This window comes from Corylus avellana, chromosome 9 (assembly GCF_965113065.1).
Source record: "Corylus avellana chromosome 9, dhCorAvel1.hap1.2, whole genome shotgun sequence".
Classification (NCBI taxonomy): Eukaryota; Viridiplantae; Streptophyta; class Magnoliopsida; order Fagales; family Betulaceae; genus Corylus; species Corylus avellana.
Genome location: NC_142498.1, coordinates 18,668,910 through 18,729,857, shown reverse-complemented (window position 1 = coordinate 18,729,857; position 60,948 = coordinate 18,668,910). Strand labels below are relative to the sequence as shown.

General features: G+C 37.3%; 6 protein-coding genes across 7 annotated transcripts; 3 read left to right on the top strand and 3 right to left on the bottom strand.

Annotated features, from left to right (window-relative positions):
- Positions 1–475: 475 nt before the first annotated feature.
- REN1 (Rho GTPase activation protein (RhoGAP) with PH domain-containing protein) lies at positions 476–17,813 on the top strand. Its single transcript, XM_059605636.2, has 22 exons — positions 476–571; positions 769–840; positions 1,421–1,457; positions 2,291–2,367; positions 4,261–4,331; positions 4,453–4,531; positions 6,005–6,149; positions 6,746–6,865; positions 7,943–8,020; positions 9,480–9,535; positions 9,641–9,710; positions 11,089–11,173; positions 11,483–11,726; positions 12,404–12,631; positions 13,983–14,309; positions 14,551–14,600; positions 15,989–16,049; positions 16,134–16,217; positions 16,455–16,568; positions 16,643–16,812; positions 16,994–17,057; positions 17,173–17,813. Exons 1-22 carry the CDS (start codon positions 542–544, stop codon positions 17,494–17,496), a joined length of 2,586 nt encoding a protein of 861 aa, XP_059461619.2. The 5' UTR covers positions 476–541; the 3' UTR covers positions 17,497–17,813.
- Positions 17,814–18,141: 328 nt separating this feature from the next.
- On the bottom strand, positions 18,142–19,715 carry DIC2 (dicarboxylate carrier 2). The gene has a single exon (XM_059604837.2). It carries the CDS (start codon positions 19,346–19,348, stop codon positions 18,377–18,379), a length of 972 nt encoding a protein of 323 aa, XP_059460820.2. The 5' UTR covers positions 19,349–19,715; the 3' UTR covers positions 18,142–18,376.
- Positions 19,716–23,238: 3,523 nt separating this feature from the next.
- Positions 23,239–24,896, top strand: LOC132190162 (uncharacterized). Its single transcript, XM_059605064.2, has one exon. It carries the CDS (start codon positions 23,598–23,600, stop codon positions 24,759–24,761), a length of 1,164 nt encoding a protein of 387 aa, XP_059461047.2. The 5' UTR covers positions 23,239–23,597; the 3' UTR covers positions 24,762–24,896.
- Positions 24,897–25,993: 1,097 nt separating this feature from the next.
- Positions 25,994–27,534, bottom strand: LOC132189421 (Eukaryotic aspartyl protease family protein). The gene has a single exon (XM_059604161.2). The coding sequence runs from the start codon at positions 27,485–27,487 to the stop codon at positions 26,177–26,179; it is 1,311 nt and encodes a 436-aa protein (XP_059460144.2). The 5' UTR covers positions 27,488–27,534; the 3' UTR covers positions 25,994–26,176.
- Positions 27,535–29,270: 1,736 nt separating this feature from the next.
- On the bottom strand, positions 29,271–35,755 carry LOC132190522 (Adenine nucleotide alpha hydrolases-like superfamily protein). 2 transcript variants are annotated; one of them, XM_059605537.2, is made up of 5 exons: positions 35,401–35,755; positions 35,188–35,291; positions 34,622–34,740; positions 30,816–30,913; positions 29,271–29,535 (listed from the first exon to the last, which is right to left on the bottom strand). In XM_059605537.2, the coding sequence occupies exons 1-4, from the start codon at positions 35,528–35,530 to the stop codon at positions 30,829–30,831; spliced, it is 438 nt and encodes a 145-aa protein (XP_059461520.2). In that variant the 5' UTR covers positions 35,531–35,755; the 3' UTR covers positions 29,271–29,535; positions 30,816–30,828. The 2 variants fall into 2 exon arrangements, with proteins under 2 accessions (XP_059461520.2, XP_059461519.2); XM_059605536.2 differs by having other exon boundaries at positions 35,406–35,755.
- A 5,498-nt stretch (positions 35,756–41,253) lies between these two features.
- UBP16 (ubiquitin-specific protease 16) lies at positions 41,254–49,558 on the top strand. Its single transcript, XM_059603922.2, has 11 exons — positions 41,254–41,908; positions 42,575–44,045; positions 44,137–44,225; positions 45,064–45,149; positions 45,267–45,429; positions 45,542–45,662; positions 45,944–46,101; positions 47,600–47,684; positions 47,776–47,988; positions 48,598–48,659; positions 48,768–49,558. Exons 1-11 carry the CDS (start codon positions 41,601–41,603, stop codon positions 49,447–49,449), a joined length of 3,438 nt encoding a protein of 1,145 aa, XP_059459905.2. The 5' UTR covers positions 41,254–41,600; the 3' UTR covers positions 49,450–49,558.
- Positions 49,559–60,948: the final 11,390 nt, after the last annotated feature.

Sequence of the window (60,948 nt, the reverse complement as noted above, 5' to 3'; positions counted from 1 at the left end):
ACGTTTGGTTTAGCGCAAGACTGCAAATTGCGGATGACGTGTACAACTGCCGCATATTAGGAGGGCCCGCTCTCAATGGGCTTAGCTTGACCGTCCGGGTTTCCGTTGGGGAACAATTCTGTCTCAACGTAGCCATTGGGAAACGCAAAGAGGAAAGTCTGTTTCCACTTTTGCGCTCCCTCTCCTTCCGTTTCTCCGACCCATCCAAAACACGCTCTATTTCATTATTATTCTCTTTTCTCAACAATATATATAATACTTTTTTTTTTTTTTTTTTTGGTTTGAATTTAATAAGGTATGTTCTCAATGCACGTATTTGGATAATAAAAAATGAATGTTAAATTTCTGTTTACGAGCTCTTTCTTTTGTGCTTACTGTTGGATGTTTGCTTGGTTTGTTTTGTTTATGTGTGTGTGTGTGTGTTTTATGCTTGATCTTTGAATTTTCGTTACGAGTTTGATCAATGTGGGTACAGGGTGGTGGTGTTTGATCTAGCTTGCTGGTTTTCTGGGATGTGATTCGGTGATTTGGGAATCAGAGGATGACTACCCGAAACCCCGAATCGTCTCAGGTACGTATATACTTCGGTTTCTCTACAATGCGACTCAGAGATAGCAACGTCTTTCGCATTTTCAGACGAACGCGTACACACAGCACATGCATATATACGCGCACATGAAATTAGAATGAGGGATGTGGGTGCGTTTTGTTTTTTGTTTTGGAGGAATTTGGTGGTGAAAATTTGTTGGGTGTTGTGTTGTGTTGTAGGGAGATGGCGGTGTTCCTCCTCCTCCTCCGCCTCCTCCGCCTGGTGATCTGCGTTCTCGTAGTGGCAATACGGTAATCAACATTTTGATATGTTTTCTTGTTTTGTACTTGGCCGCTATGAGCGTGTTGTGTTGGTAGAACTTATATATCATCGTAATTTACCGTCATTATTTTTACCGTAATCTATGAGCCTTTGACCTTTGGTGCTTGATGGTCCCTTGCTTGTCTTTGGGATTTATATGTTGATATGGGTTTGAGTTTTGCACCAAAGTCCACTTCCGATAGCCCTTTCCGTAATGTCACTGTTACTTTTACATTACGTCTAAGATAATAATGTCTGAGACTCGGTTCAAATACGATGAACAAAAATGTAGATTTTTTATATATTTTTCTTGGTTGCAAAATCTAAGAATTATTATTCACCACATTAACCGAAACGTTCAAGACTTTTTTGCTGGTCGTGATGAACTGAGATGCAAGAGGATGGGCAATATTTTGTTTTTTTCGAAATATGGTGGGTTCCCTTTTCAAATTTTGTTAACTTCAGGTAGTCCGTTGTTTATTCTCCTGGTTCATTGAACTTTTCTTTTATGTTGAATGGTTCATCAGAAGTCCTGAAACTTATGTGTTCTGAAGTATAACTGTCTCGCAGGTTTTCAAGAGCGGGCCACTTTTTATATCATCCAAAGGTGTGTTTTACTTCACTGGTTTACATGGGTACTGATACTAAATTAACTAGTAGCAAGACATGGACTGCCTGTAAATACCTTAGGTGGTCTTACAATGAATTTTTCTAAGGTTCGACAATTCATGATTGATGATGTTGGTTTTTTTCCCCACCCTCAGAACCAGCAGCTGTATGTCTGGCTTTCCTTGTTCCTTTTATGGTTCTTAACTCTGCCATTTTCCTTCCTTTTACTTTTTTCTTTTTTCTTTTTGGGGGAGGAGTGTCTATTTAGCTAGAACTTATCTTTGTGCCAAGTTACTTATCAAAAAAAAAACTTATCTTTGTGCCGAGTTAGTTACAATGTGTCCGTTGCACGCATGTGTTACTTGAATCATAGATTAGCCCTCAAATGAACATGTTTAGATTTTAATTATTGTTATTTTTTATCCAGATGATTTTGCCTTACCTTTTTTTTTTTTAAACTTACCCGAAAGAGAGGATTTTTTCTAGGCTGAGGATAAGGTTTTGCTACTTCCAGAACAGGGTGACTACTGGAATAAACTGTCAACTTTCTGGGAAGTTTAAATTCTCTATTTGACACCATTGCACTGCTGATATACCTTAAACTACACAGATTCATTTTGTCTGAGCCCTTTTTCCCCCCTAATATGCCAGAAAAATTTTCTGAACTTAGTAGCTGCTGTTTCTCTTTCTATCTCTCTCTCTTCGAGTGATGTTTTGCTCTTGTTTTTACTTGACACGTATTTCTAACACTAGTGTTCTAACTCCAAAGCAGTACTGTTGTAAGGATTTTGAACTTTTCTGAAGTTGTTATTGTATAATTCTTTTATGTAGGAATTGGATGGACATCCTGGAAGAAAAGGTGGTTTATTTTAACACGTACTTCTCTGGTTTTCTTCCGAAGTGATCCAGTAAGTAGTTGTTTTGTTTCTTGTACACTGTAAATTTGTAATCTTGTGAAATCTCTTATAGCAGTTAATCTTAAATTGATGAATAATGATAAAGGAAATAGTCAACTGACTAAGCACCGTAGGGGTCGGCATTTGGGTTTCTTTTCTAACTTTGAAGATCCTTGAAGCTAACACTTACATACCATGATGATCATTTATTTGCACCCTTTCACTTTAAACCAAAATTGTTTAGTTTCAAATCTCATCACCTTTCCCTTCACTAGTACGTAGTGTTTAGAATCTTTCTATTGAAACACTAATGGGGAGAAAACATGTTTAACAAGCAGCACAATGTGCCACTGGCTATGGAGTTTGTAAGTTGTCCTTGCATGCAGAAATATGTTGCTGCTGTCGTTGCTTCTGTTGATGGTATTGATTGGCTCTTGGATGGCCTGCGATATGATACCTTAATCAGTTAGTCAATACTGACCATAATAGAAAGAGCCAATTTTACATGTTTATGAATGGATGGACTTGCAAGTAATAGCAAAAAAGACATTTTTTTTTTTAATAAGTAATTTCATCTTATTGAGGGGTGCAACCTTAGTAGACAGAAAGTATACAAGAGAATCCCCTATTCAGTACAAAAAAGAACAAAGGTTCAAAAAGATGGAAAAATTGGAAAAAAAGAAGAAGAAGTGCTCTATCCATGTGTAAAGGGAGTTGAATATAATCTTCTTCAGCTCTACCATGGAAGTCTCTATCTTCAAAGCTTCGTGCATTCTGCTCTCTCCAAAAACACCACATTAAACATAAAGGAGTCAATCTCCAAACGTCCAAAATGTCACGACGCCCCACTTGACCTCCTCAACTAATCAACAACTCTCTCACCCTTTTACTCATAACCCAATCAATGCCAAACTAGTTAAATAGCAAGCACCATAAATCTCTTGTTACATCACAATGAAGAAGAAGGCGATCGATAGACTCCCCACTCTTGTAATACAACACAATGTCAATATTTTTCCTAATGTTGCCGTCTACACAAAGAATGCCACTCTCGAAGGAGCCTAACTCTCCAAATACTGTTCAAAGGAAATGGGAAACCCATAAATATGGGTAACACATGATAAAACGTCTTCACTTCAAACTTGAACTTGAGCCTCTTGGAAGGGATCCAACATAATCTATCCACATCTCCTTGTCTTACTCTGAGAGAATACAACATCTCAAAGAAAAAGGAGACCAACTCCACCTCCCAATCCTGTATGGGTCTAGTTAAAATTATATTCCAATGAATACTTCCATTTTGGAACTGCATGAGATCCGCCACCAACACGTCTTTGCACCGTGTAATACTAAACAAAGCTGGATAAGATATCTTTAACGGTTGTTCCCCACACCACGCATCATGCCAAAAACTGACACTTGACCCATCAGCCATCTCAATTCTAACAAATTCTGAAAATGTTTCCCACCCCCTTCTTATGTATTTCCACATGCTCACTCCAAATGGCTGTATTACCTCCTTGGAACACCAACCTCCGTTTAAACTATCATATTTAGTCTCTATCACCTATCTCCACAAAATCTCGCTCTCCGTAGCATAACACCATAGCCATTTACCCAATATGGCTCGATTAAACTTAATCAAGTTTCTAACCATTTGTTGACCATGATGTGGTATAGTAGAAAATGTTGGTGTTTGGACTTATAGGGATTTAACATAGCATACTCGACTCAATTGCCTAATTTTGAGCTTAAGTTTTATATTAAATCAGGTATACAAAGCAGTAGCCGAATGAAATTGACCTTTATATATGTGTCTATTGGTATATATTTGTGTCGGTTTGAATTTATAAATGTCTGTATAAAGGTTGTAGAATTTTTCATCAACTATTGTTTTACTTTCAGAGTGCTGTTCCCCAAAAGGGGGGCGAAGTGAATTTGACCCTTGGTGGTATTGACCTCAACAATTCAGGCAGGTTGGCTTTTTTAATTCCTAGTTAGATTCTTTTCAGTTTTCTGGAATTGCCACAGCTGTTACCCATTATGGAAATGGAGAAGTTTAGTGACCCTGTCGTACTTCATTTCAACAATTTATAGCGTGGAGGTCAAAGCAGATAAAAAACTCCTGACTGTGCTCTTTCCTGATGGTCGTGATGGACGAGCTTTCACACTAAAGGTCCTTCTCTCTTCATGTTTTCTTTGTCAAATAATGTCTTATCTAAATTATGATGCAGCATTCTTTCACTGTCATATTATATGTAATGCATCCATACATTTTATTGGCTTTTTAATGTACATCAACCAAAATAGATGCCCTTATGTTGACTTTTGAAACAATATTAGACTCTTCAAATAGCATGTAGCTCAAAAGAATTGAAGTTTAAAAACAGAAAATCAGATTTTGCACTTGATAGCTGGAATGAAGAAATTCTGGCAATGCTGCTGGCCTCAACTAGCTGGAAGCTGGAGAGCTTTAAGTTGTGCTTCAGCTTCGTAGATTTCCTTTCAAAATTTGCTCAAGGATTGTAAAGGGTCAGGTCCACCTGCTTGGCTTACAGTGGGTATAGTAGTTCCATAAGATGATATGGCTGAGATGAAATATTTAGTAGGTATAGACTTCAAACAGCAGTTACATGATGATTGTAGCCTAGCAAAACCTAAGAGTTCATTTATGTCATGAATTTGTGCTTTAGCATCTTAGCACTCACAATGTGCGGAAGCCAAAACTTACTATACAAGCCGAGCAAACAATGGTTTGGGATTGCTTGACTTGGCTTCTTTATATATACTTATAACTAATACTTGGATAGATGTGTTTGTGTGGGAAACTCTCCTTGGATATATGTCTATATTGAACTAATACAATAAAAGCAGTCTACAAATTTCTCTTATCAACTAATCACTAACTGGACACAAACAAATTGATGATTGGATGCATAAAGGGGGAGGGATAATAAAATGAGTTACATTGCAGAGGCTAGCAGGTATGGTGTGGGTATGTAACTTTTTTTCTTTAAACGTATGGGATATCTCAAATAGGGAAAAAGTTGGATTTTAGTCAAGTTGAAGGAAGGTCTGTGATGGGTCAAAAATGGCTGGTTATGAGTTGCATAGTGGAGTATAAGGTAAACAGTAAGACAAAGAAACAGAAGACAAAGATGATAGATGAGATAAAACTTGGAATCTCTCTAAGTCTTACTGGGTGTTTAACTATGTATGTACTAATTAATGGAAACTTCTAATAAATTGAGTGCAAAATCTGCTTTCAACTCTTCAAGTAATTACTAAAAGCCTTTTATTAAATTGAGAACCATAAGGTCCTAATCAAGGAAGTTGAGACCATTTTGGTTCAAAACACCTCACCAAATACGCTCCTTATCATGTGGAATCTTTGGTGGAAATCATGTTGGCTTCACAAATTTTATGAATGGCATCTTCTTCCTCAGGGAAGCTTTTCGGGCCAAAACTACAAATACAGAGGGAAAAACATGAGTCATGCATCTTAGTGATAGCTTGGTGGATCATATTTGAGTGGGAAAGACACAGAAAACTTTTGGAAAACTTGACCAAGTCCAAAAAGTATGGGGGCAGAAGTAAGAATCTATTCCTGATGCATGCTGACATATGACTTTTTTTATTGGTTTTACAGGCTGAAACTATGGAGGATTTATATGAGTGGAAGGCTGCACTTGAGAATGCTTTGGGGCAAGCACCAAGTGCCGCTCATGTAATGGGGCAAAATGGTATCTTCAGGAACGATCAGACTGATTCAGTTGATAATTCTTTGGATCAGTGTATGCCCTTGTTGTCATGCTGTATATCTATTTGACTTCACATGTTTTTTTTGTGTGCCTATGCTGTGCATTTTCTAAGCTGGCAGCGTAGTTTTAAAAGAAGCAGTTTTTGGTATGAACATTATCAAGATGTAATCACTACCTTTGCCTTCATTGAGTCCAATGAGTCTTTGTATTCTCTATATGATTATGTTGTGAATTTGCAGATTTATTTGAGAATGTGGTAAGAAGGGCTAAATATGGGAAAAATCTGATTATGATACCTGAACTTCTTCTTTGGGCAGTGGATTATATCTGCTGTAACCATTAATACAGAAAATGCTATTTGTTATTTCTACAGTATGCAAATTTTTTTTCCATGTTATTAGTTCTTTATATTCAATTCTCTGTTTAATGTTTTTTTTTTTGGGTAGTTTTTGTCAAGGGTTGATTTTTTGAGCATGATAGTTGTTGAAAATTTTTCATGACTAGCATCTGGGTCTGGGTCATTGGTCATTCTATGACAGGACGTACTGGTTTGAACTTGGATGTCTTGCTTGCTATTCTTTGCTTATCACTTCATTGAGATATTTGATGTTTGCTTTACTTTTTTGTAGTGAAGGATAGACAGCCTTTCAAATCTTCAGTTATTGGAAGGCCAGTTTTAGTTGCCTTGGAAGATATTGATGGAGCTCCATCTTTCTTGGAAAAAGCCCTCAGGTTTATAGAAGAGTATGGTGGGTCTTGCTTTTTTCATTATTGTTTAGGATCTTATTTCAGTGGTACGCTAAAATGTGACTTCTGAGAAGTAAATTACTGTCTGATCGCTTCTGAATATTAGAAATTATGTTCTTGATTCTTTTTGTAGAATTTTTATTGTATCCTGGAGAAACTCTTTAGTGTGCTTCCATTGTCAGAGCCACCTTAATTGGGAGTCTTTTGCTGCTCCACTGCCTATGGATGTGTCATTGCTGATTTTAGTACTTCGTTGTACTTACAATCTCTAGTTTTGCAGTGTAGGATAGATATAATGTGGTTCCAAATCTTCCCCATTTTTAATGGAAGATGCGATACTATGATAAAAAGAGTATAATTTTTAACAAACTTTTTGCAACATGTGAATATTCTGATTTATTTCCAGGCAATGCATTGATAAACATTTGATGTTGGAATTTTACAAATTATTGTTTTAGGTATGTCAGATTTTCAAACATCATTCACTTAGTTAAGTCACTATAATTGTTGTGGGAGAAATTGGTAGGAAAAACTTATAGATATGTTTAAAAGGCCTATCCAAGGCTGATTGGTGGATTATGGAAGTGTTGATATATTTTTAATGTTGTATTAGCCTCTAAAACCTGTTGCTGTAGTGAGCATTTTTATCTTTGGGAAAGTTCCAATCAATGTCAGGACTGTGTTACCTACCAAAGAAAATAGATGTAAGGACCCCTAAACCCTAAACCGTATAGAAATTTATGTTGGCTTAGTTTCTAAATAATTTTCTTCTCTTGTTTAATTCAGAGCTTCTTGTGCATAAATCATGCACATGTGATATGATTATTGAAGAGTAAACTGCTTCTTTTTTCCCTTATTGAGCTAACAATGGCTCGTAAGATCGAATAAGTATCACATCACACTATATTTTCACTTGCCACATTTACCCTCATTAGTTTCTTTAGTTAAAGCTCACTTTTGGGTATTTTTTCACTTTTACCAATTGCAATTCTCTAGGACCCTTCTGTTATTGGTTTGGATACAGATAGAATGTTTGTTCGTTTCCTTGTTTTATATGAATCTGATAAAAGATACAACAGGCATCAAAGTAGAAGGGATCTTGCGTCAAGCCGCCTACGTTGATGATGTTGAACATCGAGTTCGGGAATATGAGCAGGGTGAGTTTGTTTGGATATGAGTGTTCTTGACTAACTTTAATCTTATGGCCGTAATTAAATTGCATTGTATAGATTGTGTATTTTTATCTTTATGTCTTTCATGAAAGGTGATTGTCACAATTGAGATCATGAGTTTTTCTCATATCTGTTATTCTTTTGGGATGAATAATGCATACACCATGCAAATGAATTGGAAATTAGCTACACCAAGAGATGTGGGAAAATTTTACAAAAAAATATTTTCTACAGTTTATATGTTTATTATAACTAAAAATGCTAGTTAACAGAAAACATCATCAAAAAACATACCCAAAACAAGGGGAAAATGCTTTATGCTTGGACTTAGCAAAGTCAGCACCCTCCCCTCTCTTTCTCTTTCATCTCGCATTATTGCCAGAAAGCATCACTTCTTGACATAGATAGACAGGCTGACTTAGCCTTACTAGTGGTGAATCTTGCTGAGAAGTGATCAAACTAAAGGGCTTCAACCGAGTTGAGTTCGATCCTGAAACACGAACACTTCCCTATTGATTGGAAGCTTGCCGAAGTTAGATGACCCTTTCTGCCCTTAATTGATCCTATCCCAGTTTTTTCGAGGTGATCCCATGCCTGAATCTAGTTTCTCACCGTATGGCTAGTTTTCCAAACCCAATCCAATACTTCAACTCTTCGCATCACCATCACCACCACCACAACCTCAGTCCATCTCTCCCTCTACCCCTAAAGAAAAAACAGGTCTTTTGGTTCACTGTTGTCTCCTAAACATATGACTTGTTTGGTTTATATGTTGATACTCTTGGTGGTGCACTCTTGGTGATGAATTGTCTTATGGTTTGCTGTGTGGAGAGCAAATTTGGTTGTCTCTGAATTTCTAAAATAAATTTCTCATGGTAATGGTGGGAGTGAAGTTCTATTTTTCGGTATTGCTGCATAATGGGTATGTTCATGGGGGTATTAGTGCCACCAAAATATGGACAAGAGAATGAGGGTATCTAGTAGCCATGGGTTTTTTGGTGTTTTTGGATTTCTGTGTTTTTATGTGAAGACTTTCTGTAAAAACAAACATATATGATTTGATTTTCAGGATCTCAACCAATCAGTTAAAACCAAATCATCTTTTCTTAAAAGAATTCTATTGAAAATGTTTTTGCTAAGGAAAAGTTTTACATCAAAACAAACAGTTAATTTGTAATCTTTATTTGAATTTACCCTTACAGAATAGCTACCACGTGTTATATGGATATAAGAGCTGCTTTGCTGAAAATAAGAATAAAAAATAAAAATAAAAAAGGAAAGGAAAAAAAAAACTAGTAGTCAAGTCATAAAACCACCTTTGCCTGTGGAGCATTAGAGTTGAAGCAACCCAAAAGTTGCATGAGTTTCACATTAGAGATTCTGTTCTTTTTGGTTTCAATGTTATTCCTTCGTCTGAACAGTTCTTGGGTTATGCTTTCTTTAGGAAAAATTGAGTTTTCTCCAGAGGAGGATCCACATGTTGTTGCTGATTGTGTCAAGGTATCTCTCTATATAGTCACAGCAAAATATTAATTCTTCATGTATGTTACGGCACAAATGAAAGCTAAACTTTTTTTAATCTGTTTTCTTCCATGAATTCTCCAGTATGTCCTCCGGGAGTTGCCATCATCTCCTGTCCCTGCATCTTGCTGCAATGCACTATTAGAAGCATGTCGTAAGTCTGTTAATCAACTGTTTGTTTACCATCTTTTGTTTATTCATTGCATGCTGGCCTATTTATTTTTCATATACATATAGCGCTAAAATGTTAGAGAGAAGATTATTTGCAAATGTATTTAGTGAACGTAAATCGTAAGCGTTGAATGGGATGGTGGTGAGTAGAACTATCTTTTTGACACCACAAATTTGATTGAGCATTAATAAGAATTGTGCTGGAGTAGGTAACTTCACTATTTTATTACATTAGGAGCACATATTCTCAACTTTTGCTTAGAAAAGAACAATCTGAAAAATGGAATTTGTAATATATTTGGATCTTTCTCTCATGATTTTTCATAAATACTTTTCCTCATACAATTTTCTTTGTCATTTTTATGATAAAACAATTAATTGCCATGTCTTCTCCCTTTTACATTCTTCTTTCTTTTTCCATTTATCCCAATATGCACATGTTTGCAATGTTCATTTTGAGCATGGATTTAGTTCTATTGACATACATTAATCAAACAATCTGGTTATGCTCCTTTACAATTGGATTGTGATGCTTTGAAGTTCGAAAAGGAAGAGTGTTTCAAATGAAAAGCAAAATGTCACATGGCAGTGGGCTGTCAGAAAATTGAAATCAGCCATAGGTTGGTCTATGACTTCTGCCGTGAATGATTAGATCAAGTTTAAGACAAAGCCATAAGTTATAATAGATGTCATTCTTGGCATGAAAGCAAGTTAATGAAATGCAGAAAACAATATAGGCAGGAAAGTGTTTCCTTTTTTGATTGTGTACGTTGAAAGGGATTTCTAAAAGGAGATGACAAGGTAATTGAAAGTGAAGTGCTGAAAAAGTTCGCTGATATAGCTCAGTTTTATGTTAAATTACCACTTTTTTCAAAAGCTTAAACTCATAAGAATGGGTGAATTTATTATTTAATTAACATTTTAACATTCCCTTTCATGTGTGGGACCAAACAACATATGAAATATTTAATTAAAATAAGGGGTAAACTGTAGAAGTTAGGGTTCGAATTCATGACCTTTGCTTTGATACCATTTTAAATCATCATTTATTCCAAAAGTAAAAACTCATAGGAAGAGGTGAATTTAATTATTTAATGAACATTTAATATAAAATGTGTTAGGTTGTACTTTATCAAGCAATTTGATTTGGCATTTGAGTATGCATTGGCCAAATTCCTCATAGTAGTTGAAAATTTAGTCTTCTGTGATTCAGTGAAAATGATTTAAGGAAAAATCTCATATACTATTTATTTATTTTTATTTTTTTGTAACAATACATTTGGATGTTCTACCATGTCTGGTATTCTCTTTAAATTTTGCTTTTCTTATCTTTCAACATTGGGTTAATTTATGTTGACTAGGAACTGAACGTGGTACTAGAGTCAATGCTCTTCGTGGAGCAATATGTGATACGTTCCCAGAACCAAATCGCCTCTTATTGCAAAGGTAGTTGATACATTATATTTATTGTTATTTCCATAATTCTTGCTAATTTTTTTATGTCCATTTATATTTTCTAAAAAAAAAAATTAATGAGGGCAAAATCCTCACACTCACGCACACGAACACAGTTGTACATACGCCATCACACGAGCAGATATTGAACTACTTGTATATATAATATTTTTTTATTTTTCTTTTTATCTTTCCCCATCTGAAAAATCATGCTCTCATTTCCTCTCCCTTGCATTCTTTTTTTTGGGCATTTACTTTCATTTCTTTATATTTTAATTTGTTTATTTTTCCCCCATTTAGAGTACTTGTGATGATGCAAACTGTAGCTTCTCACAAAGCTGAGAATCGAATGAGCTCCTCGGCTGTCGCTGCATGCATGGCACCCTTACTTTTGCGTCCCCTTTTAGCTGGTGACTGCGACATCGAAAATGATTTTGACGTTGGTGGTGACGGTTCTGCTCAACTTTTGCAAGCCGCTGCTGCAGCTAACCATGCTCAAGCCATTGTTATAACTTTATTAGAGGAGTATGATAAGATATTCAAGGTAAGTTCTAATATATTCCTCATTCACAATTGCATGTGATTTGGTTTCCTATTATCATTTGGTCACACACTTCACACACCCAGAAACTCATTCATATGCTGTGGTAGTATAGGCTATATGGCTTTCTTTCATATCAGATTTTTGTGCTGGTATAGGCTATATGGCTTTTCTTTCATAATCAGGTTTTTACCTGTGAATTGTCCTCTAATGATTTATGAATTTCATTGATTCGTTTTCTTGATTATAGTTCTTTCAAACGTTATTTGAGGTTGTAATGAACTCCCTATGAACTCTTTCAAAAGATTGGAGGAAAAGGAGAAGGAGCAAATAACTGCCATTTTGTGAAGATGACACGTCATTTTAACAGAAAACTTCTTCTTCTTCTTCTTTTTCTTTCTTCATTTTCATACTATTTCAGGTACCCCACTGATGAAAATTCAGTCTCTTATCCTCCTTTTAGAACTGGAAACTGGGACTTTTTGTCTTCTTTGTCCTTAATATTAACCCCTCCGAGTTTGATCTCATCTACTACCAAAAAAATTTAAACCTTGGGATTTTGCAGTGCAAGAGTAGTGAAAGGCCATATTGGCTGTGGCTCAAATCAGATCTCATTGTAATTAATTTATACTTTTTTTATTTGTGCTTTTGAGCCCCATGAATTAGTATTGTGTTTGCAGGAAGGGTCCATGTCTCTTGAGCTATACACTGAGTCAGAAGAGAGTGGAAGTGAGAGTGAGGGGGCAACTGATGATGATGATGATGATGAATCCTATGAAGATGATGAACATGGTGATGCAACTCAGGAATCTGATGCAGGTGCAGATGAGGATTTTGAAAATGCATCAAGTGGAACCTGCAGCGAGAGTGGTGACTCTAGAGACAATGATCCTCCGTGCGATAATAAGGCTTGTCTCTGTACTTTTTTACATAAGCATCTACCTATTCACTGATGGGAGTAAAGCAGTAATTTATTCTGTGTATTCGTAGTGCCAGACCTGAGAATGAATATTATGTGCGTTAGGTTAGATTAAAAAATGGTGGTTTTGCATTCCTACATCTAAGCGACTTTGTAGCCTATGTCTTCTGCTACGTGTTCAGCCTTATATGTTCTCAATTTCTGGTTCCTTCACATCATTTTTAGAGTCTATTTGCAGTTTTCACTTATTTTAAGTTCTCTATTGAAGTTATATCCAGCCCCTCAGGTTGAGTTTAAAATTAAAAAAGATTACCAGTCCTAGAAGCTAGTATTCTTTCACCCTTTTTTAAACATCATTTCTGCCATTTTTCAGATCAATCACGGTTGTATTTGATAATGGTCCGCATGGCTGTGTATTGGGGGGATATTGTACAATATATTTATTGATTTCACTGAATTTCATTATGGCCTTTGTTGGACCTAATCACTTCATTTATCCATTATTAATTGCTTCTATTACTTTTCTTTTTGGTCTTTCTGGTGTTGTCAATCAATTGTCTCATAGGTTCACCTCATTTGAATATGCTTATTACTTAATTTTTTTTGACTCGTGTCCACCTGTTTTTTCTCCTCTTGTTATTCCTTAGGAAATAGAGCTTTGGGGTTTGAAGCTGCTAGCTTTCACCTTAGGTGTACTGTAAATCCCCAGAATAGAACTCTCTTCCTAGGCCATTCTTTCCTGTTTTCTTTCTTCTTTTATTTAAAATCTATAATTTTAGCACAAAGTTTTGAACCTATTTGAGGAACTTTTTGTCATCTTATTGTTGAAGAAACTTTGTGCTACTGCATCACATAACCTCATTTCTAATCTTAGTTCTTTCTGTTTCACTCTCCCTCCCCCCCCCCCCCCCCCCCCCCCTCTTTTTTTTTTGTATGCGGATGTGTGTGTGTGTGTGGTGGGGGGGGGGGAGACCACCCACTGAGTGCGATCTTAGTTGCTGTGTTTCTTCTCCTTCTCATGTAAATTAATGGCTCACCAATTTCTCGTAATATACCTATGTGTGTGTGTGTGTATCATGTTAATGGTTGCTTTGGTAACATTCTGGACTATTTTCTTTAGTTCGATATCTTTTTATAATTACAAAAAAAAAAAAAAAAGAAAAAAAAAAGAAAAGAAAAGAGATTGATATCTTTGTTTTCTATAGAAAGAGAGAGAGAGAGAGATTGATATCTTTGTTTTCTATAGAGAGAGAGAGAGAGGCTACCCTAGTTATACTAACTACTTGAAAGGTGCTGGATTCCAGTGGTTCAAAGTTATGCTAACTAGTTGAAAGGTGCAGGATTCTGATGGTGCACACTTGGGTGACCAATCCCCTGAAGTAGATGCTTCCATAGACAGTCAGAAGTTGTCATTAAATTCGTTTGAAACTTCATTGCCTCAACATGACGTTCTACAAATTGGTCGGAGTCTTCCAAATCAAAGCAAAAATAGTTCGGTAATGCAGGTCACTGAATCTGCTGAACCTCTAGGAGATGCTTCTGAAGAACCAAGTTTGGTTCCTACGTCTACAAGTCCTAGTCCAATCTCATTGATCAGAAAATCTACAACCATATCCAATGGACCTGCACGTGGTGCTAGGTTTCGCACCATGTTAGGGCGTAACTCTGTGAGTATATGCTTTCTGGATTTGTGATGCAACTTTTTGCTTTTAGGCCTTTTTTAAGTCATGTTTCTCCAGCTAGATGTTTTAAAATTATATTTAGTCTAGAATTCGCAAGAGAGGCTTTTAGTCTTGACATTCATCATTTTTGAATTGCTCAATTGTTTTTCTATGTTTCAAACCTGCTAATGATTGTAACGAGGGTGTTTTTAGTTTATTTATTGATTTATTTTTCGCATGAGTGCAGGCAAGGAAGAACCTTTCCATGGAATCCATTGACTATTCCATAGAAGAAGAGTAAGTGATGCATCCATCAGCTGTGCAAAGCAATTTTTTTCTTGTGTAAATTTCCACAAACATATATTTCCGTAGTTCTTCTTGGATCCTTTTTAGTGTCATAGTGTCACTGATGCGTTGTACCATAGGATTGACACTATAACTGCAGGCGAGTTCAATCTTTTGTGGTGCTTATTTGTTCAAGGGATAAATGTATTATGAGTTTGAGACAACACTGTAGGCTGGCTAAATTCAGGATCACTGTTTTGTGTGCATGTGTGTGGGGAGAGAGAGAGAGAGAGAGATGGTCCGTTTGGTTTAGAAGTTTCAAAATGTGTGATTTGAAAAATAGCGATTTCAAAACGCAGTTAATGAAAATGCAGTCAAATGTTTGGCAAAATCGTGGTTTGGCCTTTAAAATCGTGTCTTTTTAAAAACATACCTCCTTACTTGTGATTTGAAAACATTGCTTTTTCACTTTTTCGAACCTCCATTTTTTAAATACGCGCTTTCTAAAAGAACACTTTTCGCTAATTTGTTTAAAAACGCACTTTTAGCCTGCGACATCATAAGGCCAAAAGGACTCAAAGAGAGAGGTTGAATTATCAAGTATCCGTGAAGCAGTTTTCCCCCCTCTCATATGAATGGTGAGCTCCACATGGACTCACATGTTATACCCATTTTTCTGTGAAGGGGAACCTAAATTTACATGAGAGAGAGAGAGAGAGAGAGAGAGAGAGAGAGAGATGTGATGTAGAACAAATATGAAGATTGAAGAAGAGAAGAAGTTTCATTTAGGAAACTTTTACTTGTCTGCTTTCTTTTTTAATAAATAGAAAAAGAGGAGGAAAAACACCATGTTTCTAAGATAATCAATAAATATTGATAGTGTCTTGGTATAATAAAAATATTAGTTTATCTCCATGGTTTATTGAAGAGGGGTTTGTTCAGCGAAGTGTTGGATATTAGGTCGTAGCATTTCCCTGCTTTCAATTTATCTTTCTCTTTTCCTATTTATTGAAGTTATTTTTTTATTCAGTTCTGTTGGAGACTGCATTTTCCTTGTCTCAATGAGACATCTCTGTCTTTCCTTTTTTATATATATATTAGCACATTGTAAATAGTTAGATCCGTCTGTACAGTATTTGTCATAAATGTATTTTGATCAAGATGTTACATAATTTCAATATCAAGTTCATGTATCTTTCTGAAGGCTTTAATGATCACTATAAGATTGTGACCATTTGCCTTTGGCATTTAGGATGGAATGATTATGACATATAATCTTAAATAATCAATAGAAGATTTTGATCCTGTGTAGGAACTTGTATTTTTATAGTGATGGTGGTTCTTAATTTACTTGAATTTTATACGCATCTAACTTTCTTTTTCATTTGATTCATATGTAGAGTTGAAATCCAGAGGCTTGAGTCAACTAAAACTGAATTGGAAAACAGAATTGCAAGAGAGGTAGAGACTTCAAATATTTCTCTTTTAAGATATCCTTGTATTGTTTGGGGAAATTTTCATGTGGATTAATTTTTCCCTTTGCAGGGTAAAGGGAATGCAATTCTGCAAGCCAGTCTGCAAAGACGAAAGAAGGCCTTGCGTGAGCGTCGTCTAGCTCTTGAGCAAGATGTAATCTCCATATTTGGGAATGCTTTTTTTTCTCCTTATTTTTCCCAAAAGAGCATATATATATATTTTGTGGCAGTCAATGTAAATGTTTTCAATGCTTCTTTACTCGCTCTTTTTGATGTGCCGCTTTCAATTGAGTATCATTCATCAATTAGTTGCACTCAGTTACGTCTTTGGTAGTCCACTAACCTTGATGAGGAAGGTCAATTGTGATAATATTTTTAACTGTACCTATAGGTTGCAAGACTACAGGAACAGTTGCAAAAGGAAAGAGACTTGAGGACAGCTCTTGAAGCAGGAATGCAGACTTCTCAGGTGCCGTCACGTGTTTTAGCCACTATAGATGAAAAGGTTAGCCTACCTCATTGTTAATTCGTATGCCATAATTAGTTTTGATCAATTTTTAACTTGAAAATGTGCCAAAGACAAGGGTAGAGCTTGAGGAAATAGCTCAGGCAGAGGCGTATGTCATCAATTTGAAGAAGAATGTTGATGATCTTGAATCGCAGCTGAATCAACAATGTGAACAAAACTATGGTCCTATGCATGCTTCAATCAATCATACCCAACAAACTCCAAATAATCAAGCAAAACGGTAAGATTTTCTTTTACATAGTTCATCAATGGGTATCAAAAAATTTCACCCCCTGATCTTAACTTGACTCTACACAAGCCCCGTTGGTGCTTTGAAGAAAATAAAATGTGGGCACGGTAGTGAGCTTTTAGTAATTAGTTTGATTGCTCATTCTTTTCATTTCTCGGAAATTTGGGTACAGGAAAGATAAACAGAAGGATACTGAAGCCACTGCCACTTCACTTCTTGAAACGTCGAGAAGTAAGGTAAATCCAGCATTTTGAGATAATTTCTTGAACAATATGAGAAGGCAGTGGTTTTTGCTGTTGTTATCATTATGAGATGATGATAACTATAACTTTTTACCTGTGTGCTCGTCAGGGACCAAATTCAACTACTTTTGCACTGTCAAAGTTGACAACCCGATTGAACTTTCTGAAGGAAAGGCGCAGCCAGCTAGCAAATGAACTCCAGGATATGGATAGAGGCCAAGGATCAGCTCAACCTGTCCAAAACCTGGAGAAAGGTAGAGGATCGGAATCCCGCCAATCACTCCAAAACCTGGATAAGGTTCAAAGAATCGAAGTTCAATCTGTCCAAAACCCAGACATAGGTGAACAAGGGGATTATTGCACATTACCTATGAACTTTGGAGTAGGGAGTAAAGGCCAATCATATGCAAATCCAGAAAAATTCAGGAAATGAGATAGTCAACCGCTGCTAAAGGCCAATATCCCCATAGCCTGAAGAGGGGAAGATCAGAAAGCCGTCTGTCTCAAAATGCAGAAGAGGTCAATGCTTAGAAGAGTGCCAATCTTTTCTTCCTCCAAAGACAAATTTTAGATGATATCAGGTCTTATATGATCACTTGAGTGATTGTTTTGTGCGTTTGATGTTGCTTTTATCATCGACAATACGGTTCGTAGAGAGCTTTGAAAGACGATGAAACTTGCTGTATAGAATTGGCATAAGGTTGAGTTTGATGCCGATATCAAGCTCAAGTCCTTACACCCCACCCACCCACCCACCCACCCACCCAACCCTTACAATGTACAGATCATCCATCTCCTTCTTGATTTCTGAATTTTGCTGGTTCAAAAACAAAGCAGGGTTTTATATCAATGGCCTCTGTTGTATTGGTAAATACAATATTAATCTTATTGGAGTTGCTTGGCCTAATCTTGTTATATATGATCAAGAAGATCCAGTTCAAACCTCCACTTTGTGGGTTTTTCTTTTTTTCTTCTTCAGAAAGATTGTCTCAATTTAATTGTCTGTATAAGTATGACTTCAATCAAACTGTATTTAATTGTCTCAATTAAGTTCACAAAACTTGTATTTAATTTAAATGATAAACATGGAAATCTCCCTCCACAACACGCTAACAAATTTGCAAAAACAACCTCAATTAAGGACAGGAGCCAGAATTAAGAATTGTAAAACTCTAATAAAACTTCATTAAAAATATAGATTTCATGGTAATTTATTCCTTCTAAGAACCTCTGAGCTACAAAATTTTGGGAATAGTAATCAGTGATTTAAAAAAATAACCCAGAAATCGATGTTAATAATATCGTCGTCAACATCAGAAGTCCTTCAGAATCTTCCTGACTTGCTCGAGCGTAACGAACAGGACGACAGTGAAAGGTCCCTGCCTAGACACTGTCGGAATGAAGCCCTTGTACAGAGCCATGGGTCCCTCAGCCCTCACCGTCTTTATAGCGCAGTCCAGGGCCCCACTGTACGGCGCGGCACGCCCCGGCTCCACCTTCATCGTCATCACCCTCGTCTTAATAACGTCCACCGGGTTCGACGCAACGGCCGCCACGAACCCCGCCGCGAAACTCGCCATCACGTGGGTTGCAAGGCCGTCGTTCATCAGGTGCCTCTCCAGGATCATCTCCTTGAACTCGTCGTACGACGCCAGCTGTGACGCCGTCACGAGCATGGCTCGGTTCACCGTCAGAGCAGAGCCGCGCCACAGGCTCGCCACGCCCTCCTGCCTCGCCATTCGCGCGATCGCGTCGATCACGCTTTTGTAGTTGCGCCGCTGAGCCGCCGGGAGGCGCCCGTCGGCCTGCATTCGGACCATGGCCACGTCGGCGGGGTTTCCCACCGCCGCGCCCACCGCGCCGGCTATCAAGCCGGCGGCTATCTTCTTCGTCAGCGGCATGTGGGCCGTGTCCGGGTCAGTCCACTCGTGCTTGAGCACGTCGTAAAGCCCCATGCGCGTGGTGGAATAGAGCGTCTGGCGGAGCATGGTGGCGGATACGCCAGAGAACAATGCGGCGACGCCTTCCGTCTGGAGGATGCGCGCGCCGACAGAGATGGGTCCCCCCAGACGAATCGGCGGGGCCGGCTGTCCCGTTGGGACGTGGAGAGTGGTGGTCCCGCCAGTGGCGAAAGCTGGGCGGAGATTGTGGATGGGCTGTGGGGCGGGCGCGTGGATTTTCTCCCCCTGGAGTTGCATTCGGACTTTGATGAGATCAAGAGGGTGAGTGGAACAGCCTGCAACGATGGAAGCAATGCCGCCTTCGGCGAAACCCTTGAGACCCATCTTTTCCTTTTTCTTTCTTTCTTTCTTTGAAGGTTTATACAAAACAATGAAGGTTTTGCTTTGGGCAAGAAAGACGAAAAAGGAAAGAAGAAGGTTAAGACCAGAAGGAGGCGCGGTTCATCTCACTGGAAACGAGTAGATGGGAGTGGAGGCGGAAGGCTATGGAGGAGGAGTGGGGGACGCAAAGCCTCTGAGACATATAATAAGCGCTGTCAAATGCGAGTAAAGAAGAAAGGGTTTTTGTGGTTCTTGGGGAGATTTGGAGGAGAGAATATATAGTGGTGTTGGGGGGAGCCCAGAAGGGAAGAGGAAAGCCTGGGGAGAGTGGGAGAACGCGGCGCAAGCTGGGTCTTGGAAGTGAAGGGGACGCGGTTGGTGCTTGGTGGTGGGTCCCCAGAGTTTGATGACCGTTGGATGGGATGCTCTAATTGTTGCGATTTGCGAATACTTTGAAGAATGATTTGGTCCCAGTCGGCTTGACTTTGAAGTGATGTAATGAAGACTTGTTTGCCCAAGACTCATTCATCCCACATTGTAGGAGATAGTCTTAAAAATAATCTCTCTTTTGGTCCAAGACCCTCGCCACAAAATAAACTATAAAAAAAATTCACTAAACCTATTATCCTTTTTAAGCACTAAAACATAAGTGTTAAGCAACCAAAATATGAGAAATTATCATTTATTTAACCCTTCAAGCTCACATACCTCTAACTAAGCTTTGATATGTGATATTTAACCCATTCCAACAACCATTTTATTGCATTTTGCACCATCCATGTAGTGGCGGATCTAAGAATTCAGATTAAGAGGGACAAAAGAAGAGTGGGGACGGGAGAAGGAGTAGTAGGGGCTAAGGTCAAACAAGACTAAAAAAAATATCCTTAGAAAAAAATATATATATTCAAAAAAATTTGGAGAGGCAATCGCCCCTGTTCGCCCCCCTTTGTATCCGCCATTGCATCCAGAATCTATTAAATTTTGACATTAAAAGAGAAAAAGTTGTCAACATAATTTTTATTTTTATTTTTTAATATTGGGGTGGCCAAACCTCTCGGCGTCCATTAAGGTGATTTTGCCCCTAGGAACGGGGTGGGTCGTTTGGAAAGAAAGTAACAAGAGAAGAGGAGGACACAAGTGTGGGAAAATGACTTATGCCTCTTAATTAAAATGGGCCCAATCAAATGCACAAAACTAGTGAAAATGCATTGTGGAAAATGTGTACACAAAAATCAAACACAGCCTAAGAGTCATTATTTGCTACTTGATGCGAAAATGCGACAATGTCACGCTTCTCCATAAGGTTCTTTGATGTTCCTCTAAATGGGAAATGAATGTTAGAAATTAGGGGAGGAAAAATGAGTGGAGCATCTTGCATAGCAGCCTCAACTCTCAAGTTCATAAGATGCGGTCCAGAAGCAATAATAATTAAGTAATTATGAGTCCAGTTGCGTACTGAATTGTGGACGAGAGAGATCACACCATTGGGTGGGAATTCAAGTACCTTTTAATTTTACTAATCTAACTATTTAAGCTTATTCTATGTCTAGCTTTTCAGAATTGTTCCCACTAGTAAGGATAAAAAAAATAAAAAAATAAAAAAAGAGACCAATTAGTAGGAACTTTTAGTACCAACCAAGCAATGTCAAGAAGGTTTTTAGAAAGAGCTAATTTTTGGGTGCACGCTGTTTTTAAATGGGTCGCTTCTAATCACTGATATAAAAGCATCCCATTTCTCTTTTTTTTTTTTTTTTTTTTTTTTGGTATGTATCAAGAGTGAAAAAAGACCCGCTTTAACCCTTTTTGTTTTTCTTTGCTATCTCAAAAAAAAAATTATAAAAATAAAAGAAAAGAAAGAAGAACGTCTCTATGTCTTCGTTGGACCGCCGTCATACCCTTATTTAAATTAAATATTTCATGCGTTGACCTCGTCTACTAAAAAATGTTTGAAAAACTCATCCGGCCAACCATATTCCAAGTGCATGCCAATTGCCAAGCAAATACCATTTTGTGGTCAACATCATAAGGTTAGATGAACAGTCCTGGATGTAGGTGGATTTGAAGGCTATGTGGGGGAGAAAGTTGGCAGGGGGAAGTGGGAACTGAGGGAGGAATTTCCTTCTTCATTAATACTTTTGTTCAAAGTAGACCCATCTTGAGAGAAGTGTATCACTCCTTCCGAGAGCCTAACTCATGAAGCAAGATTTGTGAACCACCTGGTCATGTAGCTTTATCCACCTTGCTGGTCATGTTTCTAATTTACTTGCTTTTTTCTTTGGGCTTATTTAAGCCTATTTTATCGAGAGTAATGTTATTTTATTATGTAATACTAAATTCCGCCCCACTCTCTTTGTAAATAAAAAAATTAGTACCGAAGCTTAATGTGTGTTTAAAATTGCGATTTCGTAAACAAAATCGTAAAAAAGTAAATCGCTTGGGATAGCGTTTCTAAAAAAAATTTCAAATTGCAGGCACGCGGTGTTTTTTTTGAAAACACATAATTTTAAAGGCTAAACTGCGATTTTACTAAACGTTTAACTACACTTCTAAAAATCACGTTTTTAAATCTCACATTGTAAAAATGTTATTTTTTAATTGCACTTTTTGAAATTGCCAGCCCAATTAAACCCTAATTAAAAAAAAAAGAAAAAAAAAAAAGAAAAGGACTAGTAGCTCTAAATCTTACATCTCCATGGACCATGAGAACTTTCTTCGATCTATGATATGTTGAAGAGGACCAAATTTTAGTAGGCCCTTTGGGGATCTACGCATCACCTTTAATAAATTCAACTAAAGTGGGCTTTGCTTTGCCTTATCATGGTGGGAGGGTCCATTTTGGGCCATAATTCCCATGGAAAACATTGGGCTTCTACGCTTGGTTGAGATACAAAAAGTGGGTTTCAAGGTATCATGCGGCCCACAAGTTACTAGACCGTTGGTATATTCATGTGTCATTGTTAGCGAGTAAACCAAGAAAAACATATGGTTGCTTTGTATCAAAACCTAACAATTCATAAACATCTCTCTTTTCTTTTCTTTTCTTTTTTATATTTTCTTTCATTTTTATTTTTTATAAAGTAACAGTTCATAACATCTTAATCCAACGGTTTAGGGAACTTTGGCGGACTTCTTAATAGTCTACATGACAAAAAGTTACAAAAAAATAAAATAAATAAAATTGATGTTATTCTTTATGGTGTGCTATAAATAACTTTTTTTTAAAAAAAAAAGTTTTTTAAGTAATTAATATAATAAAAACTCATTTTAAAACATGTCAATCATCTAAAATAAGGATGAAGAATAGCATTACTTTGAGAGAGAGAGATTATATAACAAATTATGTATATATAATTAACGGTATTTCAAATCAATCCTAAATATAAAAAAACTATTCAAATCTTATCTCTTTTTTATCCCGTTTGCCAAGCAATGCCACCCCAAACAATCGCATAGAGTAATGTTAGAAGTCCTTGTGTCTATCTTGTATCACTTTAAAAATAATTTGGCTCTTAAAATTACGGTCCATATTATGATTGATCAAATGATAATTTTAAAAATTACTTCATTTTTTGAAATACAGACTTCTAAAAATGTTATGATTGATCGATCGCATATGTTATAACAAACGCTCAGCGCTTTCATAGGAGAATTCATTCACAAAAAAAATAAAAAATAAAAATAAAATTAAAAATATTAGGCTGAAACTAATAACAAACATCCAGCAATGGCCAAACTCATTTCTCGTAGCACCATCCATTCTTTTTCCCCGCCAAATTTAGCACTCTTCCTTTTCTCCCTCCCTCCCTCCCATATACTCCTTCTATCTTCAATCTCATCTCCTCAAGACCCCCATTCACCATTTCCGTGTCCCTCCACAACTCTAAAAAGAAAAACAAGAAAACCAAACCACAACCTCCATCTCTTGTCTCCCTCCATGTTTGTTTGATCGGTGCATGTCTCCCGCTTAATCTGAAATGTGTCGCTAACAAGGACAACGTTGGAGACACATCTCACCGATCTGGGTTCGCACAAACAAGAAATGGAGGTGCAGCGGATGAGGCAATTGATGTTGTTGTGGTCTAGAATTCAAACTACACGTGTGGCCCTCGTGGGTGGAAACCACACCGCCGCCAGGTTTTGCACTCGCTAACTTCTTCGCCTCTCTCCCGCTCCGTCTCATCGATCTCCTACTAGCTAGCTAGCTACCACTCTGCCACCATCACCATATAATTCTATTGAGAAATTGCGAAAAATGGGGGATAAGAAATACATGTATTTGATAATCAGGCTCCCAAATTCCAGGGTTTTGATTCTTCTCACTCGCACCATGCTTTTGGGATTGCTTGTTGTTTCCTTCCCTTGGATTGGGTCGATCGTTGGAGGATCCTCAACCTCTTCACCACCCATTAATCCTGATCGGGCTATGATCAATCTCGAAATTTTGCCATTGCTCTTCCGTGATTTGACGAATGAAGGCCTCCTGAAAATTGGGGAGAAAGAGAAAGTTATTTTCATTAGCAATGGAAACGAGGAGGCAATTCACAGGTCGTCTCAGATAATTCTAAGCGAAATTGAAATTGAAATGGATTTCATCTCTGTCACGGATTTGGAGAAACAGAGCTCGACTCCGAGTGAAACTTTCGATTTTGCCATGGCATCTAACTTCCCTGCCGCCGTGGATTTCATCGACCGAACTCTCAAGATCGGCGGAATTGTCGTAGTTGAGCTCAGCGAAAACCCATTCGCTGCATTCCACAAGCCATCCAATTACAAAATCGTTTACCTCAGGAGATTCGGCTCCGCCGTCATGGCGATGAAGAAAACCGGCCCTGTTGAAAGAAGGGTATCTGGGTATGCTCCGGAGGCGAAGAAGGCGGCGCTTGAGAATCTGGAAGACGTGCTGCTGGAACCGCCGAGGGCCGGTTCAGGGAAATCCAGCCGGTATTTGAAACGAACCAGGTACCTTCCTGATTTGATGGGCGACTCGCTCGAGAGCTACCCTCGCCGGGTGTTCATAGACGTCGGCTTGCCAGAGAAAGAGGGCGGCAGCGGGACCAGCTGGTTCGCCAAACATTACCCAACGAGGAACAAGGACTTCGAGATGTACAAGATTGAGACCGTGACGGACGGCAAGGAGGTGCCGCAAATCGGCATGTCGGATTGGTTGAGGAGGAACGTGAAAGACGAGGAGTACGTGGTTATGAAGGCGGAGACGGAGGTGGTGGAGGAGATGGTGAAGAGCAAGGCGATTGGGTTGGTGGACGAGCTTTTCTTGGAGTGCAAGCCACAGGGGCACGGTGGAAGAAAGAAGGGGAATAATAATAACTATGGGGGGCGAAGGGCTTATTGGGAGTGCTTGGCTCTGTACGGACGGCTGAGGGATGAAGGTGTTGCGGTGCACCAGTGGTGGGGTTAACAGAACAAAGAATTCTCGAAGATTGAGAGAGAGAGAGGTATATATATATATATACACATTGCGTTGTGTGTTTGAATAATTGGTTTGATTTGGGGTTTTGATTCTATTGAGTGTGCTGATTCATCATGAAGAAGTGTTTGGAACTTTGGGTAAATATTGAAGAGATGCTGACACTGCATGCAGAAGGATGTTCCAAGAGTTAGCATTTGTTATTAGAGAAAATTTGGTTGATCCATTTTTTTCTTCCCTATTTCGTATTTCCTTATATTTGCTACTCAAACATATTATAGTATTATAACTCCTATACAAAAATTTATTTATATCATATTCTTTATGGGTTTTTATTTATTGTTTCGTTCATGTGTCATACTCAATGAAGTTTTTCAGGTACATAATTATATATCTAAAGAATGACGATTACAAACACTATGGAAGAATCAAGAATGTTTCAAGTGAAACTTGGAGGGGTGATCCCTTTGTTATCATAGTTTTCGGGGGGTGCTTCATTTTAATTAATTTGTTGATCTTGATTCCGACGCTAGCACGAAATTTCAAAATATTATTATAGTTGGTAAAATCATCTGGAAAAATTACACTCTTATCACTCCTAATCACTAGCCATCTCTTTTGCAAACACTCTTCGATATAAACGTTTATAAACCCTTAGGCCAGTGGATTGGTTCACTGGCCCAAGCGGGCCTGGTAGTAAGCCCATTTGCTCCTAATGCCTAACAACCTTAGGGGAAGAGCATCCCAGGGAATCGCCACCCATCCAGTCACCTTGAATGTCCTCAAAATCCGTGACAGGTCGTAGGGTAACCCGTATGCATTAGAAGTAAGAGTTTTTACATTCGGCTCAATAAATATTTAACTAAAAATATATATTTTTTATTTTAGTTATCTGACTTTTTCAAATCACCTACTACCGTTATTACAGCAAAATAAAAAGAAGAATTTAGCACAGAAAAAATAAAGAGTAATGTTACGTACCAATTACAAAAAGTGGAATAATGTTATAGGAGATTATAAAACTTGAAATGTACATAGCATTATTCTAAAAATAAAGACACGACAATAAGAAAATCATGGCTGTGGAGTTCAAGGTTGTACGATCTTGTCATATTTTAGTGACAATCTTTCAAATTTTTCTCCAGGAATTCACTTGGTGTGTTTTCGATCTCTGCTTCAAATGGAAAGCAACCCTTAAGCAAACATACAATCGTGACTGGACGTGTGTCAAAATTAATTATTGTCCACGTACGCACCATTCACTAGGTAATTACCCTAAGCGAATTATATCACTTATCCAAAACATCACGGCTTACATATCGTAGTTATTTTTTTCACAACCACGTATTTTGCATGGCATCAAGACATAATTAATCTAATCACACATGCAAGCCAGCTAAATTAAGCTAGTTACAGAGCTCACGTGCAATTCCCACGAGAGAGTTGGTAACATCAAACACAATCCGATGGTTCTGCTGCTGCAGAGTGGCTATAATATTCAACACCGAGTTCACGTTATTCGGCGCCGCAGCCATGGCCAAGCACGCCAGAGGCCCAGAGCTGCTATGGATCAAGCTGTTCTCCATCGGCAGCGTCAAGTCCAAGCCCGTGAAATGCAACTTCACCGGAGGCGCCACTGATTCACTGCTGGCAGCAAAGCACGTGTCAAACACTCCCAGCGACGAGAATGCCCCTGTCACTTGTTTCCTGAACTCGTCCCGGATTGCCGTATATACGGGTTGGACGAACCGGGTCACGACCGTGCCCGAGTCTATGATGGTTCCGGATCCGGTGGTGGGATCGAACGCTAGAAGCTCTGGAGCAATGGGGACCAGAACACGGCCAACGCTGACTCCTGTGAGGTTCACGTAGTATAGGGATGGGCGGTGCGGGTTGCGGAGAAGTGGGGTGGTCCGGATGCTCTTGGGTTGACCCGATGGGCCCAGTTTGAGTGAGCCTGAGAAGTAGTAGGATTTTAAACTGGGTAGACAGTATGAGAACACCCCCGAGTAGAGTGACCCGGATTGTGACAGCAATGACAAGGGTCCACGACCCAGACCCAATAACCCTTGGGGCGGTATTGACCCGCCACTTATGGAGCTGACGCACCCAAAAGCGTAATTTGGAACCACGTCATTGCCTAATCCTAGAGAATCTTGCACAAGGGTACCCGAGAAAGACGAATCCCCACCGTAGGATTGGTTAAATAGGCAAGGAGTGGACCCAGTGGCCGGGCAGGAGAGTCCACGGGCCTGAGAGCATTGGGGCATCGAGCAATCCAACGACCCGTAAGTGGAGGAAGTTTTGGGTGAGAAGGTGGTGTTGGAGCACCCGGTGCACTCGGAACACGGGACCCAGGCAGCGTCGTAGCTGGTGTCGAGGACCATGAACATGACTTGACCCGGCGTACCAAGTTTGACCCGGACAACATAGTTGGCAATGTTGAAGAGTTGCTGGCCCGATGCAATTGGGGCCGAGGTGACCTTTTGGGCCACTAGGCTTGCCAGGTATTTGAGCCTTTCCGGGTCCTTTGAGGCCATCTTCATGACAGTGTTCACCAACGAGTCATAGTTGGGCTTGTTGAAGGGAGAGCATTTGCTGTAGACGGGAATAACGGAGACGCCTGAGCCGTCCGATTGAGACGCACAAGGATCATCAGCTTTGGTGGCTGAGATAAGAAGAGCAAAGAAGAACAATGTGGTAATTCTCATGTCCATGACTTGATGTCTAGAAAGATCGTGGTGTATGCATGGTGAGACGGAGCACCCACCATATATATACATGAAGTTAAGGGGGGGTGTAATTACCTAAATGCCCATATATATAATGAGGTTCAATCATGCAACATTAATTAGCCTTTAGGCAGGCAAAATGGTGGGCCAAATAAGTTGCTAAAAAATAGGCCGCAAAATGGGATCCATGTGTCGTGGCTTATTAATAAATAAGGCCCCAAGTTGGAAGGAATGGTGGCAAAAGACAAAGCCCTACCCTCTTATTCAATGCATTACGTGAGGTAAAGACAAGTGGGTTCCAATTTTGAAACTGTTAGAGTTATCTCGCAGAATATCGAAAGCTAGATTAGTAGTGAAATAATTGGGTAATTGAAGGCGATTCCGAAAACATGAGGTGGACAGGAAGCAGCTCGTGACTACCTTCTCTTTTGGCCTTAAAATGACAGCACAAGAATCTTGTCCGTACGTGGAAGCCATGCACAGGAAGCGGTCAGTCACGGGCTTACAAGTTAAAAAGACTTTGCTTCCACCCTGGTCCACCATCTGCAGTTATTCTGCGTGACCAGCTGTCTGTCTTACTGTTTATCAACTTGCAATGGACACCCACAATGTAGTTTTGTGCCAGTTGCTCTCTCTCTTCCAATGCTGCAAGCAAGCAATCCCTTGATAATGCTTCAGCTAAGCTAAGCATGAAAATCACTGGATCTAATTTGCATTATTGCATATCATGTGATCTGTTACACTAATTTTGTTTATTAGGGTATTGCAGGGAATATCATGTGATCTATCACACACTTGTTTTTTCTAAGCTTGTATTAGCTGGATACAAAGGATTCCTTTGTTTCATGCTATGTTTCAAAAGGCATTATTTCATCCTCCAAAATACAGCCCAAATTAATCCATCAACGCAACCTTGTAAAATGAAAAGATGCACTAATGGACATCAACCGAAAGCCAAACTCTCCCACTCAACTCCTCAATTATTTAGAATGGCAGCCCCCACAAGGCTCACGGGGTTTCACTGTTGGATTGTTTGCCAAAAGCACCAAATCGCCAAACCCATCTAATCCACACATGGTACAACAATGGACCAGAGGCTCCAAGAAAAAAACATATTAGGGCTATTACTGCCAAACATTTCCGGGACCCAATCATAAATCTTTGATTTTTATTCTTACTCAAATATCCCATTGATATTTCATCTATAGGGACATTGATTGGCGTTACCCAATGCAGCTTTCGAACAATTTAACCACCTCAAATACCAACAATTGCTGTATAACACATTACATTTCTAAAAGTACAATATAATATGAATATGCCTTGGCATGTCATTAAAATCAGCAGTTCTAGTAGCCTGCATTTCAGCCCACCAAACTAGAATTTCGCTTCAAACCATAGCGGGTCAAAGCAATACCAGACAAAAAACAGCTACTGAGAATTTCAACACAGGTTCACCAAAATGTGAAAACCAAAAAGGAGCATGCAAGCAGACATAGACTTCAAGCTTGGGAAAAAAGAGTGGAACTCTTAAAATGAGCTACGACTCACTAGACTTGGACATTTCAGTATTTGAAGTCAACAAACATTTGTTTCAGAAGGCGCAATTAGAAATAAACCGTAAGCAGGAGTCAGAAGAGAAACTAACAGCCAATGAAATCAATTAATCTTCAGGACAAATATCAATACAATACCCACAGTAGTTAATAAATGAATATAATTAACTATATTTGATACAACTTCGATTTCCAACAAGAAGAAGAACACAAATAAGCTATATTTGATACAATGTTGATTTACAACATAAAACATAAGATAATGCACTATACACAAATTTCTCCTTCAAAACAGCTTGCAAAGGATGCGGAAGAGTGGTAATACAGCATAGCTGGTCAAGCAGCAGCCCTGAATGCGACAACTTGGCACTCAACAGAACCTGGTCACAAATATCAAATGCACTTCCTAATTACAACAAGATCTGGAGCTCTATTAGCATCGGCACAAGACGACGACAGGCGCAAAAAGCTAATGTTCTGCATAGATCCAATTATATCAAATAAGTCAAACATATAACAAATTTGACCGAGTCACCACCTTTGAAATCTTAATTTACAACTTCCAAACCGGGTGAACCCATTGACATTTTTGCTTCAAAGGAAACATTTACTTAACAAGGGAACACTAGCTTTCGAAGCCTATTTATCTTAAACACATTGGTCTCTGAAACTTATCAGTCGCAACTAATCTTATGTAGGTACGCCACCATGTACTACAGTAGCACACAATTAATTCATTTTGATTCTTAAGCCAACGGATAATATATTATTCGAATTGTTAAGTATACACGTGTGAGTATAAAAAGGTTAAGTTCCACATTGGATAGCACAAGTGTGAGTGATATATATATACCATAATTCAACCCAAACCCATAAGCTTAAACTTTTAGGTTGATTGATGTTCTAATATGTTACCATAAAGACTCCTCAAGCTATTAGTCTCCTTAATAAGGGGTATTGGAGCCTATGATGGATGATAGTGTTCATTTGCAGTTGGAGCAGGGAAGGAGGGCATGCATCAATGATGGATTCATTACGTAATTGGTGCAAGGCCGAAGGGCATGGCACAGATAAAACCCACATAGCCCATACAAGTTATCATACGCTCATAAGATTGATAAAGCTTTTATTTGAGGGGGAAGTATAGTGAGTGGTGATATAATCACATGTGAAAGAGAGATTGCTGAGTACACATGTATGAGTATAAAAATGTTAAATCCTATATTGGATAGACTTGTATATAAGTGTGAGTGGTATATAATATCAATGGGCTAAAAACCCATAACTTTAAGCTTTTGGGTTGCATGACATTCTAATATATTATATTATGGTCTCACTGAAAAAGACTCCCTAATTTCAATCTCCTTAACACAAACTGATATCTAAAATGGATCAAGTTATATAGAAATAAAATTAAGCTTGGTTACCTAAACAAAGTGACAATTAACAACACTAGTCAAATTAGTAGCATGGAACTTTAGCCAGAAGTGAAAAATAACCAGGATTTTTGTAGGGTCTTAAACTTAAGAGATCAAGACCTAATTGAAACAAAAGACTGTGATCAATGTTAAATTTGGTAAGACAATATACATATAGAAAAACATAGTGAGGGCAAAGACAATTTTACAGAAAATTGACACACAAATCATAGTAAATTTGGACCAAAATTAAAATAATAATTAATACTATAAAAGATAAATAAATGACAATACAAAATGCCGCTGCAACTTCTCATAATATAGTACTGGGATTCATACCTATCTTGGGTAATCAGGCAGTCCCCTTGCCCTTGACTATCATCACTGGGCATTGCACATGGTTGGTGCAATAGTTACTTACACTTCCCAAAAACATCCTGTGAACATAAATTGCAATTACCATATTTAGCGTACTAGTGAACAAATTAAGATGTCAACCATCTTGTCATCTTACCAAACCTCTCAAACCCATGACATATGACAAAATAAAATCCTATATTTAAAGCATCCAGTATTTGATCAAATCTCCTGTAATAAATATAATATTAGAAAACAATACGAATTGAGAACTAATAAGCAAATAGAGGCTTCAACTTCTTTTGTCTGGCACATCTAACAGCAAATTTGAAAGACAAAATAAACATGAGAACTATAATTTTTTAAATGTCTAGGATAAATATTTTGGTAACATTGGAGAAAAAAAATAATACAAAAACAATATCAGGGCAGCAGTATGGCTACTTCAGAGACTGAATGTGGCTACTTACCATAAAAACCAATATGGGCATTATGTTTCCAAGAAGATCCATTGTGTAAAGGGCAGCAATAAGCCAATTACAGGAGAAATGTTTCTCATACATCACCACAAACTACATGCCTCCATCTAGCCTATTTGATGCCTCATACATGTGCACCCACATAGCAATTCTCAGAACAAAGCACACAAGTATCCTAGTTTTTATTTATTTATTATTATTATTAATAATATATCAAGTGCTTAAGCGTGGATTAGTACAAATCTATAAGTGCTTAAGTGCTCAATGCTCCAGAGCAACAACCAGATTAGAAATGAACAAGCATAACTGCAAGGGTAAAGAAAGAGTCTTCTTGTGATTGCTAGGGCAAAGGGTCTCACCAGGCGGGCGCATGCACATATACTGCAAAATGTTTGACACTCTGTTGTGTTGCAGGGGAGGAAATATGGGAGGCCATATTTGGTTGAAGAAAGAAAGACAGAGGGAAAGGATGAGCGTGAAGAGAAAATGGGGAAAGGAAAGGATTTCTATTTATTCTTGTGGAAGAGGAAGGCAGGTAAGGAAAATGAAGGCATTGCTTCTCCATTCAAGTGAGCGACGGGACTAGCAATTTTTTATTGGAAGGCCAATCATAGTATTGAACACAACTCAAGACAAACTTAAAGTAAGCGTTTGTTTGTGCATGTGTCAAATAAATCTAAGAAAAAAGAAATGATAACTAAATCTTTTAACTCATAAGTATACTTTATACAGAAGGTATCTACTTTGGTATAGATGTCCACAATATAATCCTAAAGAGAACTTAACTTCTTTACAAATTCTAATGAATATACAAAAATTATCTAGTTCGATGCAGTCATGTGGGAAAAAAATAAAAAAAGAATTAAAGCATCTTTCATCAAGTTATGCTCAATGATGATTGTTCAAGTCATAAAATTCATCCATTATTATCAACTCAGTAAAACTTTTAGCAAGTTCTTTTTCAATATAAATTACCAAATTATTGGCCAAAAACTTACCCTCCATTCCACTATGAAACCATCTTTTTTTCACAAGTTTCATAGCTGAAAAAACGTCTTACATAATTGCAGTAGAAACTGGAAGAGTTAAGCCAAAACCACTAAAGAACGGAAACATCCTCAATTGATATTTGCTAGCAAAGGAGAGAAATAGAGATAACTCTCATAGGAAAGAAATGCAGCAGGTTAGTATTAATTTTCATTGGTTTTTATATAAAAATTTCCTTCAGCGACTTGCCTTTCATACAATATAGTATAAAGATCATTAGAGAATTTCCATGTATTATTCAACTCTTTTAAGGATAATAAATGTGAGTGGGGGTTTAAAAATGTTTATATAACCTACTCTTAACTCTTAACTATTTCATGTAAGATACTATTACCTCTTTGAAACCTCTTAGAGAGCCAATCCATTCTTTTTAGGCAACCAAAATCTTTAAAAAATTAAATTTAATAAGAATATGCTACATATAGGGCATAGCAAGTTTTTTTTATTTTCTTTTCTTTAAGGACTTGATAAAGAGAAGTTTATTTGAAATTTTTGTTACTGGCATGACCACACTATGTGACTTTCTTTCCATCATTTTTTTCCCATACCCAACCAAATACTTGGAGGGAAACTAGGGCTTGGTTTGGTAAAATTTTGGGTAGTGTTTTAGACTTAAGCTTCTGAAAAAAATGAAACTTGAGAATTGTTTTGGTGGGGACCACATTTGAAAAAAAGTGTTATATGTGGGTCCATAAAAGAAAATTCATTTGGAATAGTTTTGAAAAGTGTTTTTGGAAAAACAAATAACTGATAAGTGTTTCTAAAAAAAAGGAAAAAAAAAAAAAAAAAAAAAAAAAAGATGAAGAAAGGGTTGTTGGAACTAGTCCAATGATGGTAGCCGCCCAACAGCAGCCACGGCGACCACCACTGCAGGACTGCAAAACAGTTCTATGGCCACTGCGGTGGCCCCCTGCCCACACCAGTCGCCACTTTTTTTAAATTTTTTGAACTTTTTATATGAAACAAGCAACATCCACACATGAAAAAAAAATGAGTTTGTGTTTAATTTTATTTGAGAAGTGTTTTATGTTTTATTTTTTGAAAATGTTTTGTTTTTTTGAAAAGATTTTTGTGGTTTGTCTGAAAAGTGTATTGGTGGTGGGGACCATATCTGAAAATTTGTTTTGGATAACTAATATCTAAGAAGGGTTTTCAGCATTTGAGAAGCAAAAACAGTTTTTAAAATTTTGGTAAACAGGCCTAGTTCTCCTTACATTCCCTTCCCTTTCCTCCCTTCCAGTTCCTTTTTGTTCTCCCTCTATGCAAGCTAACCCAGTTTTGATGGAGGGAGAGAAGGAATGTGGAGAGGAGGATGAAAACTACCTTCTACCCATGTATTTAGGTGAAACATGGTGGCCCTAAATATAATAAAACATGAAAACCTTTGTTTCCACTACCCCCTCACAATCCTTTGTCGCCACTTCCTTCCAGGAGGGGAAGGAAGGAAAGGAAAACCTTCTGTGGTCATTCCTCCTTCCACTTCCATCCAACCGAATGAGAGTGTCTTGTTCCTTCTTATCATCCTTCCCTTTCCTTCCCACCCACTTCCACCCAAAAAAGTGTAAAGTTCATCATCCACCACACTTCCTTCCAACCAAACAACTGTAAAGCTTTCAAGAGAAAGAGACCAGACCTGCCAACTATGAACTATGCCTCCCTACTGGCCCCATATCGCCTATTATGATACAGGAAAAAAATTCCAACATGGCCAAAGTGCAGCACATGTCAGTGGTAACTGAATTCAACACTTGTTTAGTTGTGTGGGAAAAAGCACTTCCAAGGAATACTGTTTAGCCCTCAAGTCACTTTGCCTCCATAATCATGTCATCTTGATTGGCCTTAACTCGTAAGAATTCTCACTATTTCTTAGATTCCTAGACCCAATTCAATTCAGTGGGATCTTAGAATGATCCCATATGATATTTGTTAATATCAATTACATTGCAGCTAAGAAAGGGAACACTGAAGAACAAAACAGAGAACTACTGGCATGTACATTTTTTTTAGGCACAAGAAGACTGCAGACGAAAGATACTTATCAAAAAAAAAAAAAAAAAAAAACGACTGCAGACGAAAGATGGAAAGAAGTGTGCACCATGCACTCAATTACACCTAATTCAACGCAAAGAACCAACAAGGTGCCACCAGTTTGCTTTAAATTGTACAAAAACAGCTATTAACTTCCCAATTGGATTGCCAATTTGAATAACAAATTCATTAGCTGCCACCGTAGACTATTATTAAAAAGTGCTGAATCTATACCTTTTTATAGGGCCAAAAGCACGTGACCCGATCACAAGCAAATCAGCCTGCAAATTCTCAACAAATTCACAAATCTTCTCTTTTGGATCACCAACAATTACTTTGGTTTCGACTTTCACCTGCTCGAAAAAGAAAATTTCTCGAATTAAATTAGGCATAGCACAGTGTATGAAAACATAATGTTAGCATAAAAGTACTACCACATCATGCAACTACATAGTAACCTCTCTTATCCTACCTACAAGTCAAACGTTAAAGCGCAAAATTCAATATCTACATGATGAATTCATTGCACCATACAAAACATTTTGCAAATAGGAAACTATTACTCGGTAGTGATAAGACATATTGACATGATCAAAACATCTAATCGAGCTTTTTTTTAATTGACTTAACTACAGGAGATGACGATTCATGAATATGTTATTACAACGCTTACACGCCAATATTTGAATGGGTACCAGAACTTATTGAATCGGAAAAACTTAAAACATCAACGTATAATAGTGTGTGTGCATGTGTGGAACAGGGAAAGGGAAAAAAAAAAACCCGAGATAAACCCTAACATTTTTTTCAGAGCAAATCCGGAGAGAATGATCCAGTATCGCCTCGGTGATTCGCCTCTGGTGCGCCTCAATAGCCGCAGTGAACGCAGGCACCTCCAAATCACCTAATTATTCGTTTAATAAAATTTGCCTAATCAATTTCACTGTTCTTAATACAAGCTTTTGGCCATAAAACATCGCAAGTGCGTGCTTAACTAGTAGGGTTAAGGATACCTAACTGGGCCCACCGAAGGGAATGGAGCCGGGATTGAGGCCCACGGCGATGGACGGTGGGGATTGGACGTGGAGCACGACGAAGGAGCCGCCGAGGGTGGATCGGAGCTTGAGGTTGTCGAGCGCCCATGTCAAGGCGTTCATGCTCTCCTCACTGCCATCGACGGCCACGACCACGCACCTCAAGTTCCCGGTCATCGTTGACTCTAGCTTCGCTGGCGAGTGCACTACTCCCTTTTTGTGTGTGTGTGAGTGACGTAGGAGGGGCTGTTCGATCTCTCCGAAGGTGACGGCCGTTCAGGCACGCCAATAGACACTCGTGCTTAGGGTGCCGTACGCAACTTGAGAGGGCGGGAGGTCATAACTGCATTTTAAAAATAAAATTGTATCAAATATTATTTAATAATGTCTTTAAAAAAATAATGGTTTTCAAAATATAGGTAAATGTTTTTTTTTTAATGTACTATTTTCATAGTTGAGTTGTGATTTGAATTCTTTTTTTTTTTTTTTTTTTTCCTGTCCCCACAAGGAGAGAGAAATGAAGATGATGATTTTTTTTTTTTTTTTTTTGACATGTCCTTACAAAAAATGAGAGGGGATTCGAACTAGTGATCTCAACTTCATTATGCGTGGTCCTAACCGATTGAGCTATCTCTTGAGGACGATAATGATTCACATTAGTGATCTAAGTTTCATGAAGTGTGTTTCTCACCCGATTAAACTACTTTTTAAAGACATTAGACACTCGTGCTTATAGGATGCTGGGATGCTGTACGCAACTTGAGAGGGCAGGAGGTCATAACTATTTTTTAAAAATAAAATTGTATCAAATTATTAAATAAATAATGTGTATAAAAAAATAATTGTTTTCAAAATATAGGTAAATGTTTTTTTTTTTAAAAATGTACTGTTTTAATAGTTGAGTTGTGATTTGAATTCTTTTTAATTTTTTTTTTTTTTCATGTGCACGTGAAGATGGAAATGAAGATCCTTAACTTTATAAGGCGTAGTTTCTAGTCGATTAAACTATTTATTAGAGACAAAATTACATTTTCATTAACTATACATAAAAATCAAATATTACAAACTGCATATTTTGAAATCACTAAACTATACAGACCCATAACGGTTGATAATTCTAAAATCTAATTTCAAATTAATTGTTGATATTTAAAAATAATAATATGCTGGTTCGACTAAAAATATTGTATTTATCAATCATTAAATTATTAAATTAACCTGTAAATAAAAAGAAAAATAAGGCCATTATATTTTGATAAAAAAAAAAAAGAACCGTCTTCTATGGCTTTGGATCCATTATCCCTTTTTTTTTTTCTCTCATGAAAGAAAAAAAAAATCCCCTTTCAGCCATTTTAGGTAGAGTACCTTTGAAATCCTAATAAATCTTGATCCTTGTTTTGGTATGGAGCATCACCCAACCTGCATATTTCTAAGTGTTTATATGATAGTAAAAATTATTAGTAAAGTTTGAACAAATTAATTTTATATATAATATATTAATAATAACTTTAACGTCACACCAAAATAAAACACATGAAAAGTCATAATCATGTAGCATTTTTGTACGTTTTACTTGTATTGTTGTATAGCTGTTCCGCAATCAAATTGCAGACATATACGTGTTACGAATGGTCGGGGCTTGCGGTCCACTCTGTGCAAGCCTGCTGGTGCAGTTATTCCAAGTGAGGGACCCAATTGATAATGACAATGTGACAGAGCTGCGTCGATTTGATCCGTTAATCGATATGTGTGAGGATTACACATGATTGAACACTAATTGGAGCCAAATCTCCAACACATCGTCCTAATCATAATAACAATAATAATAAAAGATGTCCGTGACGATTTTTAATGTATTTATTTTTAACCGACAATTTTTAAACTCATATAAAGTGTATCTTTACATAGATTATGTAACACTCCAGCTTCACAAACGACGTGATTCTAATAAATTATTTGCACCGAAAGAATTTCAACCTTAGACCGGAAAAAAAAAAAAAAAAACCATTAAGACTAGCATTTTTACCAATTAAGTTGACCCTTTAGAGTTTATTTTTTAATTAACCCTTTGGTGTTTTTTTTTTTTTTTTTTTTTAATTAAAATGATGGAAATGGGTGACTAGTGTAGTTTTCCCCATTGAGCGTGACCATCGGGGTTCCCATCTGCTGTAGAATGTCCGGTTTGAGCCATACCTACTGCCTGGGAATGCGAGCCCGTCACCACAATCCCACCAAAGTGTGAGCCGGTAGAACCCCTTCATAGTAGCATCTGGTTCATGCATTTACTACCGCAAGCGAATTCGAACACGCGCCTTTGGAGTTTTAAACATGAAAGACTTTGTTCCACCGCGTGTGGACAAAATGTTTGGTTATGTGTTAAAATTTGTCTACTTGGTAGTATCAAAACTTTCAGGAGTATAGAGGACAATATTTAGAAAACAAGCAAACAAGAGTAGGTGATTTTTGTTTGCATTCTATAATAGACTTGCTAAAGAAATGCACCAAATGGTCCCATTGAACGAGTATAACGTTTCTTTAGGAAAATGAACTTGCACCTTTATATATATATATATATAATCGTCATCATCATTATCATGATTCATGGGGTCTCATACAAAAGTTTAAAGATTAGCATATATTTTCTGAGATAATATTCAGATATATTAGGAAAGGTTTTTTTTTTTTTTTTTTTTTTATTTTTTTTTGTTTATATGACCAGCTATGACATAACCCCCACATTAATTTGGATTGCATGCCAGAGCTCTTAGATAAATTAAAATTAAAACAATTAAATCTATTATTTTTGTTAGTTCCATTTTTTAAATAAATAATGATTAAATATGGCATAAGAGTTCATGTTTTGAGTTCGAACTCTAACTTTATTACTCATTTCAATTAAAATGGTTAGCATATTGTTTGGCGCTACACATGAGAATGTGTATTAAAATATTAATTTAAATAATTAAACTAACTCTCTCCCCTTTGTTTTTGTGTAAAATACTTTTTATTGGAGAATGTTTTTAGCTGGAAAAATAATATATATATATATATATATATATATATATATATAATGTTATTTTTATGCTATAAGTTTACAACCTTGAAAATGGTTTGAAAAACATTTTTTGACTTTTGGTTCGTATAGAAAATTGTCAAATATTTCATATATTTTTTATATAATTGGATGAGTTGTGAGGAAGAGAGAGACAACAAAGATGAGCAATTATTTGTTCGTATTGATTGCAACTTGGGCAGCAAGGTAGGCAATTGCGACAAGGCTCATTGTGTGGCTCACTTGTTCAGGCAACTTGAGACTTTTCTCGGGCAAGTAAGCTCCATAAGTTTGTCCAAAAGCGTGCAAGAGGGACGAGAGATAATTTACCAAAATGAGCAATATAATCTATTTTATGACTCATCAAGCTTATTTAGTTTGTCAACTAAAAACATTTTCAAGTTAAAAAATGTTTTACGTCTCACCAAACATTAAAAAAATAAGGAAATTCTTTTTTTTTTTTTTTTTTCAAAAAACATTGTACACCGAAACAAACTAGACCTAACACAAAAAAAAGAAAAATGTATGTTGTTTAATTGGTAACCTACAAATGCTTTAAGTAGATTAGATTATACGTTACAAACAAGTTTTGAGAAGTAAATCCTAGACACGAATTCAATATTTAAGACATGGACATGCTACGAAACTTCCTATTAACTCTCAAAACAACATAATTTCTCTTTATTTTCAAAATCACAAAAGGTCTAAACTTGATCCTGTAGTTATTTCCCCTCTTTGTCATGTCCTGAAACGTTTTTTTTCCAACTCTTCTTTTATGGGGAAATCATGTCAGTTTCATTAATTAATGAAAGATTACGAGTATAAAGATCTAAGATAGATCTTGAATGCCATAGATAGGTCTTGAATGTTAGATTGTTATTAATTGATAAAAGATTACGAGCATAAAGTTATGAGAAAATCATAGCCGAAGCTACAAGGTTACAAGTCATAGATACATACATAACAATCTGACATTCAAAACCTATATATGACATCAAAATCCACTAGCTCATGACTAATCTTCAGTTATAACAATAGGTATACTCCAGACAGACTCATCTCGATTACATAGGTAGTAACATCTTCTTGCCGAAACTTATAATCCTCGACTTGCAAGCCAGGAAATTATTCACATCTTCAACCCAACAGGCCATGACCACAAAATACAGGGAAAACAGAAAAACAGGAAAAAAAAAACACAAACGCCCACAAAACACCACTGGAGGAAGACTGCTGAATAATTATGGCCAGAGCGCAAAAAAACCACGCCCAGGCACATGCGAGTCATGATTCGTAGCAGGATTGCAGGAATGAGAAGCGGCAGGTGTTGTTGGAAGCGGGTGGGGCCAGTGCGCGCAGTGGAGGGGTGCGTGTTGAGGTGGGTCTGACGGAGGGACGTAGATCAAGCTTTGAAAAGCCCGATCCAAGAGCCCCATCAACCCTGAAAAAAGACACGACAAAAATAGTGGACGACACAACTGACGCGGTGGTGCTTGAGCCTATAACAAAAGAAAAATAAGCAAAAAGAGAGGAAAAAAAGGTTGTGTTTGGCAAAGGGGCCAGGCTGGACCGGACCCAAAACCTAAAAAATTCTTCTCAAAATCAACCACAACATTCTTACTTTTTATATCATATCAATCACTTTTTATTACTATTCAAATAAAAAAATTACTGCAAAACAAAATTTTTTATTTTTTTATTTTATATAAAATATTCTTACTTTTTATCTCATATTAATCAAATCTGCTACAATACAATTTCACTCATTTTTTTCATTTTATTGTCAAACTCAGCCAAATAATCGGGCAAGGGAGGGGGGTGGTGGAGTGGGAGAACCCTTGTGTTTTTTTCCAACTCAAATTGCACGCAAAAGAAAAAGACAGAAAAATCAACCATGGGATAGGTCGATAGAGAAAAAGACAGAAAAATCAACCATAAAATCAAATCGGTCATCATCGATTCGTCGCCCCCGCATTCGGCATTACCCTTTACTTTTAGGTAAATTCCATTGTCACGATTGGCTGTTTCCCACATGCTACAGACAAATGCTGTCACGATAGTGAACCAGAGCTAAATTAAATTAAATTAAGAAAAATATTATGCATCAATCTTTGAGCTAACAAGAATATTGATTCTTCGTTAAATCCTACATCATCTCAATAAAATATTCATTAAAATTCATAATTTCCGATCAAGAACCAAATTAGTTTATATTATAACGTTTTGTTAACGGTAAAAATTAGGAATATCATGGCTTCTAATTAGCGTCAACGGCTATAAACTTTTTATATGTCTTCTACTTGTCTAGGAAGGCAATGACATGTGAAATTCCATGCACATGCAACCCCACTTTACCAATAAATGGTGAGTGACCGATCGTACTCACAAGTGTTCCCCTCTCACCGTATCAAGCACTTACAATCAATCCCCACCGTCCGATCTCGCGTCCGTCTAATCCCAACGCCATCACCCGTCCCCTCAGTCTCATGCCCACATCAGGCAACCTTCCAAAGCCCCGGTAACTTTCACCCCAATTCCCATTAAATTAATCAAAATCATACCAAAAAAAAAAGAAAGAAAGGGATTAAATTAACCGAACCGGGTTTCTTCCGGTTCAGACCGGATAATGGGCCTTGTGGACCGAATATTTGATGAGCGAAGAATTCACGCTTCCCCAGGCCTTAAAACAAAATTCCTTTCCTCCAACCATCAAATTTCTTATTTTCGCAAGCCGTACGAAGAAAAAAACATTAAAATATTATATAAACCAGAATTTAGTCGCTTTCTTTTATTTCCCGTCTCACCCTATATTCTCGATCTATTTTCCGTGTCCGATTTCCGAATCCGATACGGGTTGTCTCTTCTCACTTTCACTCACTCGCCTCTCTCTCAAATTCTCGGCAATAAATAATCGAAGTGGTTTCGTTTCAACGTTCTTTCTCTCGCCCATAATTGTTAATTTCTACAATCCCCAACCATCGATCGGGCTGTGATCGGTTCTGATTCTGCATGCGCGACCACCGGACCCGCGGGGCCCACTACCACCGCCAACAGAGAATCTATGAGCGGTGGCGATCTTGGGGTTTCGCTGATTTCCTTTTCTGGATGTGAATTGGGTGCAGGGTAAATGCGTGACACCGGGTATTATTTAGGGTTTCGCGGCCTGGTTCTTCTGTTCGCGTGCGTGGTCGCTCCGGTGATCGGCTTCCTAATCCGGCGTAAATGGCGGCTCGCCGTGACGAGGAACGAGGAGATCAAGCGGCTCTTGGCGCTCGCCGCCGAGGAGGCCGCTAGAGCCGAGCTCGAGGCGTCGGCTGGGTATAGTGCCTCCAGTGCCTCTTCTGCGGTTCCGATTTCAACGACTTATCATCAGTGCGCCGTGTGTTATTCCCCTACCACCACCCGCTGTTCCCGATGCAAGGCCGTCCGATACTGGTATTTTAATTAACATTTATAATTAATATTATTGGCACGTTAATTTGGTCTTAGAATTGATTTAATTGTTTAATTTGGGATATTTTGTGTAGTATTACATGCTATCATGAAATTTAAGCAAATAAAATTTAAGAGGAATTGCTGGGTATCTGATGAAATTGCGTATTCGGCTCGAACTTGCATTTGGGGATTACGAATAGCACATGATAGGACAACTAGGGCGATATTCTTCTTTGAGCTGTATGAGATAGTGACAGTTTTACAACCAATGCCGTATTTTACAACCACGTGTTTCTGAATTTTGATCGGATATCGAATGTATACTTTGTGATTGGAAGAGTTGGGTACTGTGAACTCCGGTGCCTACATTAGTAAATATGGAATTGAAGGCTTCCACCTTTTCCTTAACAGATGCCATTTTGCTGATAAACAAAATAGACTTTATATTCTAATCGCACAATGTGATTCTTAGAGATGCGCTTTAGAGAATTTTTTTTTTTTTTTGGAAAAAAAACTCTGCTACTAAGTATAATGCATTGATGGCCTCCTTTAGTTTAAGTGGAGGCTGAGAAAGTTTAAATTGCTCGGCATTTTCTGTTTATATGCAAACGTAAGAATAAATTGGATATAATTCAAGTTTGTAACATAAGAATTTGAATTTCGCAGTTCCGGAAAATGCCAGATAATCCACTGGAGACAAGGTCACAGGGAGGACTGTCATCCTGCTAGTAACACTCATCGGATTAGTGATGTGGGAAGCAAGTTGACAGAGCGAGACAACCATGAAAGCAATGATGACAGTTTTGAGACTGAAGGAAGGCAGCATGCATATCCAATCAAAACGTTTCCTGGAGAACCTGCATTGTCCAAGTCTGGCCATTCTCCTGAGTCTCCATGTGAGAAGGCTGCTGATATTAAAGACGAGTTTCTTCAAGATAGCGAAGGGACTAATTCTTCTTCGGAATCATCTGGTACTCCATTCTCTGGATTTTCTGCTTCCACTGCTAGTGGCGGAGTATCTGATGATGTTTCTGTGAGTGAGAGTATGAGTTCAAATGACTCTGGGGGATCAGATGTACATCTGTTTGATAATCCCCTTGACATGCTTGAGACTAGTTTCAATGTTAAGAACATGAATCAAGGGAAGCCATTATTGCCAAAATTTGCTAGTTTAGTCGATTCTGTAGATCATCTTGCTAAATCAAGTAAACGTAATCCGACTAAACCTGATTGTAGTGATGTTGTGGGTCAGTGTGCATCAACTAGTTCTTCAGGTTCGGGCATTAGTCACTTGCATGTGGATTCGATTGCTGAGCCCTGTATATTGTCTTCTGGTTTCTCGGGGTCAGCTCCTGACTCCATTGGGTCCACAAGTGATGCCCCCAGTAATTCTGCACTGTCCAATTCTAATGGAGCTTATAACAGAAAATTTTCTGATTCTGGTTCTGTCTTACATTTCTCATTCAACCTTTCTGAAAGTACTCCTTTGCATGCACAAGGTGCCAAGGTAAGAGGCATAATATTAGATGATGCTCTTCCAGGTTCTTCGAAGATCACTAAGCCGGTTGGTGGAGCAGTTTTATCAGAAAATATTAGTGTTGGTGCTCCAAAGGTCAAGAAATCTGCACGCTTGAACCATGACGGCTCTCGTTGTACTGATAATGGCACTAGTGATTCACATATGTTGAAACCCAGAGAAGTTAAATCTATGGCAGCTTCTTCTTCATATGATCATCTATCTACAAGCACTCTGCGGGATTCAATAAGTACAGATGCTCCCAATGTCAGTAAACTGCCATCGTCGAGCTCTGGAGGTTCAAAGCACGTTGCTAATGACCTGGGGAGTACTTCACATCATTTGAAGTCTAGAGAAGTCAGATGTTTATCATCTTGTTCTTCCGATGCTTGCTTATCTTCAAGTGCTGAAGGGCATTCGGTTCCTGTGGTTAAATCTGGAAAGGTTGATGGCATTCAGGCTATTGCTGCTCTATCCTCTCAGGATACTAGTTGTCCAAATGCTAGGAATGGCTTGAGAACATCTGTACGGAAGGTTGTTGATCAGTTCAGAGGATCTAAATTGTCAAAACACTACCCTTTAGGTGATGGGTGTGAGGTTGCTGGAAGATACACCGACAAGGTTTTTCTTCAACTTGTGCTCTTTGCATCCATAAAATTTAACTCTTGGATGCAATAGGACTTTTTTGTTGACTATGTATTTATGTTTGCAGGGGCTATTTCCATATGAAGTGTTTGTCAAGCTCTACAATTGGAACAAGGTGGAATTGCGCCCTTGTGGTCTTATTAACAGTGGGAACAGGTAAGGTAGAATGGTTGTTGTTTATGGGAACTGTGTACTTGAAGTAAATAGGTGCTTGGTTATGTGTGGTTGTATGTTTTTGATAAGTTCATGTAATCTTGTATCTGTCTGCTTCAACTTCTTTAATAGCAGGATGCAGGATATAGCAGCAGCACTGGCTGATTGATTTAATACTCAGTGTATGTTGTATGGGTCAATGATCAGTAGGATGTTGTCAATTCTGTATGCTCTAATTTGTTTTTTATTCACACACACATACAGATGTAGATATAGATGTGCATACCTGTGTAACAAGTGACATCCATAGGTTTTCTGCACCAAACAGAGTGAATCCAGAACATTTTTATTTCATGCAATTTTCTTAGTCAATGTGTGAGTATATAAGGATGATCATATTATTTGCTAAATTGCTCTGGCCCTATGCATAAATATTTTTGTATGTGCACATACAGAAACTACTTTTTGCTGGATATGCTTTTGAAATTGTCTATGGACGGGCATTCCCACTTGAAGCATGTGCCTGTATGTAAGCGCGTTATAAATTTACTGTGCTGGCTAGTGAGTTGTCAATTGAATTGCAACTTGCTTGATGGTTTACTTTTGTCTAAATAGATATCATCCATGTATGGATAATTTATCTTCATGTATTATGATGAGATCTTACTATTATGTGTAAGGAAGGTATTTAGTTTTTCCATTTTCCATAGCTGAATAAGGACTTTGCTGATTTTGAAATCTTGCCTTCTGCCTTTTCTTTTGTTTGAGTTGCCTCTCGTACAAAGAATTTTCTCCTGCTGCTTGAACTTATATTTTACCCCTCCCTTTTTTTTTTCTGCAGCTGCTATGCTAATGCTGTGCTCCAGTGCTTGGCATTTACTCCTCCTTTGAATTCTTATTTTCTTCAAGGCATTCATTCAAGAGCCTGTATGTTTATGATCACAGCTCCATCCTGTATTTTATTAAATGTTGGCTATTTACCAAGGTGACTCTTGTACAAGATGAAGTTTATTTATTCTTTATTTAATTATTTTCTATTTGCAGGTGTAAATAAAGAAGCGTGTTTCATCTGTGAGTTTGAAAGTTTAATATTGAAGGCAAAGGAAGAGAAATCTCCACTCTCTCCTATTGGGATACTTTCACAACTAAAAAATGTTGGAAGTCAGCTTGGTAATGGGAGAGAAGAGGATGCCCATGAGTTCCTGAGGTGGGCTTTCTGATTTTCTGGACTTCATAAGTAATTTTATGCCTTAACTATTTCTCTGTGGATCAACTTTTAAAGAGTAATGTATGAGTTAATTAAAAAATTTAAATAACAGGTATGCCATTGATACAATGCAATCTGTTTGCCTTAAGGAAGCTGGCATACCTGCATCTGGCTCTTTGGAAGAAGACACCACTCTAATAGGCCTTACATTTGGAGGCTACCTCCGTTCAAAGGTAATATATGTTCTTTACGAGATTAACCGTATCCAAAAAGCTATACGTTCAATGTTAATTTAAAGGGTTTTGGAATTGGTATATGAAGTGGCTCTGTCTTGGAGGGATTCTGAGTCATTAAAGAAGAAAAAGAGCTATACGTTCAACAAATCCACTGTTTATCTGTCCCAAAACTAGAATACTATAACTGTCCCAAATCCAATCCTACTGACAAACTGTGATAAGTTAGTTTTCTTCTGGAGTGTCAGTAATGCAGATAAATTTGATACTGTTGCTTGCAGATTAAGTGCACAAAGTGCCATGGAAAGTCTGAGCGGCAGGAAAGGATGATGGATCTTACTGTTGAGATAGAAGGAGATATAGGAACCCTGGAAGAGGCTCTTCATCAATATACGCGTACTGAGATTTTGGATGGTGAAAACAAATACCAATGTAGCAGGTTGGTTTGGTTACCTAGATTTATGAACTTCTTGAGAGCATATTTTTGGTTTAGTATCAACAGATAATTCTGTTGCTAAAATACAGTAGTTATTGATTTATTTGTTAACCTGAATGTTATACTTCAGTGGACATGTAAAACATAACTTTAATTAGTCAGTTTTCCGTTTCTCCCTGTCATGGCTAAGAACTTTTTGCAAAAGAAAGTTTTCTTGATTTGTGCTTAGAATTCAGGATCTAACATTTGAAGTAATCTAGTGTCGACCTTTAATTAAATTCTTTCGTCTCAGCTATAAAGTATGGAAGAAATTTTCTTGATTATAGTGCAACTTTTCTCTTATGGTATGACTGTGTCGTAAAAGGATGTTCAATGCATATAGTCATAACAAACATTTATATTATATGTTCATGCACTGAAACAGTAACTGTTTGCCTGAAGTATATTTGTTCGACCACATGTAAAACTTTTATAAAGAATTGAACATAGCTCTTTTAGTGTGATTTGTAGTTTGTGGAAGATCATGTGTGTTCTAGGGATCAGTGTTTCTTTGATGGGTTGGGGATGCCCTATGGTTAAAAAAAAGAAAGGATTAATAACTTTTTTGGTACCTGGGTTTTAATGTTTTTATTTTTTTCCTCCTTGGGTTTTAAAAAAGACAAATCTAGTTCCTCAGATATTGGAAAAGACCGAATCACCACTTCTGTAAATTTTCGTCCATCCCAATTAACGGCAAGGGGTGGCTGGCCACCCCCAGTTTGACCTTCAGCCACCCCCAAGGCCGGTCTAGGGGTGGCCGAACCGCCCTCAGTTTGACCTTAGGGGTGGCTGAGCCACCCCCAAGGTCGGTCTAGGGGTGGCCGAACCACCCCCAAGGCCAAAGGGGGTGGTTCGGCCACCCCAAGGGCCAAAAAAGGGTGGCTGAAACCACCCCCAAGACCCTTGGGGGTGGCCGAGCCACCCTCGTAGGCCATAGGGGTGGCTTTGGCCACCCCCTGCGGCCCCTCTAGGGGTGGCAGAATCACCCCCAATGCCAAAGGGATGGACGGAAATTAACGGAGGTGGTGATTCGGTCTTTTCCAAAATGATTTGTCTTTTTAAAACCTAGGGGGAGAAAAATAAAAACATTAAAACCCAGGTACCAAAAAAGTTATTAATAAAAAAAAAAAACAAAATTGTTAGTGTTAAAACCATTTTTTTTTCTCCGTATTACTATTTGTTTTTTTGGAAGAGGTGGTTGGGAAGGGTGCAGGTGATCTCGTCTGTGAAATGTAGTTCGCATTTTTGAATTGGCATGATGTTGGAGTCTCTCATATTGGCTTATGTTGAAGCAGCATCTTTTCTTTGCCTTTGGATGATTGCTCATTGATCTGTCCTTTAGTTTGTGCTTAGTTTATGTAGTTGGTACTTTCATTCATGAAAGCCTATTTTCTTTCAAACTATTGGCTTTACAAATGGTGGTTCCCACATTGTAGTAATCTACTGTTATTATTTTAATCAGATGCCAATCTTATGAGAGGGCCAAAAAGAAACTGACAGTAATGGAGGCTCCGAATATCCTTACAATAGCACTTAAGCGATTTCAGGTAATGCTTATGATACTTCAATCAAGGACGATATTTTGCTGTATGTTGTTGGAATACCATACTGTTTTACTCACTAATGATTCTTTTACAGTCTGGTAAATTTGGGAAGCTCAATAAGCCAATTCAGTTTCCAGAGATCCTGGACTTGGCGCCATTTACTAGTGGGACAAGTGATAAATCGCCTATATATAAGCTTTATGGAGTGGTGGTCCACCTGGACATCATGAATGCATCGTTTTCTGGTCATTATGTATGCTATGTTAAGAATAACCAAAACAAGTGGTTCAAGATTGATGACAGCACTGTAAGTTCTCAAATTCCATTAACCTGCATTTCTCGATCAATTTTCATTCATGATACAGCATGTTGTTTTGCCAGATACTTTCATCTCCCTCTATCCACCTTAAGCATTGGGCTCTTTGGATTGTACCAAAGATCTCTCGCCACCTCCCTTCCGATGAAGGGGTTTTTTTTTTTTTTTTGGCGTTTTAAGTGTTATTGCTTTAGTTCAGTACACCTTTAAGGTTTGTTTTAATTGGAATTGTATAACAATTTGTTGCATTTGGGTGAGGGTGACTGTGGAGCTATGTCCTATTACTTGTGATTTCTAGACTGATGTTTCACTGTACTTATTGGTGATGATGTTATTACCTACATTTATAAAGATAGAAGGGAAATTGGAAAATCTGTTAGAAAAATGTTGTTTCTTTATGAATAGGAGCATGAAGGATCAGTTTGGTATTTTAGATCTGGGATTTAATGGTTGGACCTATTAAAAGTCACTCTCATACCTTTGTAGAAGCTACGAGTGCAATATAGGGCATCAATGTCTATTTTTTTATTGTGCGTATGGAAACATTAATGTATTTTGCAACAAAACCCAGAATTTTTAACCATTGAGATGGTCATGCAGGTGACTGTTGTGGAACGTGAAAGGGTCTTGACAAAAGGGGCATACATGCTTCTTTATGCCCGGTAATAGATCTCAGGACTCTTTAACATTATTATTTTTTCAATCATTTAAGATTAAGATTTCTGTAATCTCTATTGCATGGATGTGTGACTAATTGAACTGCCTTACAGGTGCTCACCAAGGGCTCCACGGTTGATAAGGAACAGAATTATTTCTTCCGACTCCAAGAATAAAGCCATTCCTTCCTGGATAAATGGGAAGAATACTGCATCCAAATTAAGGTCTGCCTCTGCACGTTCCAGTGCTGCGGCTGCTGCCCCCAATTTACCGCAGTCAATTTCAACGGACAGTTCTGCCAGCTTTGAATCCCTTTATTCAAGATACCCCCCCCAGCTGCAAAAAATACTAGAAGAGGACTCATCAAGTGACAATTCTTCCCTTATTAGCAACAACTCCGATGAAGGTTCCTGCAGCACAGATAGCACCCGCGACTCTACCAGCACCGACGACTTGTCTGACTTCATATTTGGCGATTCAGGACGTTGTTGGAACATTAATTCAGGGAATCCTTCTGATTCTGATACTTCCTCTTCCTCCTCTTCTTCTCCTTTGTGCTCGAGGCATTCACCCCTTTCTAATTCGGAGCAGCAAGCTTCGGGTTTACCCGAAACAAGTGGATCTCGAACAGAGGGAAGTGTTCCTTTTTGGCTTTCTGACACTAGACAAAGTAGAAAGTTAGTTACTAGTAGTAGTTACAGGGAGACTGACTCAGAGAGATTAGGATCTAACCTCTTCCACGATGTTAACTCTGGCATATTTAGAAAATCATTGAGGGAAAGAAGAGATTATTAAACATTTGGTTATAATACATTTGGTAAATAACAGTTTAGAGGGGCCTGCGTGTAATATACCCTTGTAAGTTTCTTTATATAAATGAATCAGCCATAAATCATTTTTGTCACTCGGTTGCCCTCATTAAACTACCGAACTAGTTTTTGGGTGGGAGGATTAATAACAATAAAATCCCATCTCACACATTTTTAACCCTGACCATAAAATGTTAATGGCTATTTTGGTGGAATATTGTTCTCGTTCTCTCTCTCTCTCTCCCTCTCCCTCTCCTTAAATGTACCAAATCTAATAATATCAATGAGGTAGAGAGAATGCTTATATTACAACAGTCTGTACGACTGTACCACAATGGATTTGGATTTCCTCATATTTATAACAATTAAGCATGTCTGACAGTTAGGTTTGGGTTCAATTAAGGTCACATCTCAAGATTTGGGTTAACTAGCACATTTAGGGCCCGTTTTGTTTGATAAGGACCTATTTTTAGGAATAGTTATTTCTGTAGGAATCATTAATCCCTTACACATAAATAGTTATTCCTCTTAAAATGAGAAGACTAACTATTTCTAAAGAAATTGACAGCTTTTTACATTAAAAAAAAAAAAAACTAATTTTTTTCAAAATGTTTATTTTAACCCTAAAATTTGTTTTTTATTAAAAAAAAAAAAAAAGAAAAAAGAAAAAGGTAAACCTAGAATTTAAGGAGTGGCCGCCACCCATGCAATTCTAGTTTTTATTTATTTATTTATTTTTTTAAGAGGGGTGATGTACTTTTTTTTGATAAACTAAGGAATATGAATAACTATTATATTTCACTTTTTCCTATTCTTAGTAATAGCTATTCATTTTCTTAACGAAATACTCAATGCACGAACCAAACGAGCCCTTAATCTTGGATTCCTTAAATTTGGACGGGCCTCATGCCGGAGCGGGGGTTTACTATATACCCTTCTTTTCTTCCATTTTCCTTTTGCTGAGCAAGGGCTCTATCTTGCACTAAGCGCGAAGGCGTGTGTCGGGAGTGGACTCTTAACCATGCAATTATTTCCCATGAGTGATAGGTTTTTGTGGGAATTGTCTCTTCATGAAAGATAGCAACAAGCGCTTGATCGAGTTGCAATGTGCTACGTGGCTAAAGGGATAAGGTATTAGGTGAATAAGAGGATTATTTCATCGGTATTTTGTGTGAGTTTTCTGTCTTGTCCCTCGGCACGTGGCAAGTAATACGACTCTTTCAAACTCTTGAAAGAGCTGCAACTATTGAAAAAGAGTGCCACTGTGGCCCATAAATTTCCATCGTTTCAAAATCTTCTCATTAACTCACTCTCACACGTATTTTTCTCATTTTTCTTTCAAATCCGGTACAAGTTGGGTTAATCGCCGGTGCCCAAAGAGGAGATAAAGTCAAGGATGCGACCGTGATAAGTACAAAAGAAAAAGAGGACAACCACGTGGGGAACTAAGAACACGACACGCGACTCTTCCTTTATAATTATGTGGTCTCTGTCTCTGGATAGAGTAGGAGAAGTTTTATTCATTCATTGACTTTGGGATGGGCTCCTATTATGACAGCTTTTGACTTTCAAATCTCAAAGGACAATCAGCATCGTACACGTAAGTACCTTCATTTATGGCTCACGATCCATTAGGTTTACCATCCTTTCCAAATGCAATGGCATCGGTCGTTATGATGGGATTTAAAACTAATGCATTTAATGGTATATATAAAGTTTACATGTTTTTTGAAAAGAAAAATATGCTTATCTTATCCACTTTCAATCAAAGTATCGTGTATTAAAAAGTTCATTTATTAGGACAATGATCATTTTTATTTTACGAATTAAGCTTTCAAGTTTATGTATTTAATGGTATATACATTGTTAAAATACTGATTAAATAATTAAATTTATCTCTTCTTATCAGCTTAAATTTTTAGAATAACCGATAATTTAACATACATAATTATATAAATATGACAAATACTACTAATTTCATTTCATTTCATTTCAGGGAAGATTATCCTATTTCCATTCTTCTAAGAATGACTAATCATAAATATGCTTAGTTTTCTCTTGGATTGACCAAAACAAGCTTAAACCCACTGTGTTTTTTTCTTTTTCTTTTTTAATTAATTAATTAATTTTTTTTATAAGTTAAAAAAGTAGTAAGAAGCGATTTGAGTGGCTATTTTAGTTAGACAAGATCATAGTAACACATGTTTAGTATTATAAACCAATTGACACGAAGAGATTAGACGGTAAAAATTAAACGTTTTCTCAAACCCAGTTGAAACCCAGTTGAAACAAAGCCTGACCCAATTCCATCATAACGTCAACAAAATCTAAAGTGGAACCTATATTCTAGGGTATACCAAACCTGTCTATGGGATGTTCTTAAATGGGGAAATGCATGTGCTGGGACATGGCAGCAAGCAGAAAGCCGGCCAAAGGGGAAGTCCCTCTGTGAAAACAGAAAAAAAGGTACTGGAAAATGAAAAATGCATGGATAATTCACACCAATTTATGAGATGGGATGATTCAGCAACATTAGCCCGCCATAATTGATTGATCACTCCCTGCCCTCACCAAACTTTAAAAGCATGTGTCTTGTCTTATAACCGACACATTGGACAACAGGGGCCCCCTCATATATTCTCGGTTGTTGCCGTATGCAGATGGACAGATGATCAACAAGTTGCCAGTTGCATGAACCTTTCTTTTTTATCTTTTTACAAGGGTTGTTTCTATTTTCAATTGAGATTACAAAAGAACTGGAATATCCTTATCAAAAGGTATTTACAAAAAGGTATTTGTATAAAACCAAGTTTTTTCAATTATATTGAAAAAAAAAAGGGAACATAAATCAATTAATTACATGTCAGTGCATAATAACTGGGAGATTAACTATGTAAGTAGTAACGCCAATTTTGCCGTTCACCATATTGCAAAAATGGCGGCGAACATGGGTATAGAAAAAGAATGGTTGGAAGAAATCCTTAATTGTATCTCAAAAATTATTTGAGAAGAGTAATCTATAATTTTTGATTGATTGATTAATAGAGCCTTGAATGTTCTTTCAAAAGAAAAATTACATGTCAGTGTAATTTTATGTGCTAAACCAGAGTTAATGTTTCTCCCACTTGCTCCTGAAGTAGTTGGGGGTAGCTTATTACATTCATGACAAGCATGGATCGATGGAGCTAAAATTAATAATAAACATGCACTATTAATTTAAAGAAAACGTGATATTTAGAGAAAACATGATGATTTGGGGAGACTTAATTAAATTAAACCATGTTGTTCAGCCCCTGATAACAAGCATGAAAAAAGTCGCACCGCCACACTACCGAAATATATTATATGTCTTGCAGATATGTTGAACAAAGCAGCAGCAGCAACAGACAAAAAAGGTGGTCGAAATCTTGATAAAATTACAGTCCATTGCTCTTCTTTTCGGCTGAAAGCAAGGGATATGTTTTGCATGATTTTTTGCCATCTGGGCTGAGGCACTTTTGCAAGCATGATAGGTTTCCCACACGGTTCAAGGTTATTATTGGATCTGGGTTTATCATTATGCTTTGAACAATTTAATCATTGAACACGCTAGCTTGTCTTGATCTTGATGTTTGTACGTAACATAAGCAAATTTTGGCTGCCATTGGGAAAAAGTTCCCCCAAGGCTCCGGATGCCGGCCTTTCTTTTTCTCGATACTTCCAAATACTTACCATCAAGTTTTTACTTTCTACTTGGAAATAAAAACTATTATTTGATCAATGTTACACTTACTTTTATTTATTATTTTATCGAATGTTGATTTTTATTGTCATATTAGAGAGCGTGCACTTAAAAGTATAGGAATAAGAATGAGAGTGAAAGTGTGTAGCATTTCTCTTATTATTTTAATGATGTAGGATGCATGATTGCCCCTGTTTCGGTGCTAATAAAAATAAAAACAGCGTCGAATTTTGTCTACTGCACACATATGAAAGCTATCACTTAATCCTTCCATTCCAAAATGAATGTTAATTTCCTTAGTTTTCAAATTATATTGGAAGAAATATTTTTCACATGAGGAATGCTATAGTTTCTCTTAGTGTTCTGTTAATCTTACGGAGATATTTTTTTTTTCTTTCTAAAAATGCAAAAAAAAAAAAATAATAATTTCAACATGACGAGAACACGAAGAAAAATCCTCGTATTTCTCTTTTCATAGCTAGCGATTATATATACTTGCCAGCTTTTGTTTATTTTCCCTTTCGAATAATAGGACTTGTCTTTTAATGATGTAGTTTGTTAAGTCTATAGAATTATTGAAGTCATCGCACTTCTATTTTTTTCCTTATTCATTTAATCTATGCACTATATATGACATATATGGTGGGGTTATATGCAGCATGCATTAATATATCAATCTCAAATCACTCAGCAAAATTAATTTTCAAATTTGAGCAGTGCCCATATATTTGCATTGACTATATATATATATGCATTGATCAATGAAACGACTACTCGTAGCACTAATCTCTACCTCTATTTGTTGAAATGAATCGTGGGGTGGAAATATAATTAATTGTTATGTCATTAGTCAGATCACCAACTAGGATATGATTCTTTTTGTATCAACAAATCCATGATTAAGCCTTGTTTTTTATCATAAACAGAAATCTTGGGTCTATTTCTTGACCCAAAGAGGAAAGTATTCCTTATTAGCCTATGGCTGAAGTTGCTGGTTGCTGGCAACTACATTAATAATCCATTTACTTTACTTAGCGGCACACTTTTAGAAAAGTAAGTGCACATTTATCTATTAGATAGAGTTTATAATCTCCCTCATGGTCCCACTATAGATGCCGTTGCTTGGAAAATCAACAGGAATATTCAATTATTTGAACTGCTAATTAATTGATCATCTTCCTTTTCATCCATAAACACTTTCTTAATTATTTGACTGACACACAGACAGAAGCTAGGGATCGATTGTTGTTAATCAAGGACAGTTTTCTAGCTTTGTTGGTCTGTTTTTGTTTTTGTTTCGTTGTTTTCATGTAATTTTTTTTTTTACTAATTGGAAGGTGATTCACGGAGATGAAGTTCGAACTCCAAACATTTATTCTGGTATCATGAATAAATGATAATCCGGGATAATATGAGAAATGATAATCCGGGATGAAATGGTTGCCGGACACGTACAAAGTTTGGCAGACACCAGTCATCAGCTTCCATGCCATGCAGGACATACTTATATTGCAAGTCACCCAACTAAAGAAAACGATGTTTTTGTCGGCATTTAACCTTTTGTATCTTTTACCCATAACCCAATCTCTCCGAAGAAGCAAAGCCACAATTAAAAAACGAAAATAAAAACCCACGTGCATATAGAGGATCAGAAGGAGACAGCCCAATTTTTTAATGTGGTAAATGAAACAAACACATGATACCTAGAAGAATAAGTAACAACATTGGCTTCCTTGGCAACAATCTAGGAGGCATGCAAATTTGATTAATTATTGATGATATTCTATTTGTCGGATGAAGATATATATATATATATATATATATATATATATATATATATACAATTTCATTTCATGGATGGAAGTCTGAGCAAAAACCCTAATGGTGGTATCTGTATTTAGGCTACAGTGTTGAGAATAATTTGTTCTTGAAAGTCCAGATTGATGTCTGCATCTATTGCAGAGGTGAATTGAATAATTTCATAGTCAAACTAAATGATTATTTTAACAGTGGCAGCCTTATATGGACTAAGTTAGGCAATTCTTTTTTTTTTTTTTTTTTAAATAATAACAATTTAACTAATTATAGGGCATTGCAAACCTGAAAAAGGTCTTATAGAATGGTGCACGATCATAAAATTAAGTAAATTTGGAACTATCACTAGAGTGGTTGGCTTATAATTAGAGTACTTGAAGTAGGTCTTTTTTTTTTTTTTTTTTTTTTTTTGTAGGTGGGTTTTTAATTTTTTTTTTCTTCTATATTTGGAGAAAGGAAATGAGAGTCTGTTGCTAGTACTATTAGTGATAAGAGATTTTACTCTTAGTAATCAAGTGCGGAGAAAAAATGGATTCAAGTGTCAACAGACATGATGTTAAGAGGACAAAATCCATGCCTATTAATCCCTACCCATCTATGCACTTAACGGGATTAGAGTTAAACTATGACTCTACCCGTCTTAAGGGAGTGCTTGCGAATCTTCAACATTGCCGGCCGATCTTAGCCTCTTTTTATTGGTGCTCTAGTTGAAAAGGTGCTACAATGATAAAGTTCAGTTAGGAAATTCGCCTGTAATTGTTCCTTTACCCTTAAAGAAAAAAAAAAAAATAGAGATAAATTTGGAACAGGTAAAGGGTGGCTCCCTAATATCTGCTAATGGCATAGACTTTTCGCCTACAAAGACATGTTATTTACCATCATCTCATTAAGATAATTTAACGACGACTTTTCACTCCGATCAATATGTCATTTTAGAGTAATGCTATACGTCACACTGCAATTATGTTAACGCAGTATATATAGGCTAATATCCCTTTTATTTTTTTAACAAAAAATAATTCAAAGACTATTAAGTTATTAACCCATGTCACGTGGCATAGTGTAATTGTGGCGTGAAAATTGACATTTCTTGTCATTTTATGAGGCAAAACTGCAGTAAAGGAGGGTCTACATTCAATGCCCTTAATAGTAGTTTATTATGTCAAAGAAAAACCCTAATTATCAGCTAAGCAATAGTATAGAAAAGTCAAAATAAACAATATATATAGGGAAAAATATAAAAAAGCCCCCCAAACTACCAGCCGTTTTCGATTTAGCCCCCTGATGTTCCAAAAGTCATAAAGTAGCCCCCCAAACTACCAAACTTTTGTATTTTGGCCACTCTGTTAGTCAAAACCGTTAGTCTGAACGGAAACCATGAAACGACACCGTTTTATTAAGGTTAAGTTACGAAAATGCCCTTGTTAGAGATCCAAAGCTTTCTTCTCCCTTTCTTCTTCATCTTCGGAAATCATCACTGGGTTAAAATCATCGCCGGAAACCTTTCTTCTACCTTGTCCACTCTGATTAAAATCATCGCTCATCATCCCTTTATTCTTCATTGCCGTAAACTCCTTAGCTACCGTTGGTGACCCAGGCGGGTTTGGCCAGACCCAGCCGTGGGTCACCAGGTGCCCCGCCTGGGTCAATGACCCATGGCTGTGTCTGGCCAGACCCGCCTGGGTCACTGCCATTTGCTCCTATATAAAATCTGTTAAGGGGTCATTGTCTTCCACGAAAAAACTAAAATTTTCTCAAATGGTTTTGCTCTGTATTTCCTCTGCTCTCTCTGTTTTCCGTTGAAATTCTTTGCTCATGGCACCCCTAACGACCTTGTTGATTCAATCTAGCGTCCGGGGAGGGGAGATATTGGAATATAAGTTGATGGGTTGTTTTGGTTTGGCTTTTTGTAATGGTCGAACATATAGTTAATTCCTGCCTTCCTGGCCTTTTGCTTAAATTTTGAAATACCCATTGAACTACAAGTATCATTTTTGTCTAATAAAATTGGTCAAATACCAAGATTTTCTCATTCAATGATCAGTACATGCGGTTCTGAATGACCGATATAATTTCATCAGAAACCCAAAAATGAAGAGAGAAACTCAAAAGGTTTCTAGAAACCCAAAAATGAAGAGAGAAACCCAGAAGGTGAAACCGTGAAAAGAAGAGAGAGACTTGCTTTGATTTCTTTTCTCATAAGCAAAAACACAAGCTTACAGGTGGAAAACCAGAAATGGAGAGCAAATCAAAAGATGAAAGTGGAGAGAGACTCGTTTGATTTCTTTCTTCTGCATTGATTTTTCTGCGAGCAATTAATAAATATCATGTTTGTCATTTTGTCGGTGGTTCTCTTCTCCGGCAATCCCAATTCAAGCTTAATGAGCTTATAGCAAAACGACGCCGTTTAACTTATTGTTTAAAAAAAAAAAAAAAAAAGATTTATACAAGGGTATTGTAGTAACTTACCCGTAACCAAACGACGTCGTTTTGTAGTTTCCATCCAAACTGACGGTTTTGACTAACGGAGTGGCCAAAATGCAAAAGTTTGGTAGTTTAGAGGGCTACTTTATGACTTTTGGAACATCATGGGGCTAAATCGAAAACGACTGGTAGTTTGGGGGGCTTTTTTATATTTTTCCCATATATATAACTGAGAATAGAACTTTGATTATATATAATTAAAGTGGTTTACATAGTTCCAAAAAAGTCCCAAACCAAATGGACAATCTGATTTTGCCAATCTAATTCCACAGAAAAATCCCCGACACAACGGCAACCAAGTCAATCGTGAACGCCTGGAGATATCATTAGGCTTAGCACCGCCTAGAGGAAAAAATATCGTAGAAAGGCGAGTTCAGAATTTAGTGTGCTAGTGGCTCAATAACGGCTCCACAGCCGTTGAGATGTTCAATCAAAAACATGGTGCGCCGACGAATTGAACCTCATCATCGATCATCAGAAATCAAACCTGAAGACATGCACGGTCAAGGAAAGAGACGCCAGATGATGAAAAACATATTTTGTCTGCATGGAACATGATAAGGATGTCTTTACAGTGTAGTATTCATCCAACTTGGAAATAAATAAAAAAATAATAATTGGTTTTGGAGAAAATCAAATGTTAGCGCCTTCAGACATGTCTTGTTGACATAATCCTGAATTTGTCAAACCGAATCTTTCTGGATTACACTTAATTTCAAACTAATAATCTGTGGTTTTCCCTAATATTTACATTACTCAAAACACTTGAACTAATTATAAAAAATACATTTAATCACTTAATAAAAATATTTTGCGACAGTAACAAAAACTGATCAAGATATTTTGTTTGACTACTAACAATTGTTTAGGGTTCTTGTTTTCGCACTAAATTTCCCCGTCTTGAATATTGTTAGTGAGATTCAGAGCTTTTCAATAACATCATAATATATTTTTAAGAATATGAGTTTTGGTTTAATTTTGATCACACGTGTTATCTAAGTTTGTCTGTGCCATACACGTTTGCCCCTTACTCCAGAAATCATCGTCCATACCCCGCACTTTGCACTTTCGTTCTTATTCTAGAGACCATTGTTTGTGCTTATGCCACTCTACCGTTGGTTTTGTTTTGAATCGTTTTGATACTACTTGTTAAGGACTAAGGAGTCTTTTAGTGAGACTATAATATAAGATGTTAGGACACCACACAACTTAAAAGCTTAAATCTATAGGTTTTAGTTCAATTATACTATACCCAAGTTTTTATTTTCCTCATGCTATCTGCATATCCGAAAGTTTATTTGAAAAAGAAATGAGATGAAAAAAGAGATGATCTATAAAGCTAGTACTGCAAGCAGAAAAAGATAACAATCATGCAGTGTGCTAGGTTGTGAGCAACCATCTTGGCACTACTATGGATTTTTTTGGAAAAGCCAAAGTTTGAATTAGTTGGGAAGAACACTGAATTGCATTGATCATGTGCAACTTTTTCATGAATTCTCTTGTTTTAAGCCATTCATTTATTCTCCATTGCTACAGCCAAAGAAGAAACAATAGCAAAAGCCAAAAAGGTTATTTTCAAATGGGTAATTTATTTTAAGAGGGGATTAGCATTCAAAAGATGTTGACCCAGATGGTGATAATCAAATTACAAAAACCTGTTCAGATTTAGTGGCCAAGGAAACAATCACCATACCATTTAGATAAGGTGATACACTAAGGAAAAGATAGTCATGGGTTTCAATAATAGTCACATAAATGCCTAGAAAAAAAAGAACAAGAAAAAAGTATGACATAAGTGGTAGAAAAATTTGTGGTCTTCTGTATCCATCTGAAGGAGCCATAGCTTTCTAGAAAGATTTCCAATATATCCTAGAAGGTTGAAATTTGTGAATCTATATATTCTGCTGGTCATGAAGGTAATTAAGCTGATCTCACAGAAAACAAGTATCCAATGATTAATTCACAAGAAAATATTGCTTGGAATTTCATCCCATTGCCTAAGCTAGGGCTTGATAAGTCAGCAAACTAGTTAATGGAGAAAGGAATCAGGAAACTGGTTCAAATTTGGGATCCAACACCCAATGTCATATATTTTGTGAAGACCTTAGACCCCAAACTCATTTGGAGGGCACATTATCACGTGCGTTCCCGATACACTTAGAAATTTACTGGACAAAGAGGGAGATAACATCGCTCATAAGTGAGTGTTGCTAACGATACTACAAATTCTTTACAAATTGATGTGTCAATCCACGTGACTTTATCACAAGACTTAAGAGTCTCTATAATATAGATTACCACGTTTAAGTGCACTGTAATACTTACCATATCAACTATTAAAATGTGAATTGTCAAATAACAGGCCATATGTAAATAATTATTATAAAATGTAAGCTACAATGTAAATTTATAAGTTGTAAAAACTATAGAATACCCTAAACATTTTCCATCAGTAGGATACATCCTACATATTAATAAGAATAAGATTCACAATGTAACAACTATACTAAACCAGAAAGAAAATTGATCTTGCTTATATGGCATCGTTAGTCGGTCATTAAATTTTTTTTTTTTTTTTTCTTTTACATTCGATCGATAATATCTCATCAACTATAGAGGACTAAATTTCTGTGATTTGATCAATTACTTCCTCTACAAGATTTTGTTCATTGAATTGCTTTTAAGGGAAAAGAATTATTTCAAAAAAGAAAATAGTAATTAACTATAGGATTACACCAGGAAGCATTTAAAAACTTTCGTTGATCAAAGGACCCATTTCCCCCTTTATTCTTTTATTTAATGGGCAAGGAAAAAGAGATTGATATAGATGATAGAACAACACTCCCGTGCCCTCCCCAGACACGTTTAATTAAAACCCTGACCGTTGCTATAAGTGAGAGGAAGAAAACAAACATGAGATATCGTTTTCGAAGCATTCCACAATAATGTGAAGGAACAAAAGAAGTTGATTCTTATTTCTTCACCCCCAACCCAAACCCCCCCTCCCTCCAATAATAATAGTTTTGTACTTTTGCAACCCATCCTTTGGGTTCTTTACAAAAACAGCCATTCTCAGCTACACTACAATGCACGGGTGCTGCTTTGTCTCTATAGTGACCAACAGCTCAACGAGAGAAAGAGAGAGAGAGAGAGAGAGAGAGAAGAGGAAGCTTTCACCAAAGTCTTTTCCTGCTTTTTCTTTTTACCTCTCTCAGGCAAGCAGCAGGGAGAGAAAAAGAGACAAACCAAAGTACAAAACTGTATCAGATGGAAAGCAGAGGGTGGGGGGAAGAGAAGGGAGAGAGAGAGAGAGAACTTTCAAGAGCGTCTTGGACAAAGCAAAACCGCTGAGAAAGGAGCCTGGCAGGCAGTGGCAGTGGGCAGGCAGAACCCCAGCCACGTTCTCTTCTGCCACACACTTTATCCAAATCAAGAAGCTGGCATCGTCAGGGAAAATCAATCGAA

What these genes read in the sequence shown, in the direction of transcription:
- REN1 (XM_059605636.2), top strand. Translation starts at nt 542, where the DNA reads ATGACTACCCGAAACCCCGAATCGTCTCAG. An exon ending in GAAACCCCGAATCGTCTCAG is followed by an intron (nt 572 to 768) that starts GTACGTATATAC and finishes GTTGTGTTGTAG; the next exon opens with GGAGATGGCGGTGTTCCTCC. An exon ending in GACCTCAACAATTCAGGCAG is followed by an intron (nt 4,332 to 4,452) that starts GTTGGCTTTTTT and finishes AACAATTTATAG; the next exon opens with CGTGGAGGTCAAAGCAGATA.
- DIC2 (XM_059604837.2), bottom strand. Translation starts at nt 19,348, where the DNA reads ATGGGTCTCAAGGGTTTCGCCGAAGGCGGCATTGCTTCCATCGTTGCA.
- LOC132190162 (XM_059605064.2), top strand. Translation starts at nt 23,598, where the DNA reads ATGGGGGATAAGAAATACATGTATTTGATAATCAGGCTCCCAAATTCC.
- LOC132189421 (XM_059604161.2), bottom strand. Translation starts at nt 27,487, where the DNA reads ATGGACATGAGAATTACCACATTGTTCTTCTTTGCTCTTCTTATCTCA.
- LOC132190522 (XM_059605536.2), bottom strand. Translation starts at nt 35,598, where the DNA reads ATGACCGGGAACTTGAGGTGCGTGGTCGTGGCCGTCGATGGCAGTGAG. An exon ending in CATTCCCTTCGGTGGGCCCA is followed by an intron (nt 35,292 to 35,405) that starts GTTAGGTATCCT and finishes ACGAATAATTAG; the next exon opens with GTGATTTGGAGGTGCCTGCG. An exon ending in GCTTTTGGCCCTATAAAAAG is followed by an intron (nt 30,914 to 34,621) that starts GTATAGATTCAG and finishes TTATGTTCACAG; the next exon opens with GATGTTTTTGGGAAGTGTAA.
- UBP16 (XM_059603922.2), top strand. Translation starts at nt 41,601, where the DNA reads ATGCGTGACACCGGGTATTATTTAGGGTTTCGCGGCCTGGTTCTTCTG. An exon ending in TGCAAGGCCGTCCGATACTG is followed by an intron (nt 41,909 to 42,574) that starts GTATTTTAATTA and finishes TGAATTTCGCAG; the next exon opens with TTCCGGAAAATGCCAGATAA. An exon ending in TCAAGATTGATGACAGCACT is followed by an intron (nt 47,989 to 48,597) that starts GTAAGTTCTCAA and finishes ATGGTCATGCAG; the next exon opens with GTGACTGTTGTGGAACGTGA.